This window comes from Eurytemora carolleeae, unplaced genomic scaffold, assembly GCF_000591075.1.
Source record: "Eurytemora carolleeae unplaced genomic scaffold, Eaff_2.0 scaffold97, whole genome shotgun sequence".
NCBI lineage: Eukaryota > Metazoa > Arthropoda > Copepoda > Calanoida > Temoridae > Eurytemora > Eurytemora carolleeae.
In genome coordinates this window covers 245,965-318,053 of record NW_019396042.1, presented here as the reverse complement: position 1 = coordinate 318,053, position 72,089 = coordinate 245,965, and the positions used below count along the sequence as shown (strand labels likewise).

The 72,089-nt window shown below is 33.4% G+C and overlaps 3 protein-coding genes and 1 long non-coding RNA gene across 13 annotated transcripts in view; 2 read left to right on the top strand and 2 right to left on the bottom strand.

Annotated features, from left to right (window-relative positions):
• Window positions 1–25,821: 25,821 nt before the first annotated feature.
• LOC111701153 (uncharacterized) lies at window positions 25,822–28,948 on the top strand. 2 transcript variants are annotated; one of them, XR_002765155.1, is made up of 3 exons: window positions 25,822–27,236; window positions 27,622–28,376; window positions 28,638–28,948. XR_002765155.1 is itself a non-coding variant. In XM_023472323.1 (2 exons), the coding sequence occupies exon 1, from the start codon at window positions 26,008–26,010 to the stop codon at window positions 27,199–27,201; it is 1,194 nt and encodes a 397-aa protein (XP_023328091.1). In that variant the 5' UTR covers window positions 25,822–26,007; the 3' UTR covers window positions 27,202–27,236; window positions 27,622–28,947. The 2 variants fall into 2 exon arrangements, 1 of the variants encoding a protein (XP_023328091.1); XM_023472323.1 differs by having other exon boundaries at window positions 27,622–28,947.
• Window positions 28,949–32,571: 3,623 nt separating this feature from the next.
• On the bottom strand, window positions 32,572–44,942 carry LOC111701054 (cryptochrome-1). 8 transcript variants are annotated; one of them, XM_023472199.1, is made up of 16 exons: window positions 44,788–44,942; window positions 43,740–44,061; window positions 43,213–43,358; window positions 42,170–42,302; window positions 41,641–41,913; window positions 41,385–41,582; window positions 40,923–41,072; window positions 40,223–40,332; window positions 39,038–39,187; window positions 38,259–38,321; window positions 37,728–37,827; window positions 36,149–36,202; window positions 34,490–34,595; window positions 33,505–33,631; window positions 33,097–33,172; window positions 32,572–32,912 (listed from the first exon to the last, which is right to left on the bottom strand). In XM_023472199.1, exons 2-14 carry the CDS (start codon window positions 43,938–43,940, stop codon window positions 33,627–33,629), a joined length of 1,689 nt encoding a protein of 562 aa, XP_023327967.1. In that variant the 5' UTR covers window positions 43,941–44,061; window positions 44,788–44,942; the 3' UTR covers window positions 32,572–32,912; window positions 33,097–33,172; window positions 33,505–33,626. The 8 variants fall into 8 exon arrangements, with proteins under 8 accessions (XP_023327967.1, XP_023327991.1, XP_023327943.1 ...); XM_023472223.1 differs by having other exon boundaries at window positions 32,572–32,906; window positions 33,157–33,172; XM_023472175.1 differs by having other exon boundaries at window positions 32,572–33,172.
• A 15,676-nt stretch (window positions 44,943–60,618) lies between these two features.
• The window catches only part of LOC111701136 (uncharacterized), a 15,851-nt gene continuing 4,380 nt past the window's right edge, over window positions 60,619–72,089 (top strand). The window contains exons 1-3 of the mRNA XM_023472303.1: window positions 60,619–61,435; window positions 62,521–62,649; window positions 70,421–70,615. Coding sequence (XP_023328071.1) covers window positions 61,046–61,435; window positions 62,521–62,649; window positions 70,421–70,615 — 714 coding nt within the window. The 5' untranslated portion in view covers window positions 60,619–61,045. The remainder of the gene's footprint in view (window positions 61,436–62,520; window positions 62,650–70,420; window positions 70,616–72,089) is intronic.
• LOC111701143 (uncharacterized) lies at window positions 67,536–70,398 on the bottom strand. 2 transcript variants are annotated; one of them, XR_002765152.1, is made up of 3 exons: window positions 70,035–70,398; window positions 69,190–69,246; window positions 67,536–67,947 (listed from the first exon to the last, which is right to left on the bottom strand). It is a non-coding gene; the product is annotated as an uncharacterized LOC111701143 (long non-coding RNA). The 2 variants fall into 2 exon arrangements; XR_002765151.1 differs by lacking the exon at window positions 67,536–67,947 and having other exon boundaries at window positions 69,118–69,246.

Below are 72,089 nucleotides of genomic sequence, written 5' to 3'. Positions count from 1 at the left end.
TATGGTGGAACTTGTTTTGTCGTGCACGGCCATGTAGGACCAACTAAGTACTTACAAATATTTCAGCCGTTTCAATGCTGATTAATAAATACGAATAAACTAACAAACAGACAAGACAAATATATATTTATGAGAGTTAAGATCAATATCTCTCCGGTTAGTTGATCTGTGACTAAGAGGATTAAGGTTGAGTCTGTCGGAGTAGGACGGAGAAGAGAGGATTAAAGGATAAGTTCTTGTACAAACCATTCAAACTTTAACATTTACAATACTTTTTATATATTTGCATCATGGGCCATCATCAGGCACTTTCTTGCAAAAATCGTCTTCAAGGGACTGTTATTATAAAGTTAAGTGAACCTCCATACCCGATTCACAACGGAACCCAACCCGTTACAACTTTTTTCATCAATCATGTGGAAGATTTTTTAGCTAGTAAAGTGTGTTATTCTGACCATTTTCCTCCATTGTCTTTGCATCAGGAACCTGCAGTTCTTTTTTTCTAGGAACCCACAATTGTAAATGATAATTTTTCAATTTTCAATATCTCAAAATTAGCTGAAATTATTTTAGGGAACCCATTGATACCCCTGGGGTGACATATGCTGAAAGCATTATGGAATTGCTAAAATCATGATTTAAGACCAAGGGCGGGTAAACGACAAAAGTAACCTAGGCAACGCCGAGCAATTCAGCTAGTAAATCATATTTTCATAAAATTATACAAATCAAATGGACATTAGAACCTGAATAAAAGTGTAATAAGTATTTTTACTTCATAATATTGGTTTGACAATATTCATTATTCTTTAGACTATTTAATATCAAACTGAATAGGACAATTTCTTATCTTTAGCAAGAAATATTTCATGAAGAAATATACTACACTGTTTACATTCCTCTTAGTTGAAATATAACAGTGTTTACATTCCTCTTAGTTGAAATATACTTCAGTGTTTACATTCCTCTTAGTTGAAATATACTACAGTGTTTACATTCCTCTTAGTTGAAATATACTTCAGTGTTTACATTCCTCTTAGTTGAAATATACTACAGTGTTTACATTCCTATTTGTTGAAATATACTACACTGTTTACATTCCTCTTAGTTGAAATATTCTACAGTGTTTACATTCCTCTTAGTTGAAATATACTACACTGTTTACATTCCTCTTAGTTGAAATATACTACACTGATTACATTCCTCTTAGTTGAAATATACTACACTGTTTACATTCCTCTTAGTTGAAATATATTACAGTGTTTACATTCCTCTTAGTTGAAATATACTACACTGTTTACATTCCTCTTAACTGAAATATACTACAGTGTTTACATTCCTCTTTGTTGAAATATATTACAGTGTTTACATTCCTCTTAATTGAAATATACTACACTGTTTACATTACTCTTAGTTGAAATATACCACACTGTTTACATTCCTCTTAGTTGAAATATACTACACTTTTTACATTCCTCTTAGTTGAAATATACTACACTGTTTACATTCCTCTTAGTTGAAATATACCACACTAGTTGAAATATACTACAGTGTTTACATTCCTCTTAGTTGAAATATACTACAGTGTTTACATTCCTCTTAGTTGAAATATACTACAGTGTTTACATTCCTCTTAGTTGAAATATACTACAGTGTTTACATTCCTCTTTGTTGAAATATATTACAGTGTTTACATTCCTCTTAGTTGAAATATACTGCACTGTTTACATTCCTCTTAGTTGAAATACTGCACTGTTTACATTTCTCTTAGTTGAAATATACTGCAGTGTTTACATTCCTCTTAGTTAAAATATACTTAACTGTTTACATTCCTCTTAGTTGAAATATACTACAGTGTTTACATTCCTCTTAATTGAAATATACTACACTGTTTACATTCCTCTTAGTTGAAATATACTACAGTGTTTACATTTCTCTTAGTTGAAATACTACAGTGTTTACATTCCCCTTAGTTGAAATATACTACAGTGTTTACTACAGTGTTTACATTTCTCTTAGTTGAAATATACTACAGTGTTTACATTCCTCTTAGTTGAAATATACTTCAGTGTTTACATTCCCCTTAGTTGAAATATACTACACTGTTTACATTCCTCTTAGTTGAAATATACTACACTGTTTACATTGTGTTTACATTCCTCTTAGTTGAAATATACTACACTGTTTACATTCCTCTTAGTTGAAATATACTACACTTTTTACATTCTTTCCAATTTTAAAGTTGTGTAGTGTTTACTTTTTTTCCCTCTAAAGCTGTACTGCAGTGTTTACATTCATTCCACTCAAAATGTAGCTGAGTGTTTACATTTATCCCACGCAAATGGTATCTGAAGTCTACATAAAATGTGCTGTAATGTTTACATGTGTCACTTAATATGTACTGCAGATTTACATTCCTCCTACTTAAAATTTACTGCAGTGTTTACATTCCTCTCACTTAAAATGTACTGCAGTGTTTACATTCATCCCACTTAAATTGAACTACAGTGTTTACATTCGACCCACTTAAATTGTACTGCAGTGTTTACATTCATCCCACTTAAATTGAACTACAGTGTTTACATTCGACCCATTTAAATTGCACTGCAGTGTTTACATTTATTCCACTTAAATTGAACTGCAGTGTTTACATTCATCCCACTTAAATTGAACTGCAGTGTTTTCATTCATCCCACTTAAAATGTACTGTAGTGTTTACATTCATCCCACTTAAAATGTACTGCACTGTTTACATTCCTCCTACTTAAAAGTTACTGCAGTGTTTTCATTCATCCCACTTAAAATGCATTGCAGTGATTACATTCATCCCACTTGAATGTACTACAGTATTTACATTCATCCCACTTAAAATGTACTGCAGTTTTTATATTCATTTCACTTAAATTGTACTGTAGTGTTTACATTCATTCCACTCAAAATGTACCTCTGAGTGTTTACATTTATTCCACGCAAATGGTATCTGATGTCTTTACATGTATTCTACACAAAATGTACTGTAATGTTTTCTTGTCTCACATGTACTTCAGATTTACATTCCTCCTACTTAAAATGTACTGCAGTGTTTACATTCATCCCACTTAAATTATACTGCAGTGTTTACATGTATCCCACTTAAATTGCACTGCAGTGTTTACATTCATATCACTTAAATTGTACTGCAGTGTTTACATTCATTCCACTTAAATTGCACTGCAGTGTTTACATTCATCCCACTTAAATTGAACTGTAATGTTTACATTCATCCCACTTAAATTACACTGCAGTGTTTTCATTTATCTCACTCAAATTGTACTGCAGTGTTTACATTCATCCCACTTAAAATGTACTACAGTGTTTATATTTACCCACTTAAATTGTACTGTAGTGTTTACATTCATCCTGCTTAAATTGTACTGCATTGTTTACATTCACCCCACTTAAATTGCACTGCAGTGTTTTCATTCATCCCGCTTAAAAATGTACTGCAGTGTTTACATTCCTCCTACTTAAAATGTACTGCAGTGTTTACATTCATCCCCCTTAAAATGTACTGCAGTGTTTTCATTCATCCCACTTAAAATGTACTGCAGCAGTATTTATATTCATCCCATTTAATTGCAGTGTTTACATTCATCCCATTTAATATGTACTGCAGTGTTTTTTACATTTCTTTCACTTAAAATATAAATATTTTTATTGAAATTAAAAAAGGATATTTGATAATAATAAAAATTGACGAGAATCAAAATTTAGGATTTTTTTCATCATTTTTTAACCAGTAGTAGGAAAAGAATAGTTTAAGTTCCTGTTGGAAAATGTAGAAATATGATAATTTTGATTATGTAAACTATTGACCTGAAAATGGTTTCTCCAGCGATGAAATGTTGAATCGTGATGAAAATCATTAAATCAGGGATAATCGATGGATGGATAACATTGATTGTAGTTTGTAGGACTTTTAGATGGTTTAGAGTTGGGAGGGTCTAGGAACCCTAATCTTGTATAAACCTGAGAACTAGAATATCTGCTAGGAACCCTGATCTTGTATAAACCTGAGAACTAGAATATCTGCTAGGAACCCTGATCTTGTATAAACCTGAGAACTAGAATATCTGCTAGGAACCCTAATCTTGTATAAACCTGAGAACTAGAATATCTGCTAGGAACCCTAATCTTGTATAAACCTGAGATCTAGAATATCTGCTAGTTGATTCCTGTAGTTTACAAGAACTTGTGCATCAACCCCTCTCCAATACCAGGAAATCATGGTTTTCAATCCTACGAACAAACCAAAGGGCAAAAATTTTATATTTTAAATCCTTTAGGGTTTAAATTGTACCTTGTCCTGGAAGGTTCAAGCTACTTAAATCTTTTATTTATTTCTTAGTTGTCTCTTCGTAGATTTCCCAGTTTATCTCTGGAAGTAAACATAAATCCTCGAATTTAAAAGTTTATACATTCAATATCGAGTTAAGTCGCTTAAGCTAAACAAAAAACCCAAAAATCTTAAATCTCCTCAAAGGACTGGAATTGTAATTTCAAGTGACCTTCCATGCAAAGATGATAATGCTCGATTCACAATGGTAAAACAATGGTAAAACAATGGTAAAACAATGGTAAAACAATGGTAAAACAATGATAAAACAACAATGGTAAAACAATGGTAAAACAATGGTAAAACAATGGTAAAAAATGGCAAGAGTTTGTTCAATCAAGTATGAATTAGATATCAATGTTTACAATTTTAAAAGCTTAAAGTTTACAATTGTGGTTTCTCTACAAAACTCAAAAGTGACTTCCGATTTTTACTTGAGGAAAATATATAGTTATTATAAGAATTAAACACTTTTCATTGAACCATGAATATCATAGTCCATACCAACAAATTCCTTTTTTCTACCAGGAGCTTTTACCTATCCTAAAGTTTATTTTCAAATAAGGACATTTTTTTCCGAAACGAAATAAAAGTCTAAACTATGTAAATGGCAGATGTGTTTACACTATTACAAAGCATTAAACTTTGTTCTCCAGTCTGCAGTGTTACAGTTCTACAGGGTTACCCTTAGCCTATCTAGGAGTTTAATGAAGACCTAAAACTCTTTGAATTTAACGATCTGAAGGTTAAACTTAGTTTTCTGTCTAAAATATATTTAGTTTCATCGATAGTATGATAGATGATTTGGCAAAGCATGAAACAAGATTGCAGTTGAAGGAAACCAAAAACTACTGAACAAATTCCGTAATGTCGTCTCTGAAGTCTCTGTGGCTGTGGGTAACCTTGTGTATGCGCTCAGGATTCTTAGGTCTCTCCTACCACGAACCATATAATACATATTCTGCGAAATCCAGACCTTAGCACTAAACTAAATTCTAATCCTTCGAACTAAAACCATTAAAACTTTGTATAATTCTAATTGTATTTGTAGAAGTAACTAATAACTTTGTTCTAATGAGTGAAGTTGGTTCAAACTTAGTTTTAAATCCTTCTTCTTTTCTACAGACAATGCTTGCAAAATGCAAATGGAGATAATTGCAACCGACCAAATATAACAAATGAGTTGTCAAACCATCACAAAGCGGGTTTTAGTATCTGCTCAATAAGCATTTTCTCTTGCTCTACAAACATTTGCTCTATGACCATTTGCTCTATGACCATTTGCTCTATGACCATTTGCTCTATGAACATTTGCTCTATGACAATTTGCTCTATGACCATTTGCTCTATGACCATTTGCTCCATGACCATTTGCTCTTTGACCATTTGCTCTAAGAACATTTGCTCTATGACCATTTGCTCTATGACCATTTGTTCTATGACCATTTCCTCTATGACCATTTGCTCTTTTTTCATTTGCTCTATGACCACTTGCTCTGTGACCATTTTCTCTTTGACCATTTTCGCTATGACCATTTGCTTCATGACCATTAGCTCTATGACCATGTGCTCTATGAAAATCTGCTTTATGACCAATTTGCTTAATTTCCATTTTCTCTGTGACTTTTGCTCAATGACGTCATTTGCTCTATGAAAATTTGCTCTATATGTTACTCACTTTGTAACAAAACACGTCATTTTCTTGTTACATCATACCTTACGCTCTAGTCGCTCCTGCTCCAGCGCTCGGTCCTCTAACCTTTCTAGCCGCAGCCCTCGGTCCCTCGTGTAGCCTATGGTACTTCAGGAGGTCTAAATTAAACCTTGATAACATTTCACAGAGCATACGTCATATAGACCCAGATTTTATAGCAAATGGTCAATAGAGAAAATAGCCATAGAGAAAAGGGTAATATAGCCAATGCCGTCGCGCCACCATGAATATCTTTCTGATTTGGTTTTACTCTTATATCTAAAATTATCAAAGATTTCTCAGAAAGTCAGCTTAAATTTTCAAGTGTGGGTTTGGCTTCCCAGCAGTTTGGTTTTATTTAAAAATCCAGCATTTTTTTCGATCGTTTTGTGTGAATGGGATTATGTATGATTACACTGATAAGATTATTGAATCAAATTGTAGTTTGTGTTCATTTAGCCACAGTAAACAGGGCAACAGAATTCACAGTATTATGTTTGCATGATTTGTCAGAATATTTTTTCTAATTCTTAACCTGACAGCTGGAACTTTTCAGGGAAGTGGAGAGCTTTTTATCCGGCATTTCATTTATTCATTCTTCCAACTAGGGTTTGTTTTAAAAACATGAAAATCCCGATACCTAGGATTTTTTCAGTTTTTGGAAACATGTTTTAAATTTAGTTGCAATATATTGGGAGCGATGGAGATAATATAAATTAGAATGAAGCAAAATTAATTTTTTTATTATTAGGATTTATGATTTTTACTGTTTATCCATTAGAAAATTGTAGCCCCCGAATGAACCTCTGGAAAACTATGATGGCTCTGAGAACTAAAACGTCTTCTGGGAACCCTGAAGATAAGAGCTAAAATATCTGCTAGGAACCCTAATCTTGTATAAACCTGAGAGCTATAATATCTGTTAGGATCCCTAATCTTGTATAAACTGAGAACTAGAATATCTGCTAGGAACCCTAATCTTGTATAAACTGAGAACTATAATATCTGCTAGGAACCCTGATCTTGTATAAACCTGAGAATTAGAATATCTGCTAGGAACCCTAATCTTGTATAAACCTGAAAACTAGAATATCTGCTAGGAACCCTAATCTTGTATAAACCTGAGAACTATAATATCTGCTAGGAACCCTGATCTTGTATAAACCTGAAAACTAGAATATCTGCTAGGAACCCTAATCTTGTATAAACCTGAGAACTAGACTATCTGCTAGCAACCCTGATCTTGTATGAACCTGAAAACTAGAATATCTGCTAGAAACCCTAATCTTGTATAAACCTGAGAAACTACGCAACCCTCTCCCTGAGCTACTCAACCCTAATGTTTCGTGGGTCGAAACCTGGATAATTTACAGAATAAGGTTAAATGTATAAACTGAACCTTGATCCTTTAGACCTACGGAAATATGAGGCAGGATGAGCAAAATATTTGCAGAATATTTATACGTGTACAGTGCAAAAATATCTCATGCATTCCTACCGTAATTTCTCCGTCATAAAACATTATAAAAAATTCAGAGAAAGACTAGATAAGGGGTCATTTAAGATAAATGATATAAAAAATAAGTGTTTATGACATTCATTCAGAGAAATTTTCAAATTTCTACGGGGAAAACTTTTAATCAGAATTTTGTAATTTATGTAAAACAACAGTTTGTACAACGAAACTTTATTATCAAAGTACATTTCAAATTAGCGTATTATTAAGATATGTATATATACAGGGTTACTCACAAACTATAAGACTTCAATTATGTACCGTTGTGAGTAGGACACGCCACGCCACAAATGAAGGATCACTTAAATTACGTCTACAGTCCCTTTAGATGTTAAAAAAGACTAAATAAATTCTGTACAGTCCTTTCTAAAGTCTCATCCTTCGGGGATTTTTTTGAAGTGGAACTATAACACCTTTTGTTTTACTCTGTGAGGTTTGAAGCATCAGCAACACACAATTTTAAAACTTTAATTTACATTCTAATGAAAATATTTAACATCAATTTTATTTTATTGTCCAAGGTTTATATGGTATATTACTCATGTTAATAATATTCCAAATTGCTTCTGAATATGTTTTATTTGATCCTCTTTCTGTATTATTAAATTCTTAAACTGAGAAATATGTTTTGTTGTTAAAACGCACGGAAACCACATAAAAGGAGAATTTTACTTTGGAATTTTATGGAAGATTTTTTCTAAAATTCATTTTATTGTTGAAGTATCACAATTCTATATTTATTAAATAACGATGCTTTAAGATAAGTTACAACATTTATTTTCACAATTAATACATTTACGACATTTTGTACAGCTTTTGCTTTCTATAAAATATTATGAAACCAGGTTTATTTATGGCTTTCTACAAACTTTTATAGAACCAGGTATAAGCTATTATGGAACCTAGTATAGCTTTCTATTTATGTTTTTTGAAACCAGGTTTTTATAACTCCCGCTGCAGTCTTGTAGAGGATAGTTGATACTGAGTTTATGGCGAAGAATCCAATTATTTTGAGCAGGATTCCAATTAAATAAATTACTCCAGTTACGGGACATTACATTAAACTTGGGACAGAGGAAAAGAAGGAGAGTAAAAGGGGGGGGGAGAAGAAAAGAAGGAGAGTAAAAGGGGGGAGAGAAGAAAAGAAGGAGAGTAAGGGGGGGGAGTGGTTAACAAGGAAAGGGGTGGGTTAAACATAAACATAAGCTGAGAAGAAAAATAAAGAGAAGTTTTTAATTCAAATTAGCTAATCTTTCAAAATAATTAGATGAGATGAGAAAAAAGAAAAAATCAAGCTTAAAGGAATTGAATCTTTGCCACAAACTCAAATATTCTAATCTCTATCTCTGCAACCTGATGGTGTAAACTTTTGATATTTCAAAATTAGATTATTTGACTCAACAGAATTCATAGTTTGAAATATCTAAGATCTTAGACATTGAGTTAGAAAGATATAGGGATTAGAAAACTTGAGTTTGTGGAAAAGACTGAGTTCCTTCACCACTTACTATCTAGCATTTAAATGTGCATAATTTTACTGCTTTGGTCTAATTCAGCGTTCTAACTTCTAAGCTAATGGAAATTAATGTTTAATATTTAAGACACAAGTGTTTTATATGATTTCTGTTTTAGGGGGTGGTGGCCTTGGAGGGAAGAGGTAAAATTAGAAAGCTAAAAGGGAGGAGGGGAGTTCAATTTTTGTGAGAAAGAAGTGGGAGGGTTGGGAGGAGGTGTTAAAGTCAGAGATAAGAGAGAATATTTAGCATCTACATATTTCTAAAGAGTTTAAGAGAATCCTTAATCCTTGAGATTAGGATCATTCATTCAAGTTCTCCCTCTAGTTTCCCCTCTCCTTAATCCTCCCTCCACCCTCCCCCTTCATCTCTCACCTAAACTAGCTCCTCCAGTCTCCAGTATAGTTATGCACCCGGAGACATTATACTATAATCCTTTGTTAATAACAAATCTTGATCAATATTCCTTGATTTTCCACACAGATATATATCTATATATTCAAATATTGATGAATATCCATATATCATTAGATTTCTATGTAGAAAATTATATATTAATAGAAATATTGATTTAAAGATAGAATACAATTATTTTAAAATCTCAGATTCTTATAAAACATAATAATCCTAAAGCTTAATATTATGATATTAAATATTTTCATCAGGAAATAGCTTTCAGTTCACAGTGTGCATGGTAGATCTCAAATATTCTACAAAATACTTTTATAAAAGTTTATTGTAAAAGTTTAAATTTCCTTTTTCTAATGTTCAAAGTGAAATGATTAAATGATTGAAAACTCTTTAGCTTGATGCTATATCAATTGGACTATAAACATAACATAAAGTTCAATTGTACCAGAATTAGCTGCTCAAATGTAAAAAATAATGAAAAGTCTCCATGTTGTCTATAAATATTTAATATACAGAAAGAAGAAAAATGGAAAGCAAGTATTTTTTCAAGTAAAAAGAAAGACAATATGATTGACTAAAACGTTAAATGAAGACGACAAAAAACTGCCGCGTGAATGATTGCAGTGTTGCCAACCGCCCGAATCTTTAGGCCCAAAACGAGAAAACAGCCCGAATGAAACTGCTTTGGGCCTAAGGAAATTGTGGGCCTAATTTTGGGCCGAATGAAAATTGTTGATCTTAATTGGTAAAGAAAACAGCCAGGCATTGTTTAGATAAAGTAAGAATGAAATTACTTCATGAGTTTTAGAATTTTTCACAGACCTCATATATCAAGGTTGATATATTAAAATAAAGTTTAAAACATGGAGATGTCTGAACCTATTCCCTTGGGTAGAAACTGGAACAAATCATGGATTCTATACAAATGAATATTATAATTTATTAGCTTTCAGGTCGCTTCGTGCCAATCTATATCAATTGAGAGCATTTTCTCATTGTTTTATATATATATTATATATATAAAACAATACAAAAAAAGTTGTAGATTATTTTGTAAAAAAATTTTGTGCATTTTAAAAATTTTAATGGAAATTGAATGTGGTTGTAGAGGCTAATTTTCTATTCAGATATTTATGCTGGAAGATATTTGAATCAAAAGTCGCAATAAATTAGGTATTTTAGTAAAATATTTAAAATTAGGCCCAAAAATTTGCTTTCAGGCCCAAAAATTTTTTTGGGGGGCTTCGCCCCCCAATTTCTGTTGTTTATGGGGGGCTTCGCCCCAAATTCTAAAATTTGGGCCTAAAGATTGGATTTTGGGCCTAATTGTATCCTCTCTCCGGCCTAGACCCCTCTTTTGGAGTTGGCAACACTGAATGATTGTATTATTTAGTTGAGTATTGATGGAGAATGGCACTTGAACAAAGAAAGATTCCAGATGCCAGATATGCATAAAAGAAATAACAAAGACAAGCATCCGACCTATAAACTACATTGAAAGGAATGTTTTTACAATTTGTTCAAGCTGGTTTTCTTTAAATATTATTTAAAATATATGCATCTACTTAATTTGTATTTATAATATCAGCACAAATAAAACATACGAGTGAATTTTTAAAAATATTTTGAGAAAAAAAAACAACCTTGCAACAAGCTCTAATTTTCTAATTCCTATATCTTTGCAACCCAATGTCGTAAATCTTAGATATCGCAAACTATATAGATAAGATTAGATTATATTTTAAACTATAGATAAAGATAAAATAATCTATAGTTTAAAATCTTAAATGTTTACTCCATCAGGTGGCAAATATTTAGGGATAAGAAAATTTGACTTTGTGAGAAAGACTCAATTAATTCAAATCCTTTCTCAATTAAAGTTTGAGAGAAGTAAAAAACTTGAAAAGAAAAAGATATCTTTTGAAAAAATGTATAATTTATCGCGTCGCTCAGTCTCATCTTTATATTTCATGCTCAATTTTAAAGCTGAATTAGAAGATTTATCCGAAATATGTCACATTTTTCTAGAATAAGATGAATAATGTAAATTTGATACATTTGATGGTTTAACCTCAAGGTCCCTTTCCAGCTTTACCCCTTAGACTGGGAGCATAACAACACTAAATTCAACCAACCGAACCTTCCTAAATCTTCATGTAGTTTTCTTTAATGCTTTTAATTATTTCCCCGCACCCATCAGTCGAATCAATACATTTTCTTACTTTGGCCTCATCGAAAAAACTTTTCCATGAATTCTGCACAACGCTTACAACGATGCTAAAGTTTATCACGCCTCTCTCATTCTTTTTAGTTCAATCCCCACAATTAAAGTTTTTCTATGTTTTATTCCCCCTCCCCTCCTCCTCCCTCGCTTCCAGCTGTTATCAGACAAAATAATCGTATAATAACAAGACTAGAGAGAGGAACAAAAACTTACTATTTGACATATTATACGGATGATTATGGCTTTTCCGCCATTAGAGTGGAGAGATCGTAGTCGCCGGTCGGATAATTATTATTGATTGATTAATGAATTGGAGCACGCCAGAAAACATATGCATGAGATATTGGATTCAATTTTGAATAACAAAAACCGAAATAAAACACATGGAAATAGAAAAATTTAAATTGAGAAACGGTTATGTTATTTACAAGAGTCTAAAATTAAGAATAATGGTAAGTAGTTGTAAGGAAAGATTGATAACAGAAAATAATGCACCAGCTCTTGTACACTAAAAATATTATGATTTTTTGGGCTGTATGCAACCTTTTTAATTGATCCATAGCTATGAAAATATTACATAAAAAAGTATGAGAAACGGTTGAGAATAATAGTAAAAGGTTGTTAGCAAACATAAATAAAAAATAAGCTCTTGCACATTAGAAATAAAAGAATTTTTGTTGGCTATAACTAAGCATCTTTTCGGTGTTAACTTTTTTATAATTTAAATTGATTCATATACGGCTATGACAATGGTGCATCAACTTTTTAGACCAGGCCAACTTTAAAGTGTCGCCTAGAATATTCAATATCATATTCAATATTATATTCATTATTATATTCAATATTATATTCAATATTATATTCAATATTATATTCAATATTATATTCAATATTATATTCAATATTATATTCAATATTATATTCAATATTATATTCAATATTATATTCAATATTATATTCAATACTATTATATTCAATATTATATTCAATATTATATTCAATATTATATTCAATATTATATTCAATATTATTATATTCAAGAAACTTGAAAGAAAACATATTTTTCAAGAAAACAATTAAGTATCTGTTTTGACTGATAAAATTAGTGTGTGAATATGATGAAAAAGTGTTTTTATCGCGTTTTCCTAGTGTTGATAACAGTCTGGGACCTGAAACGTAATAAGGGATGAAAGCTTCTTACTTGGATTCACTTCAAAAACAACACAAATTGGGGAGAATAGGAGGGGAAAAGGGATGAAGGGGAGGGGAGGAGAGATGAAAGGGAGGGGAGGAGGGATGAAAGGGAGGGGGTGAATGTTTTTAAATTTTCTTATTGTGCATTATGAAAAAGTTTGCATGGAGGTGGGGAAAGACAGTTAGACAGATGTATGACAGATTTATGTAATGATCTAATTATGTGTTCTCTGGGTACCCGATTTAGTAAGGAGAACCCTTCATCTTCCCACACAGACTCTATCTTAATCTCTACCCTGAGCTTAACTGTGTCCTTACCTACTATTACTTATTTGTAAGTCCTACACATGTTTTAAATCCTTTAACATAAAAAAGATTTGAAACGTCTAGTATCATATATTTATACCGGACAGGTGCAGTAGTGTGTAGTGTGTAACCCATCGATACACTCCGGTGATTAAAACTTGAAATATTTTTTAAAAACTCGAAACCGGGCTTGGCAACTTTTTTCTTTATTAAATTAGAAATAAATTGTAATCACTACAAAATTATGTAGTTTTAGGAAATTCCTCAAATTTTGATTCTTTATGTAAACCCTAATTAATATTTGAATGAGTTCAAAAGTTTTGAATTCTATCATCTTTTAAGGTTGAGGCTCAGGATTATCCTAGCTTTATGTAGTAACTACAGAAGTAACTATACTTGAACCCTTTGAACTTTAGTAAATGTTTAGAACGACTTTAATCTTATATCATAGGTTTTTTTCCGTAATATAGAGTCAAACAGATCGAAGAGGACCAATAATAAAAAGATGAAAGAGGACCAATAATAAAAAGAAAAAATAACATGACAAAATAAAGTATTAATCCGAGATCAGACAAGGACATCAGATAGGTATAAGGACAAAGTCAAGTAAGGACGTAAACTAGTGACCGGAGAGGAGTAAAGGTCTTTATGAAAATAAATATTGACATGATGATGATGATCACGTGATTTACGACAAAAAGGGTTGAGAAGAAAATAAAGAAAAAAAAAACAAAGATGCGTCTTTAATTCCTTTTATTAATAATATGTTAAGTTAACGCTGGGATTCTCTGTTCTCCTGATCATTAAGGTTTCAGGTTTCAGATCTCCAAGTTTGTATATTTATCTTTCTAGGATCCAGAAAGGGAGGAGAGAACGGAAACCCTTTCTTCTCTTCTAATCGTTCCTGTCATTAAATCCTAAATCTCCGTTCGTAGAAAAAGTTTTCCGTTGACAAGTAAAATTAACTGTTTATACTTTCTAAAAATTATTGAATATAAATTGAGATTTTTTTGGGAATTGTGGAAGGGTCTTAGGTGGTTTGATTATTGGATAATCAAAGTTTGTATATACAAAGATCATTAATAAGTCTTACATCACATTTGCATCATAAGTGGTATATCATGTAGACTCTGTAAACAGTAGACACAGCAGAATTTAATGAATAGATAGTAATCTGAAATTTAAACCATTGCAGAAATAAAATCTCAGATTTCAACCTCCTCAGGCCATAATAAATCCAAAAATCCAATATAAAATGATATTGAAGATCGTAATCCATGGAAAAGTAGAAAAATTAAAAAATTTTAACAATTATAATTTATAAACAATATTTTTTGTTTTAAATGAGACCTTATGCCTGATTATTTACTTTATCTTTACAATCAAAGTTTTAATTGAATTTTGAATTTTAATTTAAACTTCTAATGAAATATTAAAATCAGAAAAGAAATCGTCAGTTTCTCAAATGAACCTTTATTTTTTAACGTAATATTACACAATTAGAACTGAAATAAAGTTTAAATTTAAATAAAAAATTGAAAAAAAGAGCTGCGGTCATTTTGTAGATTTGTATTGTGTAAATAAATCTATAAAGCCATGGATAAAGCCTTTTAGATTCCACCATTTGAAGTTCAAATTCACATTTTTGCTTCAAAGTACATTTGAAGTGGCAAAGGAATTATAAATTTTGCTGCTGAACCAAACCATGAGTTAAAGAAAATATTCAGTGAAATCGTTGTCAGTCGTCACATCCTTTGTGTTTAACCAGTTTGAACACAAGCAGAAAACCTATCAAATAAAACAATCGAATTCTTTGGACAAAATCCTGTTTAAAACACAAATAAATTCCAGTCTTTAAATCTAGTGGTTTTCTGAAACTTGTATAGAAACAAATATCGTCTTTTTTACTAGCCACGTCTCTCTTTGCTAACTTCTAATATTAAATCAAGTATAATAAAATGTATAAATAAGAGAGAAAAAGAGATATTACTTTGAACATGATCTGACAATTATATCAATACACATATTAAGATATATCTTGAGCCGTATACAGGGTTTAAAGGAAGATAGGACGGATAGTATACAGGGTTTAAAGGAAGATAGGACGGATAGTATACAGGGTTTAAAGGAAGATAGGACGGATAGTATACAGGGTTTAAAGGAAGATAGGACGGATAGTATACAGGGTTTAAAGGAAGATAGGACGGATAGTATACAGGGTTTAAAGGAAAATATGACGGATAGTATACAGGGTTTAAAGGAAGATATGACGGATAGTATGCAGGGTTTAAAGGTAGATAGGACGGATAGTATACAGGGTTTAAAGGAAGATAGGAAGGATAGTATACAGGAGTGAAAGGAAGATAGGACGGATAGTATACAGGGTTTAAAGGAAGATAGGACGGATAGTATACAGGGTTTAAAGAAAGATAGGACGGATGGTATACAGGGTTTAAAGGAAGATAGGACGGATAAAAAAGTAAAAAAAATGAAAGATAAATAAAGTAATAATTAAGCAAAAGGAAAATTATAAAGCAAGAAAAGTAATAAACACAAAAGACGGAAAGCTGGAGTTAGTTTAGAGGGACAAGAAGACAGAAATTAAAAAGCAGGAGAAAGAAGAGCGTAAGAATTAAGTAGGGGATAGGTAGAGTGAATTTGGACAAAGCAGGAGAAAGGAAAGAGTAGGAATAGAGAAAGAGAAAGGTAGAGCGTATTTGGACAGAGTAGGAGAAAGGAAAGAGTATGAATAGAGTAATAGAAAGATAGAGCGTATTTGGACAGAGCAGGAGAAAGGAAAGAGTAGGAATAGAGTAATAGAAAGATAGAGCGTATTTGGACAGAGCAGGAGAAAGGAAAGAGTATGAATAGAGTAATAGAACGGTAGAGCGTATTTGGGTAGAGCAGGAGAAAGGAAAGAGTAGGAATAGAGTAATAGAACGGTAGAGCGTATTTGGACAGAGTAGGAGAAAGAAAAGAGTTGGAATAGAGTAATAGAACGGTAGAGCGTATTTGGACAGAGTAGGAGAAAGGAAAGAGTAGGAGTTGAGAAATAGAAAAGTAAAGCGTATTTGGACAGAGTAGGAGAAAGGAAAGAGTAGGAGTTGAGAAATAGAAAAGTAAAGCGTATTTGGACAGAGTAGGAGAAAGGAAAGAGTAACAATTGAGTAGTAAACAGGAAGAGAATAAAGAAAGAATGGAGAAAGAAAGCTAGAGAAAGAAAAAAGTACGATGGAGTCAGAGATAATTGGAGATTAAAAAGAATGGAAAGGAGAATAAGTAAAGGATAAAGTAGATATATATGACGGAGTAGATAAACGAGTAAGGATGGAGAAGGGTGCAAGTAAATGAAACTATACTCTTGAGAGAGATATAAACCAGAGTTCAAACTGGGAACAATTATTTATAAATACTTCCAGATTTTGATAAGATTTACTTCGTATTCTCCCTTTCAGACAGCCGTAGCTGAGGGGTATATTATTTCCCCCGCCGATATAACGGTTTTGAATAATTGGATCTTATTTTAAAACTTTTATGATATATGTTACGCATATCCATGGGATGGAAGTTTAAGAATATCAAAAATTCCTGACAACACAAAATTAGGTGTTTGACTATTTTTGACATATTATTTTCATTTGTTTAATTGACAGTTTAACATTAAAAGTTATCTTCATAGTAAGTTTTGAACGGCAACATCAATAGAATATGCAGAAGAACAAACTAAAAGTTTTTACATCGAACTTCTATGGACCTTAGAAGGAGGTTGCGTGATTAAACAAACCTGGAACAAACGGAATTATAAAGATCCAACGAGGTTGTAGAAACTTTATTCATTTAATAGTTCGAGAAGAATCTTGGAAAATAACAAAACAGTTCCTTTTACCAGAGATTTATATCTTACAAGGTTTTAATATAAAACTATTGAGAGGAACATAAAATGTTATAATTTTTCGCATGAAACCAAATAAATTTGCTTCTTTTATTCTTGTGCTTAACATCTAGAGGAGCTACAAGGTAACAAAGTCTAACAGTAATATCGCATAAACTTGACCTTCTCCTTCTGTCTAGATGAGAGTGAGAATAGTTTGGAGAACAAAATAAATCATTGAAGTATTTTTTAAACCAAATGAAGAGTCTAGGAGATAAATAAAAGAGATGAAAAACTACGAATAAGATGAGAAGTTTGCATAAATCTGCAAGTATGCGTAAATATAACGACTCCCATAAAGTTTAAAGATGAATAAACAATAAAAATGAATCTTAATGCTTACACTGCTCGGGGTTCTCACTCCAGGGGATCTTGAAGCAGGGACGAGTATCAGAGTTTATGGGTTTACAGTGTCAAGACAATAGGCAGGACCCGTAGATACGACGGAGAGAACTGGAGAAGGGGCGTAAACAGAGAAATGCGAACAAAGAGAATGAGGACAACAAATGAGGATACTTAGAAGATCTTAGAGTAAGATAAAAAGGCGGAAAAAGGGTAATGATCGAAAACTAATTAGAAAAAAAGATAAAAAGAGAAAAGTAGAAATGTAGAGAAATGACGTCAAGGATTAAGAAAAGAAAACGGAAAGAGCAAAAAATTGAAACCACGTTTTAAAATAACTAAAAAAGGATGGTAAGGGCGAATGGATAAGAATCTGGAGGGGGGGGGGGGGTAACTGATAAAAAACATTAAAGTTAAAAAGAGAAAAAACTGAAATCAAGTAGAATGAGGCTATCTAAAGGATTTATGAGATCGCTGGAAAACTAGCTGGGGATTTGGTTATGTAGAACTACAATACACCGGAAACATAAAGAGATGTGAATACTGAATAAGAATTTCAAACCAAACTTTCTAAATTCTATCTCATTGTTTTAAATATGAATCATATCCGCTACAAGTCAACTTATTGTCCCAATTTTAAATACAACAGACAGAATGTCCCAATTTTATTTTATAAAACCTGTAGGGTGTCCTAAATAACATGTTTATCAAGAGCCGAAGTTGGTCATAGGGTTTGTAATAATTAACAAATGACTGTACTATAAGACGTTTAGGACAACTCTCAGAAAAAAAAGTTACCATCTTTGTTTTAAAAAATTGGCGGAAACATAGGAATTTTGATTCTATTTCATAACTTGAAATCTGGAAAAATTGATAAAAGGAAATGAGTCTTTGTCACAAACTCAAAGTTTCTAATCCCTGTATCTTTGCAACAAGATCGTGTAAACTTTTTATATTTCAAACTTAGACCATTTGATATAAGAGAAATCATAGTTTGAAATATCTAAGGTCTACGACATTGGGTTAAGTAGATATAGGGATTAGAAAACCAGAGTTTGTGGTAAAGACTCAATTCCTTTGCTAAAATTTTCTTATTGATACTTCTAGAAGTCTCAGAACTAAAGTAGTTTTTTTTAAGTTTACTTTATTTATTTATACTGAATACATTTTTGGTCAGGTTGGCTTCAAGCAGATTGCTGTTGTGATGTAAGGAGTGTTCTCCTGAAGGTGGATTTTCTTTTTTGTCACACCACAGGAATATCTAGACTATTGATCAGAGAACGATGACACTTTGGAGGCTCGGTTAACCAAAAATGTTTTTATTCGACGATGAAAAAACCAAACAGAACCTTTAAACATGATCCAGGACGTATTTTAAAACAATTTTATGAAATTTAATGGTAGTTTAATGGGGTTAAGAAGGGAAAAATTAATATTTGAAGAATTATGACATGTCCGGACGGGAAAAGACCATCAAGATTCAAGACCCAAAAAATGGTCAAAAATATTGAAAATTGTTCAAACCATATTAGCAAGAATTCTAGAAGTATGTTTGCCAGTCTCTGACATGGGACCAAAAGGATGACGTTGATTATGTATCTCGTATGTAAATCAAAGCTAGAAAACTCCTCAAAAATCCTTCATACATTTAATACTAACTCTCTCTTTTCTTTTGATCGTTTTTAAAAGGGTCTAAAACAGACTTTGTTGGATCAAGTTTGGAACCATTCTGAATTTTTTTTTGTTCGACTGTGACGAACGAAGCTGATATACTCCGGGAGAACGCTCATTACAATTACTACAAGATCTGATTGACATCAACTGATCTGAAAAATAATCCGGTATAAATAAAGTGAACTTTCCAAAAAATAATTTCAGGGCTGAGACTTCTACAAGTATCCCTAATTTTTTTTAGCCAAACTTATTGATCACACCTTGTACCAGTCAATTTTGAAAACCTCAAGACTAAAATTAAGCTAGCTCTGTAAACTGGATTCCAAACAAAAAATACAATTTAGATCAAAGAAAGTTCAAAAGTCGTCGCTTAACTCCCGTGTTTATTGTATGCTATTGCTTACTTCTGTTTAACGAGGTTTCGAGATTTTTTATTATTTTTCCAGGAGCTCCAGGAGCTTCAGGAGCTTCAGGAGCTTCAAGAGCTCCAGGAGCTTCAGGAGCGTCAGGTGCTTTAGGATCTTCAGGAGTTTCTGGAGCTTTAGAAAATTCATGAATTGTATAGATGGGTTGGATGGGATAAGATGAATAAGGAGGATAAAGTCATGGTTAAAATTTGTATATGGAATAAGTTTTGATAAATTGGATATATACTGGATAAATTTGATGAATGACTTAGGTTGGATGAATTGTATAGATTGTTTGGATGAAATATGATTGATACATTGAATTTATTGATTATATTGAATGGATTGGCTACATCCCTTCATTTCTCTGAATCCTACAAAATCCACTACTTAATCCATTATAATGGAAACTTTCACTCTTTAAATGAGAAAACAACCATTTTCCCCGCACTGAAGCAGAGCTTTCAGTTTATTAGCTCTAGAGAATCTGATTTATTACTTTATTTTTAGATACAATTTCCGTAATCCATTAATTTTGACCCGTTCAAACTTTATTTTTGATTTTGTTCATTGTTTCAGACTCTTTTTTAAACTGGAAAATTATGTTCGTTTTGAATAAGCAGATGATACTTAATCGAACATTGAATTCATCTTCCAACTAAAATGAGACCCACAAGCACAACCAAACTGCGGATTAGGGGGATGACCGTTAGGCTAGAATTCTGATTTTGAATAGTCCAATAAACATGGAACATTTGGCAGCTAGTTGTGCAGTGTATACAGATCATTTCACTGTAATAAGTTAAATTCAAAGACTGGTAAAACTATTTGTTTTATAACAACATTAAGCATCTACAGTAAAATTGTCTAAATTTCGTCTTCCTCATCCATAGTTTTATGAACCCCATTGTAGCATTTTAACCCTTTTCAAAATACAGTAGTTCTGAGTAGAGATGAGCACGTTAGAAATTTTTTCATTTCGTTCGTTCATCGTTCGTGAACGACCCATTCCGTAAATTTTTTTTCAATTGTTGAAAAATAAATTGTTTTGTTCGTTCTCAATATTATTGTTCATTTTCCGCCTGTTTTGTTTGTGTTCTCACTGAACGATCATTCAGTAAAATCGTTCGTTCAATAAAAAACTATCGTTTTTTAACAGTTTGTTCCAAAATATCATCCGATCAGTAAAAAACGATATTTTTTTTTCAAATTTGTTTGAACTATTTTTAAGAATTTAGAGTTTTTGTGAATTTAATTTTCAAATCCCTTTAAGTAATTTTTTGCAAGAAAATCACATTTGACCTTCACGACCTTAATCAAAAATATTTGGTTTTTGTAATTTTTAAAGCTTTTGGCATCCATTTTCTTTCAAATTAGCAGATTAAATTTGGTTACCCAAGTCGTTCCATTTAAATCAATTTTCAGTCAGCTTTTCCTTTACATTATTTTATACAAAAAGCCTTTTAAGAACCTTTTTTTTCTAGCCCATAAAACGTATAAAATGGATAAAATGGATAAAATAAAAGTTTCTGTTCTAAAAACGCTTTCCCGACCCCAAACTTTGTTTGGATAAGAAGTATGAGAAGATAATGAAAAATATTGGAAACTGACAGAACCAGACTTGTTACACATTTACACACAGAGAGAAGGAAGTCAACCCACGCCTGTTATGCTTCTGACCCGCAAATTTATTTTAGATGAATTTGCGGCATTACCCTTACCCTCAGGCCCTTCCGACCTACACCCTTAATTGTCATTTTACCGAAAGGCAATAACATGTTTGGGTGATATGGGTAAATATGATCCATTTTAAAACGTCATTCGTTGGTCGGAGGCAAATCGGGTGTGGGTTGCTTTCCTCTCCTACAGAAAACTCAGAGGGTGTCTATATAAGATAAATTATGAAAAAAGTCTTGTCAAATTCATCATCTAGACTATAGGAGTAGACTACTAGATGAAATTATCCCCCTTTATCACTCCTTCCCCTTTCTACAAATTTAAAATACATGTATATCATAACTTTATAAGAAGGGGACTTGTTGGGACGAGAAGATAAGAGTTCTTGAGATTTTGTGAAATAAAAAATTAAACAAAGCTTCTAACTATGCAGAAATGGTTGAGTAAAGAAACCACTTTGTCAACTTTTTCTTGAATTGATTTATGAAATTTCTAAAGAATTGTTGAGCAGCTTAGAAAGATCATTATGCGTTATATTTATATAAAGCTAATATTCAAAAGAAAGTAGTAGTCCTCAAATTACAGTGGTCCTTAACATAATGTATGAACTTATGTTAAAATAAATTTTTCTAGTTTATTAAAATCTCTTAAGCCACTAATAATAACTTAAGATTGAATAAGGTCGTCTTCATGTTCAAATTTTTCTAGTTTATTAAAATCTTTTAAGCCACCACTAATGACTTAAGATTGAGTTAGATCGTCTTGATGCAATTTTTTCTAGTTTATTAAAATCTTTTAAGCCACCACTAATAACTTAAGATTGAGTTAGGTCGTCTTCATATGCAAATTTTTCTAGTTTATTAAAATCTTTTAAGCCACCACTAATCTATATATAAATTTGGCTTGTCTGTCTGTTTGTTTGTCTGTTTGTTGGTTTGTTTGTTTGTATACAATAAACGTCAAAACGGCTGAACCGATCGGGCCCAAATTTTTTTTGGGACATCTAGGGCCCAGGGAAGGTTTATGAATGAATCAAAATTTCAAAGATTTGTCTCCATCAAAATTCGATCTTTATTAAATTTTTGAAAATTTTGAAAATCCACGAAATTTTTTGTGAAAATCCGCGAATTATTTTTGTTTTGTTTTACAATGTACACAAAGAGAACATGTTCACAATTAATTTACAAGATGGGCGCAAAGCGCACTCTAAGGCTAGTAACTTAAGATTGAGATAGGTCGTCTTCATATGCAAATTTTTCTAGTTTAATAAAATCTTTTATGCCACCACTAATAACTTAAGATTGAGTTAGGTCGTCTTCATATGCAAAATTTCCTTGTTTATTTGAATCTTTTAAGTCACTAAAGCCACCACTAATAACTTAATCTCCTGTTCAACGAAATAACCAACCTTAAATTCCCTCCTTTTTTATGATTAAGAGAGTGATAAATGTAAATATAAAATTAAATTAGAGAACTATTTATTTGATAAATCTGTATGGATCACAGAGGGAGGATAAGTAATTATCCTCCCTGTAAATAGGGAGGATAAGTAATTATCCTCCCTGGAATTAAAAAAGGAGGGAATTTAAGGTTGGTTATTTCGTTGAACAGGAACAGGAGATTAAACGATAAATTACTACTTAACCGGGAGTTTTCATGAGGATAATTAAATTGAGGGGAAAACCACTTAGCCGAGGGCCTCCAAGACCTTTTTGGGGTTCTAAACCTCACGAGCGAATTTTTTTTGTGCCCCCACTTATCGGTTAATGTGCACCCCCCTAAAAAAAACACGTAGTAAGAAACATTAAAGCTTAAAACCTATATTAATCTTAGGGTTTTCATTTTCCTGAACAAAATTTTGAAAATGAATGATCCAGATATGTGTTGCGTAACATAATACGGAAATTTTTCCGGTTTACGTAACGTAAACCGTAAATTTTTCCGGTTTACGTAACATAAACCGTAAAATTCCATTTCGTAAACCGGAAATTTTAACACAGTGTTAGACATAGCAATGTTAAAACATTAAAAGTTAAAACTTATTTGTTCATGACATACATTAAATATCTTATTATTATAGTTCATCATATGACTATTTTACAGGTACACTATTTTTGAACAAATTAGTTTTTATTTTTAAGAGGGTCATTGAATAGGCTATAAACCATATAATTAAGATTTTATAAAAACTAGGCTCTAAATTGGTGAATTAAAAATTAATAATATTTATATTTTTTCCCGCACAAATTTTTAAACCAGTTTTAAACCTTCCCTTGGGCCATGTGAGTTGCCTCACAAATTTTGGGCTCGGTCGGTCGGTTCAACTGATTTGACGTTTATTGGATAACGGACAAACAGACAAGTGAAGTATATAAATAGAGTGAGAACCAGAAAACTCTAGGATAGGAGGACGACTTTTAGACTCAAGTATGACTTTAAATAGTTCAATGAACATGATACACGGCAATTACGTAGTGTATACTATATACGTACTAAGTTACTAATTAAGGATTACTATATATGTCTTTTTCCTTTCCACAGTTTTCTGTAGATGAAATTATTTTGAGACATGGCAGTCAGGATTTATATTTCATGATAATTCACAGTAATATTACTTTAACTACAGCTAGTAGTAATACAGCAAAAAAAGGGAGTGACCGGCTATGTAAGGTAGTTGAACTGAGTATGCAGTGTTGTGGAAAACTTATTTCGGATTCATTTGAGACATATTAATCTTTATAAAGATCTGTAAATCCTGAGTTTGAGCGCAAATTCGACGTTCAAAACTCCTACTTTGGGGGTGGATACGTTTCCAGAGTTAGTTTTTTTAAATTATCAAAAAAAGACAACGAAGAATAAAGTAAAAACTATACAGTAATCTAATTAGATGGTTAGGAACATATTTCTCAAAAGAAATTTTTTAAAAAATCAATGCTAAAATCGATTATTTCATTTTCATTATTAAATTGAATTTCTTATCTTATTTGAATTTATTCGCAGATTTTTTCAAATTCTTCAAATGTCGTCTTTTCAATAATAATTCTAGAAAATCTGCGAAAATCTTTGTGAATAATGAGAAACCAGAATAATGTGAAAATAGAAACAATAATTGAACAAGATTACTTATTCTCAATGATAAGATTCATTTTTATTTTATCAACGTATCCACCCCCAAAGTAGGAGTTTTTAGAGTCGAATGTACGCTCAAACTCATGATTTACAGATCTTTAAAAAGTTTAATATGTCTCAAATGAATCCGAAAGAAGTTTTCCACAACACTGCATACTCAGTTCAACTACCTTACATAGCCGGTCACTCCCTTTAAAAAATATATATATTTTTTTTGATTATATTGTATATCTTAAATCATATCAATCATTTAAATCTGCGTGAAACATCTTGCTCCGAGAGACTGAAATGGATTTTAAATGATCCCCGCGAAAAAAAATATTGCAAATTAGACTAAGGTACAAGAAAGAATTTGAGAAATTATCATAAAATGGCCACAAATTGTGATATTGTCAATTGATAAGAAAAGAAAAAAATCTTAATATATATGCAAGTTTAATATATTAGAGCCTGCCTATGGCCCTATAGGTCCTATAGGGGGCCTAGTGGATGCATATCTAGGGGGTGCTCAGGGGTACCACCCCCCCCCCCAGAAAATACGCCCCTGATCTGGAGTCTGGAATCTGATCCAGCAAAAATTCGGGCGATCGTTCCCCCCTCCCAGAGGCGTACGAGGGGGGCTGAGCCCCCCGCCCCCTCTATAATACACGTGCCCCCCCCTTGAGGAATGGATGTTGCATTAAATATCCATGTTTCCCATATTGAAAACTGATTATTTTTATTTTTGGTTTCTCTACAAAAGTGACTCACGCATTTCTTGCTTCCGAAACGATGAAGAAATGAAGGTTTCAAAGGTCGGACATGCGGTTAATGAGTGATTTTAAGATGGATTTAGTATAATGAGTCAGTAATTAAATAATCATTAGACTTTGTGATATTTCAAGATGCAATACTCAGTCAAATTTGTCAAAAATTTCATCGTAAAACTTAAGAATTCAACACACAAAATATTAATCTTAAGTAGAATTGAAAAATTGGGTTGAGTTGTGCTTTTTTGCGTGACGTTGCTGAATTTTTTAAAATCACACTTTAAAGGCCCTTAATATACCATTTAAATAAGTAGTTTTGCCCGGAAGAGTCAAATGTGGTGGTACGGAAGGGGAAATAGTGGTGGCTCATGACTGCCGGAAGAGAAAAAACCTTATATGTGGCACGGAAGGGGTAATAGTGGTGGCTCGTGGCCGCCTGCCTTCCCCCGCTCGTGTGTATATGATCGAATAGTTAAAAAAGGTATCAATAATTTGTTCAAAAAAGGTTTTTTAAGGGGGCAAGGGGCCCCTACACAAATGCTCTCGTACGCCCCTGCCCCCTCCCTCCGCTCAGTTACTACCCTGAACATATCTGTATTATTGTAAGATATGACCCCCCCCCCTCCTTATATTCACCTCTACTTTGCGCCCAAGTTTTGGCGGGAGAGAGTTATAGGAAAGCAGTATAGCAGTACAGTAGGTCGAACATTTTGCCTGAATTTGTTGCACTGTATCGACTTGCCTGATCTGGCTGGTTTGCCTGAAATTCTTGTACTGACACGACCTCTCCCCGACTCCAGAGCACTGGCAGGTAGCCTCGTAGATTTTCAATCAGCTGATCTCACATACTATACACTGCCACAAAATGGGTCCAAAAAATCGCAAAAAGTTTATTTGCGTAAAATGTGAGCGAAAATTTCTCACAGAGAACGCAGCCTGGACACACATATCATTTGAGCATCCAGGGAACCCAGATTTATCCGTAGAAATACAATGCTGTAACTGTAATCAACAATTTTTAAATTTATCAGAACATGACCAACATGTGCTTGAAATACACCATGAGAAACAAATAGAACCAGAACCAACTCTTTGCATTAGCGGCGATGAAACACCTATTTGTAAATCCAAATATAAATATTATTGTTCTCTCTGCAGTAGAAAGTTTGGTTCAGAGAATGCGCTATGGACCCATGCAGCTTTTAAGCATGTAGACAATTGTCAAGATCTTTCTACGCAATATTACTGTGATCCGTGTAAACTAGTTTTTGAATCGTTGCAGGAGTTTAATCAGCATCAGGAGATCTCTTTAGAACCTAATAATGCAGAGTCACCTGCAGATTTTGATCCCAGAGAGAACGGGTCCAAGGTTCCGGTTCAGGAACGAGATTTGTCGTCGGAGATATTGCTCATGTCAACTATATTAACCAATGACCTGCTGGAAGAGCATGTCGGGGTACTGGAGCGGAAGGTTGAGTACTTGGAGGAGTATATGAGAAACCTGATGAGCAATTTATTGAGTATACCTGAACCCAGCCCTTCTCCTGATATTGTTCGACCTAGGATGGAAAGACGGGATAGCCTTGAAGACCATAATTATAGCTGTGAGAGTCCTATGCCCCTGGAGGACCCGGAAAACCAGGATGTTGAAGAAGAAGACCGACGGACGGAGCTGAGTATGGGAATAGAGTTCGGAGAAACAATATGTGAAGGATCCTACCTCGAGGTTTGTAGAGAGGAAACCGTCGTGGATACACCTCACCAGGAGGAACAGGAGATGGATACAGATCAGGTTCTTCAGGATATCCGGCTCCAGATACATCATCTGGATATACCTACCTTGGAAAACCTAGTTAATTCTGATCTTCAAACTTTTGATTTACCTTTCTATGATCTACCTGATTCTACAGTACAAGATACATTAGATGAATCCCAAGCTGAAACTAAGACCCGGAGAAAACTATCCCGGAGCCGAGCACTGCCAACCCAGGATGCGGAGGGAGGAATGGAAACTGGAAGAAAACGTTCTCAATCCCGTCCTACCCTAGCATCAGCGTAATAATATTCAATCAGTCATCTTTTCTAAGAATTCAGGTTGGAGCATTATTCACATATCTTTTATAATCTGAGACATAAAATACATACTCANCCCCCCCCCCTACCTGATATCAAATATGTACATTGTACATGCATTTAAAAAAACTAAGGGTGCCCATTTTCAGAGGGGTTTTTATTTTCATGACTCCGTAAAAATAATTGTTCCCCAATGTGTAAGTTTTATAATAATGCTTTTGTCGATCTATCATTTTTAAGAAAATATCTTTGAACAGGATGTTTAAAGTTTAAGTAGTATACCATTTTTTTAAGGGTGCTGGGCATATACCCCTGTATTTTAAATTGATCTGAGAGTTGGAGGGCCGGGGGTAAATTTCTCTTCTTTTTTATATTTTCAACCCAAATTATAAAGTTTTATTTTCAGATAGGACTCGACCTTCCTGCAGAATGGATGATCGCGGTCACAGCACCTTGATGGAATGATTTCAAATCATTTTTTCGAAATCATTAGGTTCATAATAATTAATAACGTTTTGCCGTGTACAAAGTTTTTAAATGATTTAAGTTTTATTTCCAATGACTTGGAACTTGGTAGTGATCAATTTTCTCTATTTGAATAACACAATAGTCACATTTTAGAAAAATAGTTAAGCAAATGTTTTCTCACATTTTTTTTTATGATATTGAAGTTTTAAGAACGTAAATTGTTTTCAAGAAGGCAAGGTGTCAAACGTTTTATTACAAGAATATCTATTTAGAAATCTGTACCTGTTTTTTTTATAAAAACAGTAAATAAATACCCCTCCCCCTTGCCAAGAAAAAAACTGCGTACCCCAATTGTTATTTCCTGGTCATTGAAGAATATATTGTTAAAATTTTTCCTATTTATTTATACTTATCCTAAATCCAACATTAAATCACTAAATTGCTCCTATTTAAGCATTTTGATATTGTTATTTAGATCAAAAAAGGAAGTTTTTAAAACATAGATACCTCTCTCAGCTCTCTCCTCTAATTATAATAAGATTTTTTTTCACAAAGAAATAATAAAAAATGACTCGTTAAATGTTACAGATTTGATAAATGTTATAAATGTTTTTAGTGTTCAAATTAATTGCTTTTACATCATGTAATACCAGTTGTATTCGAGTATTTTCCTAAATTCCCCCCTTCCATTAAGTACAGGGTTCACCACAACGGATGAGATAAGAAGACGACTTGATTCCAATGTTAAATTAAATGTTATTTAATGATACTGCAACAAAAAGAAACATGTCTACAGTTGTAGAGAATTGTTAATAAAAAGGAACATACAGTTTTAATTCCGTACAGTCTTCTCTGAAGTTTCATCCTCTCAGGGTAGCTCAAAAACTGAAGTTGTAGATTTTTTATAAATTCTAATTCGTCATACGATCAACCATTTGCGGGGGGTCATTTTAGGAAGGTATGAATCTTTAAAATTGTTGTGTAAACATAGATTTGCCTGTACAACCCATTATTTATACATTTTTCATCTTCATACCCTAAATGAAAGACTGTTTTTAGCAGAGAAATAACATATTTCTGTGATAATAAATCTTAGTCCAATTTTTAAAAGCAACTACTGCCTGTTAAAAATCTTCAATCCTGTATGTTCGGATAATCACAAACGACTGTCTTGTTTCTTAACTCTTAGTTCTCTTATTAGTGTTCAGATTTTATTGATAAATGTTTCTTATTCTGTTAGAACTCAATAAATTGATTGCTGAAACTTTACTCTAATTAATATTGGGTTGTGTGCGCTGTTCGTTATAATTTAGAGACCTGACGAGTGATGATAATATTCTCTCAGTTTTGAGAAAAGAACCCCAACTTCGTGTTACTTTGAAAAGACAGGAAAGATCAATTCATTTGACTCTATTTAAGAAAGGCGCATGTCCGATACCCAACGGTACCTTTTAAAGATTTGTCTGATTCAAAACTATGGAGTTATCCTAATTCTTCTTTCTCCGAACTTGTTGTTTTAATTGAAGTTTCATATTAAAGTGAATTGCGGGTTTCTATGGCTACAGAATCGGAGTAAATTCTGAGAAGTAAACACTTGTCAAGCTTTAAAAAACGACGATATCTTCCACATTATTGATAATATAATTTAATTTAATAATTATATAAATAATTATTAAAATCAATAAGTTGAAAGTAAGTAAACGCTAATGTCGGATTGTTAAGAGCATGCAGACATTACGTAGATATAAAAATCCAAGGCACTGGTAGGATCATACTTATCTTATAAAGTAAATAGTTACATATTTATGTTGGAGTAAGTTTTTCCACTTTTTTAACAATAAATATCTAACTTCTTTTTAAGCTTTAAATTGATCACTTATCTTACAACGTTAAATTCCTTAGAAATGAGAAGTTTTTATTCTCAATTATAATAAAAGCAAGGTAGTCCGATTTTTGATAAAAGAACAAAATCAAGTCCATCTGTATATAATGGAACTCAGTTTTTGCCAGAAACTCAAATTTTCTAATCCCTATATCTCAGCACCCGGGTGGTGTAAACCTTCGATATTTCAAACTTTAATTATTTAATCTAACAGAATTTATAGTTAAAAAACAAAGATCTACGACATTGGGTTGCAAAGAAATATGACAAAAAAATTGAGTTTGTGGCAAAACTCAGTTCCTTTGGCTTGTCTATCGTTCTTTATCCAATAAACGTAAAACAGTTAAACTGATTAAACCCAAACTTTTGTGGCTTCTTGCTCGCACAACTATAGGTTTATAGTCTGAAAAAAATAAAACTTTTTTTCCCCGCAAAAATGTCGAATTTTTAATCTTAGAAATCTATCAATCTTTTCAGAAAAATCCGCAAAATGTTGAGTTCTACAATTCCAAAGAAAAAATAACCGCTTATAAAACAACATTTTAACGCTGAAGTTGTTGCTAGAAGAGGGGCACGAAGCGCTCTAAAAGCCTTGAAATCGCAGCAAAATCCGCTTTAAATCTAGTAAATTGTAAGTGTAGGAGATTGCTCTTACAATTCCAGAGAAAAGCCTGAAACACAAATGAGCACTAAACTGTCCTAGTCTCCAGTGTTAGGTGTTAATGTTTCTTTTTTGAGAAAATCCTCAAAATTCTGAATATTCAAATTCCAACATAAATACTTGATCCTAGTTGTCAAGAATAAATAGGTAGTTAGGGATTAGATGGAACTCGGAAAGAGAGGAATGTCATACCCTCCAGTTTTTCGTAACATATTTACGACTATTTGACATTTTAAATGTTTCAAGTATAAATTCTAAGAAGAGGGTGCCCCTAGTACAAGGGAAAAATGGCGCTGCAGAAGGGTACATTGTCTAAGCTTTTTGAGGAAAAACTTGAAGTAACACTTACGTTCCTCCTTACTGCTATTTTTCATAAAAATAGTTTCTGTTATGTATTAAAAACTTCAAAATTCGAAATGCTCCGTGCATAAGTTCTTTTCAAATTTGGTGGACAAATTAATACTAATTCAGGGGAACGTGACATCAGAGACAACTGTACACAATTTATTCAGTTTTTTTTTATAATATGGTTTCATGGACTGGAGATGGTATATGTATAAGTATAAGCTTGGTTTAAAAGAGTCTTAGGCCGTGATAAGTCTCTTTGTTAGTAGCTAATTTTGTGTTTGTAAACTATAGAGAAACTTATGAAATTATGGAATAGGAAGTCAACATTTTTGCAATCTTTTGTATTTTTTTCAAGGCAAAAGTTTTTCAGTTGCTTGTTAAAAATATTAAGTGAAGAGGGTCTGCCTGCACAATTGCTTTGTTTAATTGGAATATGTAGTTAAAATTATAAAATGAGTCTAACTGTCGTCTTCCTTTTAACAGTTTCATGGGTCTCACAGTGTACCCATATCTCTGCATCCCAAGGAATATGAAAAACCTGAATGTTCTCGCCGCTTAATGATTCTGCAACCCTCGGATTTAAAAAGTGAACAGTCTCTTTAAATATTTTCTGAACTGACCCGCAAAGCAGGGAGAGTAAAAAGATGTAATCTGATCTGTTTCTAGGCTCAAGAGAAGGATTTTAAACAGTTCGGTTATTCAACAAAAACAAGAGAAAGAACGGAGAAAATGAAAGAAAATCCGGGAATTTGACAAAAATGTTCAACAGTGCTTAAAAAAAGGATTGAAAGAAGGAAGGGGGGTCCTGTCTATTAAAATCAATTTACACCTCCTTCTGACCCTTGTAACATGATTATCTATCAAAAGTTAAATACGTATATGGATAAGATGAGAAGATAATATCTATATGTTTCAAGGGAGTGTTCGCGAACAATGAAAGGTGGTTTCAACTCAAGCTGCTAACAATTCAATTAAATTTAAAACTGATACAAGTAATAAATTTCGGCTTTTTTGAGATTATTAGAATGTAGCTAATATTTCATTGTATTTTCAGTTAGCTGTATTTTACAGTAGGAAAATGTTTTCTCTTAAGTCAAAACTTTTGAGTAAAATGACGCTAATCAACAGCGCTCGATGATCGATCTCACTAAACACTGGATCAACTTTTAAACTTGAGAGACGAGTCTCTGATCCCGGAGGATACAATCAGCCGGGTGACAGGATTTTATTAATCCACAGGTCTGCACAAGATGGAGATAGAAGCTTGATCCCGAGATTCACGGTTTTACCAATTGTTATGAAAAATCGGTTTGATTAAACAATCTTTGGTCAGAGTAAAAATTATTTTATTGGATTACAGACAGACAAACCAAATATTTATATAAATGTTATGTGAAGTAAAGAATATCTTAAAATCATTCGATCTTAAATCCGCACATTTAACAGATAAAAAGAGAAAATAACCTACATATTGAAAAGAACAATTAATGCAGAAAAACTTCTATTTGTCAAATATTGGAACTCTGAGACGATCAATTTATTTGGACGCCTTGTGTTAGATTCAGTCTAATTGTTTAAAATAAAAATTCCACAGAGGGATAAAAGCGCATCATGTCAGATAAAAGAGAAAAGGCGTCTCGAGTGAACCGATATCTTATAAGAATAATCAGTTCCTAGTGGATTTAGCTGGAAATACTAAAACTTTAATTCTTATCTTTAGTAAAATTCATGTAATACGAAGTATCTTGCAAGATCTAAGAAATCTATGCTGTATGAAATGTCGTCTTCCTCCTCAAAATTCTTCAAGCGAACCATATTCTTTGGTTTTCTGCTTAAATTTTCCTCCGTTTTCCAAAAGAGAAGAAATGGATAGCTACTACACCTAAGAATTATTCCTAAATATGTCCGTGCTATTCTATTGTCCTGTAAAATGAGTTATGGCTAACCGTCTGAATGCCCTCCTGTATACAAGTTACAACTGTGATTCTGATAAAATGCATCGTTCTAGTAACATTTATTTCAATATAAGATTCCATAATACTTAATATCACATGGGTACATACAACATAAAACAGTCTCAACTCGTGCAAAAATAACCAGTTTGTTCTCTAAAAGAAAAAAAAATTGGGCTCCTGCGAACAAAAACTAGTTTGTCTCTAGCAAAAATGACTAGTTTAGTGACTAGTAAAATGACGGGTTTGGAGTCTAGCAAAACTAACCAGTTTGGTCTACTGCAAAAATAACAGGTGCGGTCTTTTGCAAAAATAGCGAGTTTGCTGTTTTGCAAAAACAATGTAAAAAGTTTCTTGGTTTACTTTTGAGGTATAAAATGCTGTAACTGCGTCAGTGCGTAACTATAATTAAGAAAAAGGTCCTCTGGGTCAACAATACCCCCCCCCCCCTCCGAATTTAATTGATTCGGAAAAAAGTGTATGCAACGATTGGGGACAGTTTAATATTTATGAATTTGTTACCAAAAAGAATAATTTATCGTATGTTTCTGAACTTTTAAAAAGTTTTACACTGAAAAATAAAGATTCTCTTTGAGATTAAACAATAAACAACATGCGAAAACATTTTACAGACACGGTCCCGAGACTTCCTCCCACAAGGGCGTAATCAGTCCCCCCCCCCACCATAAAATTATTTTCTGGACCTTTGTCCTTTTTTCCATCTCTTAGAATTTTTTTTTTTCAAAACTGTCTTTTACTATTTCTAGTTTAATACTAACATAAAAATATAATAAAATGTCGATTTTTTAGAAACATGTTTTTTCTGCTAGTACTGTTTAAAGGAGAGATAAAGTAGTACTTGCAAGGTAATTGGACTGTATGTGGACTTATGCCTGATATCCAAGAAGCCCAATGTTTTGAATTTACAGTTCAAATTTGCCCCCCCCCCCATGATTTATTTCTGTATACGCCCTTGACCTCTCAATATTCAATTGTAAAGTAAAAATATAGGTTCATTGGAACGTGATTTAGGATAATCACAAACTGCCAATAAATCCTAGGAGTAGCGTCTTGAAATATACTTGGGTTCATTTCTTCCATCAATCTAAGAAAAAATATTATTTTTTAAATAGCTTTTTGTTATTCATAATTGATATCTTTTGGTTATGTACTATTTCTTTTCAAAAACTTTTTTTAAATTTTACAGCATTAAATTTAAAAAACTGTTAACAATTTAAGTTCAAGCCTCTTTTTAACAAAAAACAATATATAAAAATAATAAATTTGTTTTTGAAACTTCCATTAAAAGCTTTCCGATAAAAGGCGTCCTTATCGATAATGGTTCCGTACAATGTATATTCTTTTAATTCCCAAGAATAATTCCCAAATGGCAGTAACTCCAATATATACATTTTTTCCAAATTTTACCAATTATAATTTCATGTGAAAGAGGTTAAAATAACCCGAATAAAGCAAAATAAAAGGTTTTTTTATCTTTTTTATCAGAGATGAAATTTGGGATTTTGTCAGTTGCATCATTGACTATGGTAAGGACACTTTTTAGCAGTTACAAAAAAAACATTAGTGGCTTACAGAAGACTTATAACGTTAGGTTAACACAGAATCCAGGACCACGGCTGCTAGGAATGGTGGAGTAGATTGAGAAATGTTGCAAAACATAGAGCAAATGCAAAATTGGTAAATTATATGTGTTTATATTTTTTCTTCCAGAAATGAAAATTTTTACCGAATAGGGAAAATTTTTTTAAAAAAGTGTAAAAGTGTGATGGCAGCGCTAGATAGAAGAAAGAAACCCTATGTTATCCCAGAAGACTATTAACAAGCATGGGTGGAAAAAAATGGGAAAAAATTAATTTTATTTGTATTACAATGCACCTCTGGAACTTTCCAATGCCACGGAGAAAAGAGAAAAGACAACTTGTCCAACAATAAATATTCCTACCGTGAATCCTGAAGAAAAGATTGATCTCTAAGTCCCCTGAAGGTCTGACATGGTTCGGCTGACCCTTCTCCTGGGTCAGAAGATCCTTCTGAAGGCTCAGCATCATCTATTATCAAATCTTAATTTTTGTGCATCTTCTCTTTGCATAATTTTTGAGGAAATATATCGAATCAATTTTCTAGTAGAAAGTCTGTCTGTTTGACAGTCTGTATCCAATAAACGTCAAAACGGCTGAACCGATCGGGCCAAATTTTTTTTGTGGGACCTCGCGTGACCCCGTGGAAGGTTTATGGTGATCGAATTTCCAAAATTTGCCTCATCAAAATTCTATTCTTGAACATTTTGAAAATCCCCGAAAGAAATAAAGTTTTTGTCACAAACTCAAATATTCTTATCCCTACATCTTGAAAACCCAATGTAGTAGACCTTAAGATATTTCAAACTATTCCTTCTGTTAGACCAAATAATCTAAGTTTGAAATATCAAAGGTTTATACTCACAGGTTGCAAAGATATAGAAATTAAAAAATTTGAGATTCCTTTTTTTATGAAATCCACGAATTTTTTGTTTTGTTTTTGTTTTACTATGTACACAGAGAGAACATGTTCACAATGGAAATGGAAGATGGACGCGAAGCGTCCTAATAGTCTAGTACTTGTAAAATTTATAAAGTTATTTATAAGATTTCACAACGAAAATCTAGAAGGAATAAACAGATTCTTTCACTTGAATGGTTTCTCTTTTTTTATTAAATATTAAAACACAATGCTGACCAGAGAACAAGATAGAGAACTAAAGAAACCAAATGAATAATATTTGAAAATATATCTATTGACTTGGTACGAGCTATTACCTGAAGCAAATAGGGAGAATTTATGAAGATATTTTAAAGAAGCGAGAATAAGAATCAGGAAATTAGAGCAGGGAGGAAACGGGAGAGAGAATAGAAAGTGTTAAAATGAAACGGGATGGAGGAATTACTCGAGCAGTAAGGAAAAAGTAGAAAGAGAATTGGCTAAGCAGAGAGGGGACAAGAGAATGAGTAAGGGAAGGGAATAAATGAAAGGAACAGAAACGGAATGAGAAGAGAATTAAGAACAGGAATGATAAGGAGAAAGACTGAGTAGAATGAGTAAGGAAGGGAAAAAATGAAAAGAACAGAAAGAAATGGGAATATTATTACGAATAGGAATGGGAAAAAGAAAGAAAGAGTTGAATGAGCAAGGGTAGGCAAGGACTGAAAGAACAAAAATGAAAAGGGAAAAGAATTAAGAACAGGAAAGAAAAGGAAAAGAAGGAATTAAATGAAAGGAACAGAGAGGAATGGGAAAAGAATTAAGAATAGGAATGGAAAGAAAAAGGACAAAAACAAAAGAGAATGAATGAGCAGGAAAAAGGGAGTAGGCAATTGAAAGTAAAGGAATGGGAACGCGAAAAGAACAACAGAATGAAAGGAAAACAAGAAGGAAATCTTAATAAAAGCGCAAAAGGAAAAGAAAGAAAAAATCTAAATATCAGTAAGACAGCGAATAAAATGCAGTAGAAATACTAAAATTGAGAAAAATATCCGTGAGAATAAAAATACATGATTTTTGGAGAATTGATTGTGAAAAATTTCTAAAAGAAGAATGTGGAAAAATATTAAGATTTTAAGGTTTCCTGACGGTTTTGCGCAACAGCTTCGTCGTGATCTATCATCGGCTCCGGGTAATCCTAAATAGAACAAATTATTTCTACAAAATAGAAAATTTAAATTATTCCATAATTTTTTTTTATAAAAATATTGTTATCTGTAATGGAAGGAATACAAATTTCAGTAATATGAAGTATATTAAAATAATTCGTGGGAAAATTCACGGGAAAAAAACTTACAAATTGCTTTAAATTTATTATTTTTTAAACATTTATTCCATTTATAATCGAAAAAAAGTTTTAAATTTCGCACTTAACTTGCCATGCAGGTGATTTTATTTTAATTTATGTATAAGTAGAAACTTTTTATCCTTGACTGGCCATTAACACATATAGAATAGGACGAGGAGACTTCACAAAAAATTTAAACCAAATCGGTTCAGCCGTAAAAATTTTATTAGGAACTAACCAACGGTAAAAAGTAAAAAATAAAAGATGGATATGTTAATTCATGTTCATACATTTAATTTATAAAGCATAGCCGAAAAAATATGGTGTTTTTCGATAGAAAAAAAATTAAAATAAATTGGATGGATAATTGGGATAATTCTATTGTAAATTGTGTAAGAAAATAATTAAATTATGCAAGAGCGTTTATTAAATTCTAAAATCAATTTATTTTTATCCATGTTATAAAACACGTGTTGGCTGAGGTGAGGGAATATGAAAAGTGATTAAAGACACGTTTTGAGGTAAAATTTTCCCGCTCTATAAGGATGATTGGAGAGAATAGAGGTTTTCACGTGTTCGGCCAGATACGACAATCTGAGAGAAATTTAATTACGGGACTTTTAAAAAGGACTGTTTCAAGTGAACATCCTGCATAGATTGCAATGTCCGATTCACAACGGTACCATTAAAACCGTCTATCTGATTAATAATGTGAAAGATATTTTAGTTTTTCTAGGTTTACAGCTTTAAATTCTGATCATCTGATTTCCTGCAGTAGAAGTGTGCAAGTAACTTCTATATGGTTTCAACAATTGAATATAAGCTGGTTTCAAAATTACAAACAATGATATTGAATTCATACTTAATCAGACAAAGTGTTTAAGGGCACCGTTGAGAATCTTGAATTGTCATCTTTGCATCAAGGGGCACTTGAAATTACGCTTACAGTTCTTTTATAACATCAGGTTGGACAATTCGTGTCTTTCAACAATGTATTTACTCTTTATAGGGCAACTTATCAATCTACCGGTCCCAGCTGCGCCATTTAAAAATTATTTGTAGGTAAAAAGCTGATTTGGGAAGTTTGAATTTTATATTCATATTCTATTTCAGACAAAATATATAGTACTAAACACGACAATATGTACAATATTCATGCCAGTTTTTAAGGGGGAAGATAATTTTTGAAGCTTTGGGGAAAAGTCAAAACAAAACAATGAGAAATGTGAGCTAAGGCAGCCTTGTAGCTTTTTAACCTACTTCACTATATTTCCCTCAAATATTTTATAGCAGATCGCGCAAACTTTCTTTTTATCATGGGGGTTTCTTTTTAAGGAGTAGGATTAATGGTTAAATAATGCCTTTTCTTTATTACCTTTCCGATAATGCATCCAGCTTTCTTCTGTATTTCTAGCGGGGCTTTCCAAGGTGTATATATGTATTCTACAGGATAATTAGCCAGCTCAGGGATATATCTAAAAAATATTGAAATTAATTTACTTGAGGATTAAGAACCCACGTGGAGGATCCGAAAGAATGGAGGAGAAGGAGGCCAGAGTCACGTTTAAAAAAATGAGTAAGTCCAATAGAAAAAAAAAACGTGACAGAAATGAAAAATTGTGATTGATCGTCTTATGAAACATATGCACGCGTTGTAAATTAGACATACTGTAGAAAAGTCTGTTTTTTTGTTAACTGAACAAAAGAGACAAAACAAAAACACAATTGAGTCTTATGTTGTCTTCTAAATTTTTTTTCTTCATCCGCTTAAGCCTGGTTGATATGTTCATGGTTGATTTAAACCCTTTAAACCAGTTGATATGTGTCTGTCGACAGGTAAACCGAATTCTTGAACCATGCAATTTTCTTGAATTTCAACCGAGTATTGGTTATTTAAGATAATTACCGTTTAATGTACTTTCCATGAGAATCCACGTGCCTTCCATAAACCCTGGGGTCTAGGCTGTAACTAAACAAATTAAACATTTATTTTCTGCAATTTGACCAAATTATCTTCTTCTCCTCGGGAGTTTTTAGTTTTACATTTATAAAACGAGAATTTTTTGTTTGAAGAATTAAATCTAACATTTCGGGATTGACCCACAATTATGAATCAACTTCAGCACTTATCCAAGATTTAAATATCAAAGGTTTAGACCATAAGATATCGGGTTTTGAAAATTTGAGTTTGTGGCTAAGAATTAATTTTTTAAATCTTCATTTTCAAAAAATAAATCTGCATTTCTAAAAAATAAACTAAGACAAAAAACTTTTAAAGTCTAAAATCAACTGGAAGTTGTTCTATCTTTTATACATAAATACTTTTATGAAAACCTTCCAACTTCCTTCCATGATATGTTTAATTCTTTAGCTGAAACAAACAGAACAAAATCATATAAACTTGAACGGGTTCTCTTTAAAACGCTAGAATGTTATCTCTCCGCTTTATTTCCAAAATTATGGAATTTAATTGAATTAGAGATAAAAATATGAAAAAAGTATGTGTATTGTGTAATGTGTAAGGGAAAGTGGGAGTTATTTGAAATATGAATATTAGAGAAAGAGAGAAAATTCTATTATAGTAAATAATAAAAAATAAATAGTAACTGCAATGTATAACAGCCAAATTGAGGATTTAAGTAATGCTTAACTCCACGAGGGGTGAATACTGAACATATTTTAAACCTGTAGTTGAGAGATTTCTCGAATGCTGAGCTGGAAACCCACAACCAGTTTCCCGCATTCACCGCCCAGTCCCCGTCGATTAGGTAGGTTCGGAACAGTTTCTCTCCGTGCACCCAGTTCAACCATAGGTCACCACGGGTCAGGAACATGCTGAAAGGATTTTTATCTGACCTCAACTACTGTTTTATTTTATAACCCCCCACTCCTGTTTCATCCCCTATATCTGGTTTTCCCAACCTACCACTTCTGTTTACCTAATCTCCCGCTCCTGTTTTATTTCCCATCTCTGTATTTCCCAACCTCCCACATTTGTTTTATCTAATCTCCAACTTCTGTTTTCCTAAGCTCCCGCTCCAGTTTTTCTACTCTCCTACATCTGTTTTTCCCAACCTACCACTTCTGTTTTTCCCCAACCTCACACTCCTGTTTTTCTGCTATCCCACTTCTGTTTTTCCCAACCTACCACTCTTACTCTTAATTTTCTTAATCCCACTCCTGTTTTTTCCTAATTTCCCTTAGGTTCACATATAAAGAACATCAACGATTTAAGAAAATGTCCATTCAAAGCGAAAATATTTTTTTAATTCGTAACCAAGGTTTTCAAGGAAATTTTTAATATACTGATGAATAATTTATATGTGGGGAGAGAGAAAGATTAAAGAAAAAATGTATTCTTCAATTCAAGAAAATAATTTTAGGAGAGCATAAAAAGAATGCTCTGTAAAGATATCTCTGTATGTTACCAAGCTTTGGATGAAAATACGTTTGCTTTAATGAAGAATGATGTTAAGAGAAAATATTGAAAGAAAATTAGTCTATATTGTAAGTGAAGAGTTGGGAAAAAAATGTCAAATTAGATATTGTAGGAAAATTAGCATGAAATGAAATGAAATGAAAAATAATATTTAATTTCCCTGAAACAATATGTACAGGGCTGCCTACAAAGAATGAGACTTTAGAAAAAACTCCCAGATAGTAAGTATAGTATATTTGAGTGGAGTGTAATTTTTTTAAGGGTTTTATGAGCTGAATGAGGGAAAATAAATGAATTTTCGAGTAAAATATATAAAAAACATAATAGTTATCGTCCGATTTTTCATTTTTCCTTTCGAATATCGAAAATACTCCCCCCCCACCAGGGGTGGAAGGCGAAACTTGAAAATATATACTCCCGGACATAAATACCTGAGCGCATTTCTGAGCACATGATGGATCCATCCTTCCTTCTTTAGCTGACGTATACCAGCATCAATAAACGGGTATCCCGTCCTTGCAGCGTTAAACTTCTCCAGAGCCTTAGTTAGAGATTTCCTTGAGATTTGGAGAACAAAAAAAATTACGGCGGCAATTTTGTTAAGATTGAAGAAGAATTAACTGAAGGTATTAAAGGATTGTATAACGTATTTAGATGATTGTGTCTCAAAATTATAACTTTATTTGCATACATTATTAATATTTTATCAGTTTTTTATCAACTTTCTTCCCGACCGCTTTACAAGAGATTGATAATCATCTAGATATTTATCTTTTGTTTCTAGATCTATTTGTCTTTCTATATCCGTAATATTATCCCTGAGCTGGGAACTTTTGAATGGTGGATATCGGGATTAATGCTTGATCCTCTCTTTTTCTTAATCTCAAGATTAAATAATGCTTGTTCTCCTCTTGTTATTAATCTCAAGATTAATTAACCGATCGGGATTAAGGATATCACAATCTTAAGTTTTCAGCTCTGGTTCTTTTTCTCCTAATATCTAACCTTATATTAGAAATCATTTTTTTATTTCAACGAGTTTAAGACCTAACTTACCCTGAGCCGAACAAGAAAACAAATAATTTTCAAATCTAAAACTAAACTTTTCGATTTCTTTCAGTTTTCTGATACCTGCTCATCCTCTTTCCATGGTATGTTGATACAGACTGGATTCCGTTCCATTTCCGCAAAAAAAGGATTGTTGGCGGACATTGCGTAGTAGAACTCCCGCCAAATTAGCTGGGATACGATCAAATAGGAGGAGGACTTCTTCTCATTTACCTTGAAACAAAATCCAGTTTATTCTTTCTTTTGTTGAAAAGTTTTGCAAGTCTTATACTATCAAATAGTTTTGAAAAAAATACAGGGGTGTATATTTTTAAGATTTCAAGAAGATATAACCCCTTAAAAAATCTCATATAAAGGTTGGATATAAAAAAATACTAAGACACCTCAGACTCTGTGTGTTTCATTATATTTTGCAAGACAAAATGTTGATGAATCTTGTCAGCTAATTCATAATTAAAGGGACTGTAAGCCCCCCCCCCCCTTATACTGCGGAGTATATTAATAGTTTAAATAATATCCGAATACCTGGTTAAACGCATCTATTGTGGACCAATAGAACAGTTTAACACTGATACATCCGAACTTGAGATCGGGAGAAAGAGATTTTGGCGGATTGAGGATATCAGGATCACGACGGTTTGGCAGAAATGATCCATCAAGAAAAGCCTCCTTTTCCACCGCCATTCGACGGTTGAAATATTTCAACGCCGTTCTTTCTCCGCCCTGAACGTATTTAAGTTAAAAAAATCACTTAAACTCAACAAATCATACTGTTTATAACCTTGTATATTTTTTCCTCGTCTCCTTTGTAAAACCCAAGATCCTCTGGAGTCGGAACCCCGGGGAAGGTTTTCAGTTCTGCCAGAATAGAATCAGGAATCTCGTAGAAGCTGACCGTGCTGAGGTCGATGTTGGGCAAGGGTCTCTTTGGTTCTCCGATACCCTTGGTCACGTGACAGAAGTGTGAGTAGGTGAGGGGCGGGGTTCCACCGTTAGCCTCTATAATCTCTAAAGGGTCCCAGAGAGTTGCTCCGATGTGTTCAAATACTTCAATCTGAAAAAGTTTAAGTTCTTTTTATTATGCGATTAATGCAAGATTGGATAAAATCAAGAATATTAATGTCTATGTAACTACATCATTCAAAGAAATATATTTTTTAGAAAAAAATTTTGAGAAAATAAATAAAAAATGTATTCGGATAAAATATCGATATTTAGAGGTTTTATAAAATAATGGGAAATTAAACAATCTAAATATTTGTTATACAAATTCAAATTTCCCAACAAAATGTGATATGTTATATATAAACCTTGTGTGAAACACAGTAGTTCCTGATATTATTATCTCTCTCAAGCCAGATCGCTTCACAATCCTGGTCGAAGCAGACCCGGTTTATCTGAACTCGATGCTTCAACTTCCGAAGCACCTCCTCAGGATTTCCCCTGGACATTTATTTTTAAGAGAGTGTTAACGTAATCGCATTTATTTTAAAGCTTCATTTATTTTTTTATAAAGTATCCTTTAGTTCACTTTATAAGTAAAGGAAAAATATTTAAATTCAACAATGTTTGCAAATGAAATTAATGATTTCTATTTTTATTTTAAACTTGTCGATGATCTTAACAAAAGACCTGGAATTCCTGATTTACAGAGGAAAATTTGATTTTATCTACTAGTAAAGTCAATTATGCAGGTTCCGTAACATGTTTTTTAATGATATAAAAAGATGGGAGGGGGTGGAGAAATACATAACTAACAGTGATATTTTTACCGAACCAGATTTCCAGATATCATTTAGAACTTATATAGTATTTATAGAATTAAAACAAACCTAGCAGTTATTCTTATAAAACCAAACCCGAGGAAAGATGAAAAGAAATTGTGAGAATTTTCAGAAAATATCAGTTCTGCCATTTTTGAAAACTTACACATTGGTGATTCCAAAGTTTTGAGGTATCCTTTTTAATCGCAGAATTAAAAGGGCACCGGGCACTGTAGGAAATATTTTATGCCCTCAATTAGAAATACTTTGGACTATTTAAATAAATAACAAATTACATAAGAAGATGAAATAATATAAACTTCATAAACAGTGCTTAGGATCCGGATCTTGGTGAACTGTTGAAAAGAGAGATTACCTCTGAACAGTTTATCAGATATAGGATAAAAAGAAAAGAAAATTTGAAAAATCAGTAAATCTTAAAGAAATGTTTATGACCTGGATCCGGATTCGGATCCTTTCAGGGCGAATCCAGGATCCGGATCCACATCAAAATGAAATGGATCGGATCCTAAGCACTGTTTTTAACTAAAAATGACAATTTAAACAAGTTCAAAAATTAATTAACTTACTGAATACAGTAGAGCTTGGCCCCAGCTTCAATAAACTGTTCATTAAGATCTTCTAAACACTCCAGGAGGAACTTCATCTTGTTGTACTCACATTCCTTCGTTACAGGTGTCTCGCCGTCAAATATAAAGACTGGAAGTAGCTTAGCCTGACAATAAAGTTTATCAAAATTAAAGGAAAGATTTATAAAAATGAAATGTTAAAGAGGAACAAAGAATATTTATCTGCACCGTCTTCTACTAAAAAAGAGCAACCTATCGTAACTATACCTATCTATCTTGACCTAAACTAACCAGGGATTGAATTTGAATTGCCTAGCGCCGGTTTAAATTTTAATCACCGATTCAAATCCTTCCTTAATCTTTAGCTTGAATCGGTGGTTCAAATTTCAACTGGCAGTAGTAGGTAGTTCATTACGTAGCTCAAACTCATTAAAATGAAAAAGTATAATCACATGAGGTTGCTATTATTCAGAAAAACATACCGGGACCGGAAAAAAATCTGCCCAAATCCGAAAAAAGGATATTACCGTTTTATCTTCAGTAGCGTTATGGAGACTTCCGTTATCATGGAGTCTTAATCCATTACGGAACCACAGAATGTTAATAACATCCTTCTCAGCCTGAGCTCTCATTCGAACCAACCCCTCCGGAGTCTTCTTCAAAGTGGGTTTTGATTCAGGTCTACCTTGCTCCGGGAACCCCTTTCCTCCTGGTTCTACTTTACTCATGGTTCTACTAAACGTTTACTAGTATTGACGTCTCTAGGACTTCTGGCGACACATAGTTCTGCTCCAGCTGATAAGTGTACGACTTCCAAATGCAACTTTAATCTCTAGTCTGTATTCACTTCTGAAATCAAAATTTTTTAAATAGGATTGTTACTATAACGCGCCAATGGGTCCCCCCTCCCCCCTCCTATCAATTTTGTATAAGACCACTAATTTTGAGCTAACTTATTATTATTTATTTTATACTGTTTCAGGGTTAAGTTAGGCTACGGAAATTTCTGGGTAGATGCTGCAGCTAGGACAGGCTAGGAGGCCGAGTGCTGCAGCTAGGACAGGCTAGGGGGCCGGGCGCTGCGGCCGCATAACCAATTATATCCATATGTTACATGTGAGATCCATGTACAAATTTTATAGAAGGGGGGAGGGGTGCCCCGAGGGAGGCCGGGGGGGGGTCCAGAAATTACCGAACTACCCTTTTCACCTTTCCATAATTAATCAATAATCATGGTAAACCCCCAGCCTGTCCTGCCGCGGCGCTCAGCCTAGGAATTGTCAAAAAAATGGATCAAAAGAAATCGGAAACCTTATTTTTCAACTTTAAAATAATCTTCATAAAAGTAAATAAAAAGAAGATCCTGTCAAAACCGCGGTTTCAGGAAGTAGCGTCGAAAAAAAATACATCAGCGAGATAAAATCATGAAAATCCATGGGGGTATGGTACAATATTACTGGAGGGGGGCCTGGGGGGGGGTCCAAAAATCGTATACTAGGACAGACCCTATATTGCAGTGACTATAACCGAACTAACTCGTATATGGGCTCACGTCTGTAACCAAATAGTCCGTACCCATGTCTATGACTGATAATCTGATCAGTCTTAATCTGTGTTTATTGTTAAAAGCCGTATTGTAGAGTCTGTGATCAGTCTGATACTGCTGCTGCTACTAGCTAGTGCTGTCTGCTAACTCAACTCTCAGGCTGAGACTGAGAGAAATGATGGGACTACATTAAACTAATAATCCGACCAAACCAAACCCTCTACTACAGCGACTTCCATTCCGAAGAGGGGAGGAAGGCAAGCTACACAAAAATGTCTCGTCTAAAGCCACATACTCTTCATTTTCTCGTCCGAGCCACCTCGAAATCCTCGTCCTTCCAGAGTTATTTTTTACAGTGTCAATTCTCCAAGATAAAACTATAGGGCATTGCATAACTGAAATATTGAATGTTTGGAAATAAAACAAAAAAGTTTTAATTGAATTATAAAGTTTTTGAGTTGAATGTCTTTGAAAATGTTCACCTTTTTCTATATGCACATTTTTAGATATTCCTGGTGTAATGCTGAAAATATCATAGAACTTTAATCTTCTTTAATAATTATAGCGAAAACCATAGAATTTTTCTGGCCGTGGTTCTATGTATAGAGCATGGTTACAAACCAACTTTTTTGAAATCGTTCCATTCCATTCTAGAACGAGGGCCTTCAGCTAGATCCTTCTGTTCTTGTTCCTTTTTTCCCAATCGTTCCGTTCGATCCTTCTGTTCCGTTCTGTTCTTCCAATTGAACATCATCCCGTTCCATTCGTTCTTGATGAATTCTTAGTCAAAGAACTGTTCCATCTCCCCATTCTGTTCTTATAGTCAAGACCGGGTTTCAATCCCCCTTGCCCTTCAGTTAACTTAGTCCAGAAGATAGGAGGGGGGAGGGGGTAACTTTTGAGGTGTCTAAGACAAAAGTTTTGTAGAAAAGAGGTTGCTTAACAATTAAAAAATGACGATTTTATAATAAAACTATATGTTTTAAATTTAGGGTTAAAAGGATAAGATCTGCATAGAAATTTGAAGCTGGGGGAGGGGTGGGGGTCTTAAAATCCTTAAAATGTATGATATGGGTGTATAAGTGCTAAGCTTAATCCAGGTTTATCTTAAGAAAGGGGGGGTTTACAATTTGTAGATTTTTAAAAAATGATTAATTTTTGCAGAATCAATACTTCAATAATATTAAAAAAAATATATGAATATAGAAAACAATTTCTTTCACTCTAAATCTCCCTTACCTTCTGGGAAGGGGGGGGGCTTTTAATTATCTCTAGACATGATTTAGAACACTCTGATTGAAAATGCATTCCTGATAAAGAAAGCTTTCCTGATATTAAATGTTCTTTTAAGCTGATATTTTTTCTGTTCCATTTCGTTCTTGTTCATTCCTTTCCAATATTTTAAAGCGTTCTTTGCGTTTTGTTAATGCACCATCATTCTCATGGCTTCACAGATTCCAACTTGATGTAATCATCATTGCAATACTTTAGTTTACCCAGGCGCGGATCCAGGGGGGGGGGCGGAGAGTATCTTTTGACCCCCCCCCCTTTTCTGTAGACTAACCTAAAAGTTTACTGTAACTTGTTTTCCAGAAGATACTTTAATATGGTCTGACTGGTCTTAACCTGACAAGTCACAAATCCACCTATAAGTTCGGATTTGGTCGAGATTGGTTGTGTTATGTCAGGAGACCTAACTGGTCGGAACATGACCAGTCCTTCTAGGTCGTGTTTGGTCAGGTTAGGTCGGGTTAGGTTGAGTTACCTAACTGGTCTCATACTGGTCTTAACCTGACCAATCCATTTTATAGGTCGGATTTGGTCGTGATTGGTTGAGTTATGTCAGGAGACCTAACTGGTTGGAGCATGACCAGTCCCCCTAGGTTGTTATTGGTCAGGTTAGGTCGGGTTAGGTTGAGTTACCTAACTGGTCTCATACTAGTCTTAACTTGACCAATCCACTTAGGTCGGATTTGCTCGAGATCGGTTGATTTAAGTCAGGAGACCTAACTGGTTGGAACATGACCAGTCCCCCTAGGTTGTTTTTGGTCAGGTTAGGTCGGGTTAGGTTGAGTTACCTAACTGGTCTCATACTAGTCTTAACTTGACCAATCCACTTAGGTCGGATTTGGTCGAGATTGGTTGAGTTATGTCAAGAGACCTAACTGGATTGGGTTGGATTAGGTCGGACTTGGTTGCTTTACCTAGCTGGTCCTAAGTTCCTAACTGTTCATAACTTGACCTTTTAGTCAGATTGGGTCTTGCGTGGTTGGATTACCAAACTGGTCATAACTGGTCACAACCTAACCAGTGCCCTCAAGTCGGATTTAGGTCGTATTAGGTCGAATTAGGACCTTCTGAGTTTTGCCAGTAGATGTCTCCGCCTGAAATTTAAATAAAAGCCACTTTTTGGCCTTGGATGGCTAGAATTTTCAAATATTATAATTTTTTTCAAAAGAATTGATCTGTAAGATATAATACCCAAATATTTTCAAAGATAACAATGCCACCCCCCTGTAGGGGGAGCAAATTTAAGAGCTCTGATCGCAAAAAAATATAGTTCACTGTTCAATCGATTAATGTAGTACGACTATTAAATTAATCCTACATGTTCACCGCAAATATTGTGTGATGTAAAATCATGATTTTTTAATGAAAGGCATTTCCCTCTTGCCCCCCCCCCCTAACAAAATGTCTAGTTGCCCGCCTGCTTACACCCAGGATCCTAATCAGGATATTATAATTATTAATATCTAGAGATTTGCCATTTTTTATCCGCGTTTTAATCCATTCTTCTCTCTCTCGTGAGAAAATGGTTAGTGGCTCAGAAAGTTTTTGTTAAATTCATGATGAAAAATTAATGATTACAACCTGGGGTATGGCTCCAAGTCTTGTACCAATGTACAATGTACATCGTAGATCATGGACAGTCCAAGTATAACAAAGTACGTTGTACATTCAAGGTTTAAAGGTAAAATCACTGGTTTGACTTTGTGATCTCGTAGATCCTCTAGTTTTGATGTTGCGCACAAGTAATGTTAAAAGCAAAATTTATTCGGTTACATATTAGAAATTCAAAACATATTTGTTCTTCTCAATAGATCTTAAATAAGAGGAGTTATGATTTCAAGTTTCCTAGAGTCATGGTTCAAGTATATCTATATACATCCTAGAGTCATGGTTCAAGTATATCAATTCATACATCCTAGAGTCATGGTTCAAGTATATCAATATATATCCTAGAGTCATGGTTCAAGCATATCAATATATGCATGGTTCAAGCATATCAATATATACATCCTAGAGTCATGGTTCAAGTATATCAATTCATACATCCTAGAGTCATGGTTCAAGCATATCAATATATATATCCTAGAGTCATGGTTCAAGTATATCAATATACATTCTAGAGTCATGGTTCAAATATATCAATTCATACATCCTAGAGTCATGGTTCAAGTATATCAATATATATATCCTAGAGTCATGGTTCAAGTATATCTATATACATCCTAGAGTCATGGTTCAAGTTTATCAATTCATACATCCTAGAGTCATGGTTCAAGTATATCAATTCATACATCCTAGAGGCATGGTTCAAGTATATCAATATACATCGTAGAGTCATGGTTCAAGTATATTAAACTACATACATGGTTTAAGTATATCAATATACATCTTAGAGTCATGGTTCAAGTATATCAATATACATCCTAGATTATGGTTTAAGTATATCAATATACATCCTAGAGTATTGTTTAATTATATCAATGTACATCCAAGAGTATTATTTAAGTATTATCTCAGTATATTTCAGTATCCTAGAGTATATGGTTCTAGTATATCAATATACATCCTAGATTATGATTTAAGTATATCAATATGCATTCTCGATTATGGCTCAAGTATATCAATATACATCCTAGAGTAAATGGTTCTAGTATATCAATATACTTTCTAGAGTATGGTTTAATTATATCAATATACATCCTAGAGTATTGTTTAATTATATCAATATACATCCAAGAGTATTATTTAAGTATATCAATATACATCCTAGAGTATGGTTCAAGTATATCAATATACATCCTAGAGTATGGTTTAAATATATCAATTCATACATCCTAGAGTATTATTTAAGTATATCAATATACATCCTAGAGTATGGTTTAAATATATCAATATACATCCTAGAATATGATTTATGTATATCAATATACATCCTAGAGTCATGGTTCAAGTATATTAAACTACATACATGGTTCAAGTATATCAATATACATCCTAGAGTATGGTTCAAGTGTATCAATATACACCCTAGAGTATGATTCAAGTGCATAATCATGAACTATGGTTTAAAGATATTAATATTCACCCCGGAGTAAGGTTCAAGCATATTAATGCACATCCTAGAGCACGGTTTAACTTATTAATAAACCCTTGAGTCTCTTGAGTAAGGTTGGTCAAATCAATTTATCATTCAACCAACAATAGAATTGATAATATCCGTTTCATTCATCTTAACAAAGTTTATTCTCTCTCTCTCTTTACGTTCTAATGTTTTAATAAAATATAAAAGTTTTAAGTTGGTTGTATTAAAGTGTAGGATGAGACGGCCAGAACAACTAGAAGAATCTCTGTCCGGAAATTTTTGGCATGTCGACCCAATAAAAGATAATTTTCCTCTATCCTTACCCGCTCCGTTCTATCAACTATAGACTTTATTTCTTCATACTTGAAGAAAAGCGGAAGAGAAAACTTGATTTCTCAAATACCAAGATTAGAATTAAGGAAGGGTCAATATCTAAACTAGGTCCATAGGCAGTAGTTTTGCTAAAGTAAAGTTGGAGATTCAGGAAGAATGCTTTCTACCAGTGTGCGCATCCTTGTAGTCCTCTGAATCGGATCGATGAGAGACAGTATAGTGTAGGGACACAGTACTCTCACACTCTAGTTATACTTCCCTGTATATATATACAGACCTGGAGTCAAACCAGTACCAGGGTAACCTCAAGTTTTAAAACAAGTGAATTATTGTGAAGTTTAGGTACTTAAGTGAAACTTGGTTTTAAGCTCCGGGTACAGTACTAGACAGAATAACATATATCTATACTACTGTATGTACAGTCGGAGTAAAGTCAACCCGAACAATAATCTTATTCAACTAATAAATAATCTTATCACGCAAATGATACGTACTTCAAAGTTCTTTAATTAATAATATAACTCATGATGTTCTACATTATGTAATAGGATATAGATCAAATATAAGTGAATATCTCTATTTAGAATCAGAAATGCATTATTATTTATTAAGAATAAGAGGCATGTGATGAAATAATTACATTCTGAGTTTCATCAAATACACAAATTTGAAGAACAATGGTTAATAAAACATTCGTTAATTAAAAACTACTTGGAAAAGTTTTAAAATGTTCTGTTATCAAAACGGGGTAGAGACTATAAGTCTATATAGCTATTAATTAACCGTAAAAAAATGTCAAAAAAGTGTAACTTTTTAACTTTAATAATTTATTTATTTTTAAATTTTACAATATTTTTAAATATTTTTATGAAATCAAGAATGAAGAACAAGAAATATAGAAATCTCAAAATATATCCATCTGATATCAAAAAAGTGTAACTATTTTATTATAAATGCCTACAGTTCATAAAAAAATGCATATTAAGTTGAACAAAAAGATAACTGAAACAAAAGAAATTTTAGAGAAAAAAGTTTGAATAACTAAAAAAGATATAACTGCATGACACTTTACGAAAACAGAAAAAAGAAACTAAGATATATATATTACGCTTTTGCAGAAGAATAGAAAAATAAAGAATTATTGGAAAAAGTTTAAGAAAAGTTCTTATAGTTTTAATAGATCTTTGAGTTTTATTTTTTCTAATAGTTCTAATATTTCTAATATTTCTAATAGTTTTAATATTTCTAATATTTCTAATATTTCTAATAGTTCTAATATTTCAAATAGTTCTCATATTTCTAATAGTTCTAATAGTTCTAATATTTCTAATATTTCTAATATTTCTAATATTTCTAATATTTCTAATATTTCTAATAATTCTAATATTTCTAATATTTCTAATATTTCTAATATTTCAAATATTTCTAATATTTTTAATAGTTCTAGTAGTTCTAATAGTTCTAATATTTCTAATAGTTCTAATAGTTCTAATAGTTCTAATATTTCTAATATTTTTAATAATTCTAATAGTTCTTATAATTCTAATAGTTCTTATAATTCTAATATTTCTAATATTTCTAATATTTCTTACATTTCTAATAGTTCTAATAATTCTAACATTTCTAATATTTCTGATAGTTCTAAAATTTCTAATATTTCTATTATTTCTAATAATTCTAATAATTCTAATAGTGTGGAGATCTGTAAATATTGCCTTCCAGTCCAGAAGCCCTGAATTCCAAACCAAATATATATTTATAGATTTTCCAACTCATGTTGTAAGTGATACTTAAATAAACACTTGTTCTTGTATTTGGTTCTTTATTCGTTGTTACATTTTGGTGACCCCGATGTGATATTTTTGTCGGAAATAATTATCCCTCTCATTGATGCAGCTGAAATTGGTTTCTACTGAGTCCCTGCTCTTTTTATACTTAAATACCAAAGTAGGATTCCAACAATCAAGACGTTCTGTTTCTTTTTCAGTGAAAGAAGAGATGTCAACCACAGATGAGGGTCCCTCACACCCTCACAACGATCTCAATCAAGTTGCCCACCTTCTGGACGGATTCTCCCAAAGTTTGGTTCCTCCAGGCCGAGTCTCAGTTTGCGATCAAGCACATGACAACCTCCCTAACCAAGTTCCATCCCTGGTTTCAGCCCTGTCCCAGGATGTTGCCCCTCCCTACCCAGCCCTGAGAGCCCCCCTTGCTCAAATGTATACCCTGAGCAATTTTCAGAGGTACCAGGCCCTCCAGAGTATCCCAGTCCTAACAGATCAGAGACCATTGGAGCCCTGAAGACGAGAAGCCAGGTTTCTTCTTCTTAGGACTTATTATGGATCTTCGTTTGTTCGTTCCCATCTCCTAACAGAGTCATTTGCTGATGAGCTCTGGACAGTACAAAGAAGAGTTAACACCATGGAATCTCGCTCTTCTCAGGATATGAGGATATTTTTCTTGTGTCTCGCAACTCTAGAACAAGATCCTCCTCTAGTCATGCTAGAACCAGCAATCCAGGACCATCAACATACTCATTTTTCTACTCAGAGTGTTAGTACCATCGCAAGTGGGGAAACTAGGCTAACAAGTGCAGATCACAGTGTTCCCATTCGGGAAACTAGTTGACGGCCAGGATGTTATTAAAACAGTTCCCGCCAGATCTTCGTCCTCACCTCTGTGTTCCTCAAGAACAGGCTGAGTTCCACCAAGTTTCTCATGGATACTGTAGCTTCTGTATCAGTGTTTCCTCACCTGCCCCATTCTCCTTCAGCTCCAGGGTCTGGGATTCAGTTGAAAACCACCAATGGTTCCCCTTTGAATACCTATGGTTCCCGTTGTTTGGCTCTGCAGTTTGGTTCTAGACATTTTGAGTGGAGTTTTTTGCTGGCAAATGTTTCTATGCCGATCCTGTGATTAGATTTCTTATGTTCAATCATCTCCTGGTTGATATTGCAGGTTCCCGCCTCCTTGACTCCTATCATTTCGTCTAGCTCATCCAACAGCAGCTCAAATCTCTACACAGCCCTTCTCTCTTGAGGATCTTCTGTTCGAATACCAAGATGTGTTTCCTCCAAGGGTTTCTTTACCACAGATCCAAAGCATTCAGTCCGCCATACTATTCCTGCCCTGCCGAGTCCACTGTTTTTGCCATTTGCAGCTATGGAAGCTGCAGGCATTATCAGACATTCCTCTTCTCCTTGGGCCAGTCCTCCACACATGGTGAAGAAACCTGATGGCTCCTGGAGGCCTTGTGGGGGATTACCGCAGGCTGAATACTCAAACTGTTCCTGATAGATACCCCTTGCCAAATATTGCAGATTTCTCAGCCATGCTCCACATCTCCAAGGTATTCACAAAGTTAGATCTGACCAAAGGATACTATCAGGTTCCATATCTACTGCAGACATTCCTAATACTGCAGTGATCACGCCTTTCGGCCTGATTGATTGGTTGAGGATGCCATTTGGCCTCAGGAACAATGGATGTACCTTCCATCAATTGATGGATCAGATTTTCCAGGGCCTTCTGTACTGTTCTGTATATGTGGATGATGTCCTCATATACAGCCCTGACCTTGTTTCTCATCTTGAACATGAGAAGTGTCCTTGATCTCCTCCGCCTCCATGAACTCAGCATCAACCTTGTTTTATGCATGATTGCAGCTCCTACAGTTGAATAACTCGGTATGAAAGTATCAGGATCAGGTTGCTTTCCACTATTCAAACACACACAGATCATCTCCACCTTTCCCCCGTCCTTCAGACAAGAGAGGTCTACAGCATTTCCTGGGAATTCTGAGATTTTCTACAAAATGTTCATCAAGGTGATGCCAGCCTCCTGCAGCAAGAAGTAGCCAGCTCCTGGGCTCCTCTGGCGTTCTACTCCAAGAAGTTATCTGCCCCAGAAACCAGATACTCCGCCTTTGACTGTGAGATGTTTGCAGCCAACTCCTCTCTCCGCAAATTTCCGTTTCATGTTAGAAGGTAAACAGTCTATATTGTTCAATGTTCACTGACCACAAACCTCTAACATTTCCACTGTTTAGAACGTCTCTGCCCTGGTCTGCCATGCAGCAGAGAAGGTTGTCTTTCCTGTCCGAGTTCCTGCAAGATCCACCATCTCCCAGGTCTAGAGAATGTTGTAGCTGACGCCCTGTTCGTCCAGAAGCCTACACTGTTCAACAGTATCTGCATGCCCTTAACAACTCCAACAACACTGGTTTCCACACTACATCTGCCTCCTCAGCCAGCAGTTCCAGGTGTATCTTTCTCCGAGATGTCCCTTTTCAAGAGTCCTGCCTCAAGGTTGAGTTTCTCTGCCATTCATCCACCTTGTCTGTGGTCTCTGTTCCTTCCTCTGGCTCCAATAATACTGTGACACATCCACAGAAATCCTCGGCCCCCTGGTTCCAAAGAAGATGAGAAGGTCTGTTTTTGAGGCGATTCACAACTTTTCTCATCCTGCCAAAGGTGCTTCTAGAAGACTGGTTTCAAGAAGTTTTTTCTGATAAGGTCTCTCCAGGGTTGTCAAACTATAGTCTCAGTCCTGTCAAAGTTGCCAGTGGAGCAAAGTTCAAACCCATATCAAGTCTCATCCTCAACAAATCCCGGTTCCTGGTAGAAGGTTTTCACATATTTTCGTAGATTTGGTCCGACCGCAATCCTCCGGTTTTATGAACTTTTTTACCATCATTGATAGGACAAACAGACAGCAAGAAGCAATTCCTCTCCAGTCTACAACAGCAGAGGAATGTGCCAAGGTTTTACTCCTTTCCTGGATCCCAACCTTTGGAGGTCCAGCAGTAATCACCTCAGATCGTGGAGCACAAATCATAAGCTCCATCTGGTCTTCTCTCTGCAAATTTCTTGGAACCATACATTCTCTGACCATATCCTTCCATCCTCAGTTAACGGCCTGGTAGAAAGGTTCCATTGTTGTCTCAAGGTGTCTCTGAAAGCCTGGTTGTCTGGAACAGACTGGTTCCATCATCTACCTCTGGTGTTACTTGGTCTCCGGAGTGTTCCCAGATAGGACTCTGCTGTCTCCTCCTCTGAAGCTCTTTTTGGTACTCCGTTGGTTTTACCTGGTGAGTTCATCAGAGTACCTCAAAAAAATTCAATCAATTCTTAAGAATAATTCCACAGTTCTCCCTCTTCACTCTGCTGTTCCAACCCTGAAACCAGATCAGATTCCGTCCAGTTTATCCTCCTGTTCACATGTTTTCATCAGAGAGGATTCGTCAAAACTTTCACTTTCTCTGCTGTACAGAGGACCCTATCTGGTTCTCTCCTGGACTCCAAAGTATTTTAATCGTTCAGATAAGTTTCAAGTCTGACTCTGTGTTTGAGGATATGCTAAAACCAGTTTTCTCAAATCGACCTGTAGTTTCTCAACAGCCATCCAGGCATGGAAGACCTCCCTCCGCTCCACCTCCTTTGACTCTGACTCTGCTGACTCCAGCTCCACTGACTGCAGCTCCACTGACTCCAGTTCCGTTGACTCCAACCTCTCCAGTACCTCTCCAGAGAGCCAAGAGGATGAAGAAGCAAGTTCGGTTCTCACCTCAACATTCTACTCCTCTCCTAGTTCTTTGGAACCCTCGAAGAGAAGTCCTAAATAAGCATCGAGTTCATCATCAAGCTCATCAACTTGATGCTGGAGGGACCCCTGTGGAGATCCATAAATATATTCTTTTAGTCCGGAAGATTGTAGATTTTCTAACTCATGTTATAAGTGATGCTTAAATAAACATTTGTTCGTGTATTGGCCCTTTATTTGTCTCTATAATAGTTCCAATAGTTTTAAGAGTTCTAATATTTCTAGTGACTGTAGACTGTAGACTGTAGACTGTAGACTGTAGGAAATATCAAACCAACTGGACTGAATAATCACTGTAAAAGGAATTGAAAAAATCATTTATTCCTACGGGTCGAGGAATTTAAAATACTGCAGATAATGATTTATTTAATGTATATTTGCTCGTATTCAATTTATTCATTTTTCTTCTTAGAATGTTCTGGGTAACTCCCACTCATCCTTTTCTCGTTTCCTTCTCCACCTCCCCTTTTCCTCCTTTACCTCCCCTTTCCTCCTCCACCTCCCCCTTTCTTCTTCCACTTCCCCCTTTCCTCCAGCACCTCCACCTTTCCAACACCATCCCCTTTCCTTCTTTCCTCCTTCATCTCCCCCTTTCCTCCACCACCCTTTTCCTAATCCCCTCATCCCTCTTTCATCCTCCACCTCCTCTTGTCCACCTTTCCTTCTCCACCTGCCCTTTTCCTCCTTCACCTCCCCCTTTCCTCCTCCCCCTTTCCTCCTACACCTCCAGTTTTCCTCCTCCACCTCCTCTCCCTTTCCCCATCACTCAATTTCCTGTATTCTCCGTGACGGAGGATTTTTAGATTCTTTCATATATTTGATGGAAAACCCAACAATATTTTTTTTAATGTAACCAGATAAATATGCTTTTCTCATACTTGTCCGTAAAATCTATAGGAGCTACGATGTCACAAAGTCTTCCTATGAAGTAGTTTTGCATACAATTTACCTTTCTTTCTGTCTAGTTCACACGGAGATATGAAGATGATAATAACTAATTCAATTAACACATAATAGCCTAATAGGAATTATAGTTATTTTTAAAAGGAATAAATAATGCAAAGTACGTTCCAACCTTCGGCCAATATAATATAGATAGAAAGCATAGATATATGATATATATAGATAGATAGATAGATAGAAAGCATAGATATATGATATATATAGATAGATAGATAGATAGAAAGCATAGATATATGATATATATAGATAGATAGATAGATATAAAGCATAGATATATGATATATATAGATAGATAGATAGATAGAAAGGCAGATAGATAGATGGATAGAAAGATATATAGATAGATAGATAGATAGATAGATAGATAGATAGATAGATAGATAGATAGATAGATAGATAGATAGATAGATAGATAGAAAAATGTTAGATAGATAGAGAGATAGATAGATATATAGATAGATAGATAGATAGATAGATAGATAGATAGATAGAAAAATGTTAGAAGTATAGATAGATAGATAGAGAGGTAGCTGAGAAAGGAAAAGTTATCATGCAAAGGAAGGAAACCAGCTGAACCTTCATTTAATCTCAAACATTGTGATTCAATTTTTTTATTTGGAATTCACAATCCTGGTTTTAGATACACAGCTGCAGATTCAGAACCATAGTTCTAGATATACAGCTGCAGATTCAGAACCATAGTTCTAGATACACAGCTGCAGATTCAGAACCATAGTTCTAGATATACAGCTGCAGATTCAGAACCATAGTTTCAGATACACTTGCGGATTCAGAACCATAGTTCTAGATACAGAACAGCAGATTCAGATCCATAGTTCTAGATATACAGCTGCAGATTTAGAACCATAGTTCTAGATATACAGCTGCAGATTCATAACCATAGTTTTAGATACACTTGCAGATTCAGAACCATAGTTCTAGGTACAGAACAGCAGACTTAGATCCATAGTTCTAGATACATAGCTGCAGATTCAGCACCATAGTTCTAGATATACAGCTGCAGATTTAGAACCATTAGTTCTAGATATACAGCTGCAGATTCAGAACCATAGTTCTAGATATACAGCTGCAGATTCAGAACCATAGTTCTAGATATACAACTGCAGATTCAGAACCATATTTCTAGATACATAGCTGCAGATTCAGAACCATAATTATAGATACGCAACTGCAGATTCAGAACCATAGTTCTAGATACATAGCTGCAGATTCAGAACCATAATTCTAGATAATAGCTGCAGATTCAGAACCATAGTTCTAGATACACAGCTGCAGATTCAGAACCATAATTATAGATACATAGCTGCAGATTCAGAATCACAGTTCTACATATATAGCTGCAGATTCAGAACCATAGCCTTAAATACATAGCTGCAGATTCAGAACCATAGTTCTAGATACATAGTTACAGATTCAGAACCACAGTTCTAGATACATAGCCGCAGATTCAGAACCATAGCTCTAGATACATAGCTGCAGATTCAGAACCACAGTTCTAGATACATAGCTGCAGATTCAGAATCACAGTTCTAGATATATAGCTGCAGATTCAGAACCATAGTTCTAAATAAATAGCTGCAGATTCAGAACCATAGTTCTAAATAAATAGCTGCAGATTCAGAACCATAGTTCTAGATACATAGATTTTTTTATTTGGAATTCACAATCCTGGTTTTAGATACACCGCTGCTGATTCAGAACCATAGGTTTAGATACACAGCTGCAGATTCAGAACCATAGTTCTAGATATACAGCTGCAGATTCAGAACCATAGTTCTAGATACATAGATTTTTTTATTTGGAATTCACAATCCTGGTTTTAGATAACAGCTGCAGATTCAGAACCATAGTTCTAGATATACAGCTGCAGATTCAGAACCATAGTTTTAGATACACAGCTGCAGATTCAGAACCATAGTTTTAGATACACTTGCAGATTCAGAACCATAGTTCTAGATATACAGCTGCAGATTCATAACCATAGTTTTAGATACACTTGCAGATTCAGAACCATAGTTCTAGATATACAGCTGCAGATTTAGAACCATAGTTCCAGATACATAGCTGCAGATTCAGAACCATAGTTCTAGATACATAGCTGCAGATTCAGAACCATAGTTCTAGATATACAGCTGCAGATTTAGAACCATAGTTCCAGAACATAGCTGCAGATTCAGAACCATAGTTCTAGATACATAGTTGCAGATTTAAAACCACAGTTCTAGATATATAGCTGCAGATTCTATTATGTTATATCTAGATAGAATTACAGATCAACAACATCAGATCTAGAATAACAGATCTAAAACTACAGGTCCAGAACTACAGATTTAGAATTACAGATCTAAATACATACCTACAGATTCAGAAACACAGTTCTCTACACACAGCTGCAGATTTAGAACCACAGTTCTAGGTAAATAGCTGCAGATTCTATTATGTTATATCTCGATAGAATTACAGATCAACAACATCAGATCTAGAACAACAGATCTAAAACTACAGGCCCAGAACTACAGATCTAGAATTACAGATCTAGAACTGCAGATCTAGAATTACAGATCTAAAACTACAGATCCAGAACTACAGATCTAGAACTACAGATCAAGAATTACAGATCTAAAACTACAGATCTAGAACTACAAATCTAGAACTATAGAGTTCTAAACATCAGATCTAGAACTACAGATCCAGAACTACAGATCTAGAACTACAGATCTAGAACTATAGAGATCTAGACATTAGATCTAGAACTGCAGATATATTACTACAAATCTAGAACTATAGAGATCTTGAGCTACAGATCTAGAACTTTAGATCTAAAACTACAGATCTAGAACTACAGATCTAGAACTATAGAGATCTAGACATCAGATCTAGAACTACAGATCTAGATTTACAAAATTAGAACTACAGATCTAGAATAACAGATCTAGAACTATAGACATCTAGACATCAGATCTAGAACTACAGATCTAGATCTACAGAATTAGAACTTTAGATCTAGAACTACAGATCTAGAACTATAGAGAGCTAGACATCAGATTTTGAACTACAGATCTAGAACTATAGAGATCTATACATAAGATCAAGGACTACAGATCTAGATCAACAAGATTAGAACTACAGATCTAGATCAACAAGATTAGAACTTCAGATCTAGAACTACAGATCTAGAACTATAGAAATCTAGACATCAGATCTTGAACTACAGATCTAGAACTACAGATATAGAACTATTTAGTGTTAGAAATCTAGAACTCAAGAACTAGAATGAATGAGTGAATGAATTTTATATTTTTTAAAAGTGTAAGTTCTGCGTTAATAAATAATTCTTATATGTTTGTGTTGGAGGAACTAAGCTTTGAAAATTTACTGCTCTTCTACTCTTTATCTGTATGTTCTAAACCTTCACAATTATTTAACAGTATTTCATTTTTCAGAAAAATGATTTTATTCCATCCTTGGTTTCATTCAGTTTCGCTATAAAGGAACTAAACAGGAATACTAGTAGATTAAACTCTTATTTCATTTTTATATACATTTTTTGCTTTTTAACCGACAACGAATCTTTTTGGACGAAAACACGGATAACATTGTGTACTTTCTGTTTCAAAGCTTTTTTTGGAATTTCATTTTAGGTGTTCTTTCTTTTTTGTTGCTTTTTTCTATGTTTCCTTAAGTTTGCAGATTTAGGCGGATTTAAATGAAAAACCTTTCGTGCAAATTGTCGTAACTTAACCCCTTACAAAACCCATTTCTCTTTTTTCTTCCTATTTAATCTTTTTAATATTTCTTTCTTACTAATTTCCATACCCTGATCTTTATCTTTCTTCTCAGTTTGTTTCTTAATGGTTTCCTTCCTGTTTCAACATTTCCGTTTCTTTCCCCCCACCCCCATTTCTCTTCCCCTCTCCCGTTAGTCTTACTCATATCTATCCACCCTACCCTTCCTTTCTAGTCTTTCTTTTCCTATCCACCCTTCCCATTCCTCCCCAATAATCTTCTATTTCTTGTCCACCCTTCCCCTCCCACCCTTCCTATTTCTTTCCATAATCTTACTTTGTCTTGTCCGCCCTACCCCTCCTTTTACAAAGTCTTACTACTTCTTATCCACCCTTCCCCTGGCCTTCCCATAGTCCTACTATTTCTTATCTACCCTTCCTTCCCATATTCTTAATATTTCTTAACACATCCCATTCCTTCCCACAGTCTTACTATTTCTTATCCATCCTTCCAATTCCTTCCCCATAATCTTACTATTTCTTGTTCACCCTTCCCATAGTCTTACTATTTCTTATCTACCCTTACCCTTCCTTTTCATAATTTTACTATTTCTTGTTCACCTTCCCATAGTCTTACTATTTCTTATTGACCCTTATCCTTCCTTCCCATAATCTAACTATTTCTTGTCCACCCTTACTACTCCTTACCCCTTCTTTATACTTTTCCTCACCCCTCCCCTATGGGTATCCCCATATCCTCTACTCTTACTCGTCCACAAACCCCCCTCCCTCACCCAAACTTGCTATATCATCAGTTTTTTTTAACTTACAGTTTGAATCTATAGCACAGAATGAAAGATTTCTCCGACCTTGTGTTTTCTGAACCTAGAAAATCTTCCGGATATTCTCAATTCCCAAACCCAAACCTGAACCTGGAGTCAAAATCTTCTCTTTCCAATCATAGTTAAGCGAATACAAGGCAATAAATGCAACATTTTGTCAAATAAAAATATGCAAAATATGGGGATAAAATCTAACTGTTTATTAAAGTGATCTGATTACAAGCAAGCAAATTCATGATGAAATATAGGTGAAACCGATGCTTGTGAAAAGAAACAATGTTATACAGTTAATACGGTCGTGTTAGTCTGCTTTACGGCACCATGATGTACAGTTAAAGCATGGTTTATGATAAAAGTTATGTCCAGTCCTCAGTATGAATCTAAGAACTTACAAACTGTTCGGGCGGAGGGAAACAATGTTCGTCACTGAATGAAATTCAATGAGATGCCGCGCTCCGTCGCGGAGCGCATAGATCGCAGTTCACTCAGTCGCGCCAGTGTCGGCAAGGGTAGTCTCGGTAGATTTTCTGTCGCAACGGACATTTCAGCAAGCTCGGCTGCAACGCGACACTGGGTGAACTCCGTGTCGGATATATATGGTCCGGACGAAATAGAGGATTTACTCCAGGACCTAAACAGACTTGAACTAGCAACCTTTAACAGAGAGGACTACAGGGAGTTTGATATAGACGGATCCCAGCTTGGAGGTTTAAATACATTCCCTGTATCTCCAGTTAAGATTCCGCCCAACCAGGATCCGCCCTCTCCTACTCTCTCCGTCCGATCCTGGGACAGTCATACACACTACCAGCAGTTCAAGGAAACCATAAAAATCTAAATTAAATAAACCAAAATATTTCACCCTTAAGTTGTCTGTATCAACAATGAGCACTTACCTCGTGTGTCCCTTACAAGTCTCAATGCATGGATTATCTGCTATTTGTCTCTGCTATACAGTTCCCTTTCCGTAGATTGCATTTAACTACTAATATCCAACTACCAATATCCATTACCTTTAAAAAAGTTTAACTTCTTTGAAAATAATATAATAATCCAATTTTTGGAATGAGAAACACAACAAATACATTCTTACCATTCAACAATATTCCTGCGGGCCAGAATAATCCAAACTTTATACTTTATACTCGTTAAAATGTTTAAAGAGGAATTAAGTCTTTGCCACAGACTCAAATTTTGTAATCCCTAAATCTTTGTAACCCCAAGGTGGAAACCTTTGATATTTCAAACTTAGATTATTTGATCTAACAGAATTCATACTATGAAATATCTTAAGACTTTGAAATTCGGTTGCAAAGATATAGGGATTCGAAATTTGATTTTGTGGCAAAGACTCAATTCCATTATGAAAAGATTACATGGTTTCTGGCAATATAAATTTGAAAATAAATCAAATTCATTTAAACTTTTACCTGTAACATTTTTAAACTTTTACCCAAGGAACATTTTATGAACATTAGTCTGCATGGATTATATCTCTATAGCCCCCCCCCCCTTGATCTTGATCTATCTAGTGTAGGATCCCCCTGTAGTACTGCCCCCCCTTGATCTAGATCTATCTAGTGTAGGATCCCCTTGTAGTANATCTAGATTTATCTTGTCGAGGAACCCCCTGCCCCCCCCTTTATCATGATTTCTCTGGTTTAGGTAACCGCCAAAAAAATTCTCTGAAAAAAGTCCTAAAATATCATGGCACCAAAAAAGTCCTGTGATAAAAAAGTTTTAGGAATCTAAAACACTGTTAAATTTTTTCTAGGGAATTCTGAAATTTGGACTTGTTTCACAAAATAATATATTTTTTTCCAGACAAGAAACTTTTTTCTCATGACTTTCTTATATAGATTCTCTGGTTAAGCTCCCCCCTTGATCTAGATTTATCTGGTTTAGGAACCCCCTGATGACTACTGGGTATCCGGTCCCCCCGGCCATCTAGTCCGACCTCTCCATGCTGTAGTCTGCTATTGTGATATTAATCTACTCAAAACACCGAAAACCTTGTTACGGGTCTTAGTCTTGGTAAGTCTGTTGCCGGAATACTGTAGTAATCTTAGGTAATGTTCGTAACATAGATAAGCTATGGTTAAATCCCTTTATCTTTGCAACCAGATGTCGTATATACCTTTGATATTTTAAACTATGAAATCTGTTAGATCAAACCGTCTATCATCAGACTTCAAAGATATAGTGATTGAAAATTTGAGTTAATGACAAGCACACAGGTCATTTGTCATTTATTCAGTAGCTCATTGTACAATTACATGTATTATGCTTGTCGACTTACAGGGCACTGTACAATTTACAATTTACAGTAATTTAACAGTTCGGTCCTTGCACTAACAAGCTGTGGCTTTTGATCACAATTCGACCTATTAAACATAATTTTTTGTATCTTCCCTTTTGACCTCTTTTTTCGACGGATGCGTTTTGAATGAAAAATTAGAACAAAACAACTCTGTAAGTTTAACAAATTTTGAATTATACAGTCTAGACTGAAACACGATTAAAAATAGAAGAAACCTATACATTTTACACTTTAATGTGTAAACTGTACATTTTACTCTTTAATGTGTAAACTGTACATTTTACTCTTTAATGTGAAAACTGTTCTGCAACGTACATTTCTTTTTGTTTCGTTTGTTTCAAATTTACTTTTTAAGCTTTAGAATTTTTTACCAATAAGGTTTATTGAAAAGACGTGGTGTCCCAGCCTTTACTTGACTGTATTATTTATTTTCCTTGCCTGTATAGTTGTACTTCAAATAAAACATTTCTGTTGGGGTAGACCGTTATAGTATACACATTGTATGGCAGCGGTTTAAAATAAACATTTTAAGTTTTTTTTTAAATTATGGGCTAATATCTCCAATTTATAATCTTTTAAATCTGTAAATGCTTCATATTATTTTAAAATATTAATTTTCGAAAAACCCATAACAATTTACTTTTTTATTAGGAAATAATAAGAAACTTGTAGCCGGATAAATGTAGCAAAATTGCAACAAAGAATCATTTTTTTCAATTACCACTACGTCAGCTGGCCCAAATTTACCTCAATATACTACATCCTAGTCGAGCACACTTTTTAGAGTTTTATACTTTTGAAAAGTATTTTTGAAAACTCCATATTCTAATCAGTTTCTTTATATGTTGAATTGCGAGCTGCATAAGTGTGATCATTATAATTTGACCCCTGAATATATCAATCTAAATATGTAAGAAAGTCACCGCAAAAAAAAGTTTATTTCAGAAAACGTTTTTTATAGAACTTTTTGGAGGTTACCGAATATATTTCTGTACAAAACCTGCCAAGTACAAAACTACAGTCTATAGAAAAATAATTATTCAAACAAAATACCCATGTCCCCGGAGAAGCATCACCTCTTTTAAATATTAAGTATGTATAGGACTTAACTCCACAAAAAGTATATTTTAATTCCTCCGAAAATATCAATGCGTTCTCTTTATAAACATTAATTCTCTTAACCAATCAGAAGCAAGCAGCAATATTTCCGATCGATGAGGAGAAAACAGGGATCTCATGGATTTATATGAAAATCTACATTGATCCAGACTGTTCTGAAAAGTTTCTTTTTTTCAAGGCTGGGTAGACTTTGATGTGTCGCAACGTAGAACCTGTCTTTGATTTTATCTCACTAACTCAATCATTCATACTTTTTGTAGCCTTAGACATGTAAATTTTAAAAATATACAGCACTTGTTTTTAGCTTTTGTTTAAAGTAAGTAATTGGCAAAATACTGATCGATTTTGCGTATAAGATTGCAACCTTTGGATAAACCTTTTGGATAAATCGTCAAGGCATATCATTGGTCTAACAGGCTCAATTTCATTTGCCATTATACTTTTGCCATAATATCTTTGCCGTAAGTTACACTTGCCATAAGTTACACTTGCCATAAGTTACACTTGCCATAAGTTACACTTGCCATAAGTTACACTTGCCATAAGTTACACTTGCCTTACACTTGCCATAAGTTACACTTGCCATAAGTTACACTTGCCATAAGTTACACTTGCCATAAGTTACACTTGCCATAAGTTACACTTGCCATAATAGTTACACTTGCTATAATTACACTTGCTCTAATTACTTTTGTCATAATTTTCTAATTTTTAAAAAGATATAAATCTGTCTTTTTTTATTGTAAATGCGGGAAACTTTAGTTTTCTCATTGTTTTAAAACAGAACAGTTGACACAAGTTCAGCTCCATATTTTCTCACAATGGAGGACCCTTTGGTGACCTTTGATACCACAAGTAAGGGTAAACCAATGGTTCTAGACAGCAACAACTACACCTATATGTAGCTCCATTGCCTCGTCTACAGAAGTGAAATATTGGAAATGTTCGGTTAAAATGTGCTCAGCTAGAATTAGAACTGTCTTTGAATTAGATTTGTAATTTGTATTTAATTTGTAATTAAAATATATATATATATATATATATATATATATATATATATGTATGTTTGTTAATTCTAACCAAATTTAATTTTTATTATGGCAAGTGTAATTATAGCAAGTGTAATTATGGCAAGTGTAACCATTATGGCAAGTGTAACTTATGGCAAGTGTAATTAAGGCAAATGTAACTTATGGAAAATGTATTATGGCAAATGTAACTATGGAAAAAGTATTTATGGCAAAAGTATTATGGCAAATGAAACTGAGCCGTGTAACACACCAATAGGATTCTTTGGACAATGTTCTGTAGCATGAATATTGAATAACCCTGGGATGACAAGATATTTTCAATATTTACGATATAAACCTCCTGGTCAAGACAAGTTTAATATTAAACATATCTCCCTCCATACAATTCAAGGTTATGATGCTCTCTTCAGTTCAACACCCTTTTACTAATAATACGAACTTTTCGCAATTTGTTTCTTAAAATATCATCGTTTTTTTTCAGCATTTTATCGTGTATCTAGTTAATTTAAATTTAAATATTAAATATTTTATCGTGTATCTAGTTAATTTAAATTTAAATATTAAATATTTTATCGTGTATCTAGTTAATTTAAATTTAAATATTAAATATTTTATCGTGTATCTAGTTAATTTAAATTTAAATATTAAATATTTTATCGTGTATCTAGTTAATTTAAATTTAAATATTAAATATTTTATCGTGTATCTAGTTAATTTAAATTTAAATATTAAATATTTTATCGTGTATCTAGTTAATTTAAATTTAAATATTAAATATTTTATCGTGTATCTAGTTAATTTAAATTTAAATATTAAATATTTTATCGTGTATCTAGTTAATTTAAATTTAAATATTAAATATTTTATCGTGTATCTAGTTAATTTAAATTTAAATATTAAATATTTTATCGTGTATCTAGTTAATTTAAATTTAAATATTAAATATTTTATCGTGTATCTAGTTAATTTAAATTTAAATATTAAATATTTTATCGTGTATCTAGTTAATTTAAATNTATATATATATATATATATATATTAATATCTTGATATCCTTGATATAAAAATATATTCTTCATATTTATAGAAGATATCCTTAATATATGAAGATATCCTTGATAAGTAGATTAACTTCTTGATATCCAAGATATCCTTCCTTCATTCTTTATATGCATATAGATATTCTTGATAAGTACAAATTAAATCCTTGTTATACAAAGCACCCCCTCTAGAAGTTGCATGACCCGAGCCGGTACAACATGTACTGTAAATGCATTCACTCGTACTGTACAGTCTGAACTACCAAGTGTAGAGTTGACCCAGTACGTTTTATGCAACAAATGTAGCCTGGGAAGATCACAGGATTATCCTTAATTTGCAAAGATATACTTGATATGTATAGAACTCCTATATCATGCATAGATATCCTTGATATAAAAAATATCCTTGTTTTACATAGATATCAATACTATATACATAAATATTTGTGATTTAAGTTTCGAAATACATAGATATCTCTGATGACAGTTTTCCATATATATATTTATGTTTTAGGATATCCAGAAATACATTTTTACTGTATAGATATCCTAAAATACATTATTATTGTATAGATATTCTAAAACATAAAAATCAGAAACTATATAAGATTTATATAATATATTATAGAGGACGTGAGTCAGACTCTAGTAAAAACGCATAGATAACTTCCAGTATATATATTTCTTATAACTTCTTACTAGAGGGTTCAGAACTAGAGTCAATATCGATATCACACGTGTAGATGTTTTTCAGTACTATGCCCCGTATCTGTTCTATCTCATTCTGTTGAATCTTGTGGAACTTGTTTAACGCGGCCAGGCATCGTCTTCCACAATATATATATATATATGTTTTAGGATATCTAAAAATACAGTTCTTAAATTTAGTTTTAGTTTTTAGTTTATTTACAAAAATGTTTAAAATACCGGCATAAACCCATCTATATTTACAATTATATAAATAGTTTTTTTTTATGTTTACACACTCTGTACTCAGTAGCCTGTGTGTGTAGTTGTGGAAAAAAAACTTTTAAATATGCAATTGAACTCATTGAACATGCGAGATTTCAACAAATATTCTAGAATTTTCTATACGATTTATAGATACATGTTTTCATGATAACCACCAACGTACTTGAAATAAGACACAGTACCATTATGTATTTCCCCTTTTCTGTCTAGATGTGATGTATATATATATCTTCTATAAATACACTTTATTCTGTCAGTAATATTCATAATAATCTGATAGATCGCAAAATGCCAATATCTGAAAAAATCTCGGATATCGGCTGAAGAACTACTCTGGCATGACTGTTTAACTTTTTTATTAAAAAATCATAAAAGATAAAATTTTACATTTTTCTTTATTAAAAACCTATTTTTTGGTGTCTGGGATACAACATTTTATTTAAGATATAAGGCTGACTCCAATGTAAATAATAATAATGTGGTTTTATAATTAGTTACAACTACTTTACAGGCAAATTAAGGGAAGTTGATTTATCCGGGGTTCCCAAGACCAAGTTCGTTGCGCTCTGGATGTTTTGTGGGCAAACCCCTGGTTAAGTAAAAAATTTTAATTTCCCGATAAAGTAGTTGTTGTTGTTCTCAATTATGTTTTTTTTTGTATAAGATATTGACTATTTTATCCAGGATACTATATTCTGTATCTAAGATATTAAAGACTTTTGCAATTTATCCAGGATACAACAAGGATATTTAAGATGTTTAATTTCATATCTAGGATACTTATTTCTGTATCCGGGATTTCTAAGATGCTTGCTTGTATTTTCTTCTAAAAAGTTTCCGCCCCGCGGCCCTGCAACATATTTTGGTGAAAAGCTTATTTTATGAAGATTTACAAAAGCACTTTGTTCAACGATTAAAATTAGGATTACAGCAATCCGATACTTGCAACAGGGATACACAACCAGAATATTCTACACCAGAAACTTTAACTTTTCAGATATACAGGGATACAGGGATACAGGGATACAGGGATACAGGGATACAGGGATACAGGGATACAGGGATACAGGAATACAGGGTTACATGGATACAGGGATACAGGAATATAGGGTTACATGGATACAGGGATACAGGGATACATGGATACAGGTATACATGGATACATGGATACAGGGATACAGGGATATAGGGATACAGGGATACAGGGATACAGTGATACAGGGATACAGGGATACAGGGATACAGGGATACAGGGATGCAGAGATTTAGGGATACACAGCCAGAATATTCTAAACCAGAAACTTCAACTTTTCAGATATACAGGGATACAGGGATACAGGGATACAGGGATACAGGGATACAGGGATACAGGGATACAGGGATACAGGAATACAGAGATACAGGAATTTACAACCAGAATATTGTACACCAGAAACTTCAATTTTTTTAAAGATTTTAGGGATACATAAATACAATGATGCAGAGATACAGGGATACAGGCATATATGGATAGAGTGATAGAGGGATACAGGGTTAGAGGGATACAAGGACCCACAACCAGAATATTATGCGCGAGAAACTTTAAATATTGAGGTGTAAAGGGATACATGTAGACACGGATACATTGATACAGGGAAACAGGGATACACAACTAGAATATTCTACACCGGAAAATTTTAAATTTTCAGATATATAGGGATTCAATGATGTAGAGATACAGGGATGCAGGGATATATAGATACAGAGATACATGGATACAGAGATACTGAAATGCAATTATACAGGGATACAGGGATACATGGTGAAATGTATAAATAGTAATTTTGAATAGTAAACAATGTTGTTATAACAATTCTATGATGTTAATTTCTAGTTTTTAAAGACGCTTTCCATTCCAATCAAATAAAGAAAATAAGATCTAAATTCATGAGGGGCACCAAGCACCCTCGATTTAAGGTTCACACAAACACACACAAATATCTTTTTTTCCTATCTCACCCTACAAAAGTAAGATTAGAAGGAAAATGTGAGAAGTATATATTAGTACAAGATCTAAAGTAGAAATGCAGGTTTAGAATAGATTACTCTTTACCCCTTCTTCATTCTTCTTTACTCCTTCTTCATTCTTCTTTCTCCATATCTTCCATTCCTGAAGGAATACAGAGATATAGGGATACAGGGATATAGGAAAAAAGGAATACAGAAATACAGAAATACAGAGATACAGGAATGAAGGAATACAGTGATACAGGGATACAGATACTGATGTACTATTGGAGTTTAGTTTATGTACTAATAAAGAGAAGATACTCAATTGTTTCAAGGCATTTGACGCATAATGCTAATATATGTTCACTACAGTCAATATTCAATAGAATATACCATTCCTTAATCATGCTCATCCGGCTCATTCAGTAGACTTATATATCATATTCTAGACATACATATCATGTTGTATATTAGACATACTTATGATATTCTAGACATATATATCATATTGCATAGACATACTTATCATATTCTAGACATATATATCATATTGTATATTAGACATACTTATCATATTCTAGACATACTTATCATGTTGTATATTAGACATACTTATGATATTCTAGACATTTATATCATATTGCATATTAGACATACTTATCATATTCTAGGCATGCATATATATTCTTGATATAAAATCGCATTCTAGTCAGACACACCACATTCTAGTCTTGCATATCATATTCTAGACATGCATTTATATTCTAAACATAAATATCATATATTTTAGACATGTATGTCATATTCTAGACATGCCTTTATATTCTTGACATAAATATAGCTGTATATGAGACGTTCATATATATATATATCTATAAATCCCTACGGTCTCCATGTTCTGGTTTTCTATCTTTTATTCATAAATTCATTCCAAGACTCAAACCTTACCTCTTGATAAATATCCTGGCTTAATTTTGTGCATCCGTGAAGATTGATATATATGAATGCATTCTCGACAGAGCATCTGAAAAGAATTCATGAATCATCATTTTTCAACCTTTTTCAAAAAACACATTACTATCTACATAATATTTATATAAGCTAGCTTGGAAACCCAATTTTACCTGGAGTTTTTCCTGTAAAAGTCAACCCAATATTTGAGGCAAATCGTTTCAGGGGTTATGCTCAGAAATCAAAACAGACAAATAGAGATTACTAGAGATAACCCTGGCAAGTTCAAATGATATATTTAATAGCTGGTTATTCAAACTTTATTTTAATATAATTTGTCCGAAGCTGTTCAAAATTATAAACTAATTATGTTTAATGTTTAGATAACTAGTGTTGCTTGTTTTACGAGTTTGCTGAGCGCTGGAACTGCCAAATTAAGTGTAAGTGCGTTGCCGCACATCACTAAACTTCGGATCCTCGTAGTTGTGAGTGTGTTCAGCGCCATGTTTTCCCTTTTAGTCGTCTTCCTCAACATATCCCATCTTCACGCTCTCCTCCCAATGGACTATGGAAAAATGGTAAACTATTTATTGTAATTAGATAAAATTGATGGCGTTGTGACATTTCATAGAGAGACATTTCATTGAAAGACATTTCAAAGAAAGACATTTTATATTTAGGACATTTCATGTCAAAGACATATCAAAGACAGAGAAGATTTTTTCGTAGACAGAGGATATTTTTTATCTACGAATTTTTTTTACATTTTTAAAATTTGAATTCTAAATTTTTTATAACATTACATATGAAGAGTATTTTATTTGTTTTTAAGAACTTATTTCATCTGTGAAAACCTTTCTGTCGATTTTAAACTTTTAAGTTTTAAGTTTACCCGCGTTGCACGTGAAAAAATTCGAATAAAAAAAAATAGATTTTAAAGAAAAAAAATAGAATAAAAAAATAGAAAAAAATATCATTTGTAAAAACAAAAGAAAAAAATATCATTTGTAAAAAAATCTCCTATATATTTTATGGCTATGGTGGAGCTAGCCAAACGGCTGGACCAAATTGGCTGAAATTTTTTGTGGAAACCCGAGGGTACCCTGGGGAATGGGGATAATGTTGGCTAAAATAAATTTTTTTTAATTTTCAAAAGTGTTTTTAAAATTCCACGGACAACGCCTAGCACTTCAGATAGTAATTAAAAAACAAGCCATGTCCTAAATAAAAGTCCGCCTTCCTTTTTATATTCAATGTGTAACTTTTAAAACAGTCAACAGTAGTATTTTTAGTAATTTCAGAAAGCTAAACAAACTCATGTGTAAATCAGCTTTGATATGGTATTAAGTTTCTATATAATAAGACTGAGAGCTCAGATGATGATAAATACATAAGGATTGAAGAATATGCTTTTACACATAATGCATGAAATAGTTAGATTGGAAGATGGTAAATGATATTGTTATAGTTAGGACAGAAGAGGCGAAACAAGGAGACAAATTAAGGAAGATATGATTAATTAACAAGATTTTTTTCGATGATCGAATAGGATAGGTTTTAGGATAAAGAAAAATAACAGAACAGAGTCCATCTTATATAAATGAAAATACATAATTTTGATAACTGTGTTACGTATACATCTATCATTAGTGTTTAAACAACACTTATAATCATGAGATACGCATTAATATCATCAAATTATAAATATTTCAAGAAATGATGATATATAAGATGAATACTGATGTACAGAGCTTTGAAAGGTTTCGTAAAACCTGGAGAATTACAATTCCAAGTTTGTATCTCAGGACGAATTTAAATTCACTCCACTCAGTTTAAGTTGAACATTTGTGGATTCTCAAGTAGTATTGAGAATGACTGTATGTAAACATTCCCCACGGAGAATATTCATATTTATCCATTAAAGATAAATCATGCATGGGTTGGAGAGACTAAACCATATTCATCATGTTATCTCTTCAATGGTAAACTATTCAATATTCACAACAAATCAATTTTATTCAAGGCTTAATCTGGGCTTTTCTTGTCATTAAC

Coding starts and splice junctions, on each gene's coding strand:
- LOC111701153 (XM_023472323.1), top strand. CDS start 26,008: ATGGGTCCAAAAAATCGCAAAAAGTTTATTTGCGTAAAATGTGAGCGA.
- LOC111701054 (XM_023472175.1), bottom strand. CDS start 43,940: ATGAGTAAAGTAGAACCAGGAGGAAAGGGGTTCCCGGAGCAAGGTAGA. Junction 42,303..43,212: donor GCCAAGCTCTACTGTATTCA/GTAAGTTAATTA, acceptor ATAAATGTCCAG/GGGAAATCCTGAGGAGGTGC. Junction 36,203..37,727: donor CTGGATGCATTATCGGAAAG/GTAATAAAGAAA, acceptor TGTTCTATTTAG/GATTACCCGGAGCCGATGAT.